This window comes from Amblyomma maculatum, chromosome 1 (genome assembly GCF_055883805.1).
Source record: "Amblyomma maculatum isolate TAMU_Amacu chromosome 1, ASM5588380v1, whole genome shotgun sequence".
Classification (NCBI taxonomy): Eukaryota; Metazoa; Arthropoda; class Arachnida; order Ixodida; family Ixodidae; genus Amblyomma; species Amblyomma maculatum.
Window position 1 is genome coordinate 33356693 of NC_139344.1, and position 60948 is coordinate 33417640.

Genomic DNA, 60948 nt, shown 5'->3' on the forward strand with positions numbered 1-60948 from the left:
AAGTGTTGAACAGAGCAATTTTTGTGTCCCTTTGTCTACATTCTTCACAACCATAACCCAAAATGCAGGTGCTGTTTACATCTGATCTGAGAAGACACGCCAAGGCCAATTCCCACAATTGTGTTGTGAAGGAGACAGAGGGCAAGGGCAAGAGGTTGCCCATTAGTGATTAAAAACAATGTTCCAAGCCCGCGTCTTTTTTCTTTTTTTTGCACCAAGATGCGCACATAAGCACCTTCACCGAGCAACTGAACATCAGCGATGCATACCAAACTACTGAAAAGTAAAGAGTAGATGTGAACTGGTTGCTGGTTGTGAAACATTTTTTTTCTTCTTGTTCTTATGTTAGTGGTGCATGAATTGAATTGTAAGTCATAACCAGAACTACAGCCCCTTGCTTTTTTTAATGCATGGTGTCAAAACCCTGCCATCGTCCCCAGTAACAATGTTGTCATGCTCTGGTTTGACACTACTGATGATCAGGGGTAAAGCAGGGGCTCGGCTTGCGCCTCAGTTCGCAAGCCGAGCCAACATTTCGACAAGTGTACTTGTCCCCCTTTACCCTTGTTCAGTTCTCTTTCATACTGTGTAGCCATCTTCATCTCAATCTACCCTGGATACTGATAAGCAAAGAAGACAAAGATTTGGAGCCGGATGCAGAAAATAAACATTTTATTCTATTCAAGCTTATAAAGAAGCTGCTTTTAAGTGACAGGTGATGCAAAGAGCAAACAATTTGTTGTTTTTTTTATTTCACAATAAAACCTTTACAGCTGGATAAACATCCCAGTGGTTTCAAAAAAAGACTCAATGCAATCTGAGCCAGTGGTTTGAACACATCAGCAGTTCCGTAAATTGAATGCACGTTTTTAGTGCTTCAATGATAGCTGCTGCTACACAACAAGACACGAAAAACTCGCCCTGTAATGTCGTGGTATCGGCCAGGAACATTGAGCTAGACTAGAGAATTGCATGCCTAATGAAACTTTGTTCTGCATGGGGATGAGTGGTTTTGCATAAACCATTTCAATTTTTTTTTTATGCAAAAAAAAAAAAAGGCTACCCTGGTGGCATTTGATAAACCTTATGGCAAACAATGAGTTATAGTTCTCACATTCTTAATAAATGCACCAAAACCTATTAAAATTGATGGGCATCACTCGCTGCAATTTGGTTCGTGTTATGTGACTGCATTTTAATGGGAGCGACTTGGAGTTATGAAGTTCGTACTTTGCGCAGAGTCGGTACTGTAACTTCTGCACTGCAGACCTATACCACATGCAGGAACTATGCCAGAAGCATGCCAATTGCATATTAATAAATCTCTTGTACTACTATGTCAAGCTTGAACAACACATACGTGGAGCGCAATGGCAAGGTATGCTGAAATATTTTCATGCTTGGAAATTTGCTCGACCTCTTGTGTTGATAGCCTCAAAAAGGGCAACACTTAAGGCTATGGTTGTAAGATTGCATTATAAAGAACAATGAGCTGCTTAGGCCTCTTGGTCAGTATAAAATACTGCCAAGCTGTTTGGCATGCAGAGGTGCTTATACACTTGTGCACACTTCTGCATGTCGCAGACCAGGTGTCCAGTCAAAAGGCTCAATTACCCTAGTAAAAACATGCGCTTATGAATGACTAATTGTGTAATCTATGAAGACAAAAAAAGTCTGCAGTGCATAGTGGGATTGACAATATTTGCACATTAATGTCCTTTGTTTTACCAGATGAACATTCCAATGTTATGCGCCATCTGTGTTAAGTTTGAAGATAGTAAAACAATTGACAGCAGCATGTCTCGAGTTGTAAGCAAATGGCGACTGTGCATCTGATCATGCACTTGTCAATACTTGTCTGCTGCATGCAACATTCAAGGAAGATGCTATTCACTCACCTGTGAGCAAGTGCATGAAATATCTGGAAATCCAATCAATCGTTTTTTTTTTTCCCACTTTTGGTTACAAAAAGTGACAGTGCTGAGGTTCAGGTTTTCTATGAACTTAGTAATGAGGAATAGTATTTTAAAATAATTCGACATTAGAAACAATTGTGCTGACTAGTGACCCTTTGTATATGCTAAGCTGTTTTAAACTTCAGACATGATCATGTTATATATTACTCTCAAACTAGATTTACTGGATCAATGCGACATCTCAGATTAAACTGGTTTAAACATCTTATTGTACGAATCCTTCAACATTGATGCAGCCCCAAATCTGATTTTGTAGTAGTATTAGTCACTCGCAACTGCAGGAACATAGGCATAGAATGTTGAACTCTGCCAATTTTTCTGACTGCCAGTTCTTTCAGTTTAATGGTGCAAGTGCTGCAGGCTTATTCTATTCAGCTTGCAAGCACTAATTTAAATCTTTCCCACATGTGAACACAAATTTGAGAAGAGCCTTTGCTATATCTCTGGTACAAGAAGCTTGACACCAGTTGAGACGACGCTGTTCAGTGATGAAATTGCTGCATTTCGCACATTAGCGCCATTATTAGGTGCATATATCTTCAGGAGACTTAGTTTTGTGAGGCTTTGCCATTCTAATTTCTCGACTGATGTAAAAAATGATGCATAAAGGTCAGTTGAAAAACTCTGCACCTAAATGGTGAAGGAACCCTGGTGGAGAAACTTCTTTACAGAATGCCAACTCTTTCATCCTTGCAACCAAGTTTCTTCTGGATATGAGAGCTGTGAATGTCAGTCACAATGGTGAGCTCCAGTTCTGACATCCGTGCCACAAATTGCACTGGGTGATTGCTTGTTTTCTGCACTACACACGAGGGACGCTGCAAGGCTGTGCTTCGCATAACTGCGATAAAGTGGGTGGCTGTGCTCGCAAGAGGACGGCAGTCCATTGCAGCAGTTTTAAAGGTACGCAAAATGGAGTGTCAGAGGGTGATGTTCATCAGTGACCTCGTTACGTAATACCATTGCACAGCCTTGCAATGATAGCGGATAAGACCATTGCATGGCCTTACCATGAATGCAAATTGAGGGAACGTCACATGAGCATATGCTATAAATGTCAAATGAAATACAAACAGTGGAGCGCATGCAGAAAGGTCCAGCTCAGGCAGTCTGCCCGTCGATGTCAGAGATAGGCGGGTTCATCCGGTTTGAAACTGTTTTGCTTCTGTTTTCTTTTATTTTTTTTTGCCATTGGAGCACCACATTCTTTCCATAGGTGGTGGCTTGTGCAGCAGTTTCGCTGGCTGCAGCGGCTATGGCCCACGTGGTTGAAGCAAGCGCTCTTAGCTTATTGAACTTGAGCGCTTTGATTTTGCTTCCGTCATCACTGTGATATCAGCGCCTGGCTGCAATGCCTCATACTGCGCTACGCAAGTCCTCTGGAAAGAATGAATGTGGCGCTCCGGTGGTAAAACGAGAAACTGAATGTAAATGAAAGCAGAAGCAAAACTATTGCAAACCGGACGAGCGCGCCTATCTCTGATGACAACAGGCAGACTGCCTGAGCTGGACCTTTTTACATGCGCTCCGCTGTTTACATTTGACACAGACAGTACATGTAATCATCCACTCCAAGTTGCGCACAAGAAGATGGGTGCTGGAAAATCTGACAGCAGACCAAAAGCAACAAAGGTGGCTACATCAACAGGAGGCTTTGTTTAGCCAGTTGGTAGCCTAAGACAAAAGTGAATGCACAATTTGGACCCAGGAATGAAGTAACAGTTGGAACAACGGGAACATTATAGCTTTCCATTTTAGAAAGAGTTGCAACTACAGGCATCTATGAAGAGGTGGGCCTGCCTTCTGTAAACTGTAGAAGAAATGATTATTTAGAAAAGATAAAAATAAAATTAACGTGAGTAATAGTGTTAAATGGTACCATTGGCAGTGACAAAAAATATCCTGCATGGTAGTGCATTTCAGCAGGGCAATACAGTCTACCACACACCATGCCGTTTGAAGCAGCAAGCATCAATTTCTTTAGGAGGACTGTTAATGCACTTCTCATTTGTGTGGTCTCTCATACTGTCGTACTGCTTCCAGCCATGAAGACAGGCTTGACTGGAAAGATTTTTTGAAAGACAAGGCAGTCATGGTTGCTGCCAAGTAGTGCGACTTTAGAAAAGGATCCTTCATTTAAAGGTGTGGGCCTGCAGCGAAAACTTAGTGATATTTAGGCGCAAGATCCATGCATCCAACCACCCTATATTTGCAACAAGGCATTGTGCTACATTAAGCATGTTGTATAACTTAGTACAGAACTTGGTGAAGAAGGACCAAGCAAGCCAGAAAAGAACAATGTAGTTACTGATTCAATAATTGGATATCACACTATGGGAACAGCGTGGGATCTCAAATACCTTGCCCGCATGTTGCAAGTTTCAGTTCCTTCCACTACGACAAAACATACAAAACCATGTTAGCTTACAGATCTTTGCCACTGTCCACCATATACAAAAAAATCTGCAAACTATGTAGAAAAACTTTTGCACACCATGCAGTGTAATGCTCATTGGACTTGGCAGTGCAAAGCTCTCCCGATAACATTCTGGCTAAATTAGATGTTTCCTTATTTGCACTTTCAACGGAAGTCGGGCACAAGTGTGGTATGCAAGGATGTGCCAAAAACATGCATAAACGAAGTTTAGTATACCATTGTAATTAAGAACAAATAGTCTTTTTAAAAGACTAGAGACACCAACATTTCGAGTTCTGGATCAAACCCAGGTGGTTGAAGTTTCCGGAGCCCTCCACTATGGCATCCCTCACAGCAAGGGTTACTTTGGAGTGTTAAACCTTACGAATCAAACCAAATGGCCCTTTTAGTACTGTGCCATCACTTGCAGAAGGTTACTCAATTTTTTTTTTCCGGCAGTTACATAAACACAACTCTTACATAGATACTACCACATTTGCTGATTTTGTATACTTAAATTCCTTTTTAGGTGTTGCCATTTTTAGCGCTTGCCTTGTGTACTGTAAACCAAGTGGTACTGAACATGTCAAGTTGTACTCTTATTTTACTTGGCATTTGATAGAGAAGGGGCTTAAGCAAGGAAGGCATTTAATCAGTTGTTTATAGCCAGAAAAAAATTTAGTATATAGAAAAGAAAAACATTTTTGCAGTTTGCAGTAATGAATGTATTTATTTTGACACCTTAAAGGAATCATTGGCCACGCAGTGTATTTGTTCTTGCTCATATTTTCCATAGGGATAGCATCTATGTCTGCTCCTACCGTAATAAATAGACTTGGCATATAGGTCCTTGCCTGGTTCACAAGGTAGAAATGGAAAACCCTCATAACCTGCATGATCAGACTTCAGAAAGGAGTTACTCCTTGCTGAGTGACGATTTCATTCACCATCATAGCTTTAAAGGAGTAGAGACGCTAGATGTTAGTTGTGTTCTGTCTTTAGAATAATGCACAGCATATCAAAAAACATGAACAACCATGTGGAATGTGCGAAGAGTAGCATATATATATATTTTTTTTTTTCACATGCTGTTTCAGTTTCTGTATCAAATACCACACGACGGCTGTGATGTCACAGGCCATGTGTCTCACATGATCATGAGGTCATGTGAGGAACATTAAAACTGCAGCATGGTTGCTGCTTAGTGCACTGTATTTTGCACCAACTCTTATGCAAGCCTGCTTCAAAGTTTGAATCGTTGAAGTCGCGACTATATTGCAGTTTTATCCATGACTCGCATGACCTCAACTTGTGCTCGGCATCACAGTTATTGTTCATTCTTTGAAAGTGAAACCAAAACTGCATAAGGAGAAATTGTTATATATTATTTAGCAGGCGTATTTGAATTCCATGCCATAAGTCGCACATTACTATTGTCCTGTGCACTATTCAAAAAGAAGAAAGTACGAATCCAGAAATTTCGTGTCTATTCCCCTAGGTGGAAGAATTCAGTGCTGGATAAACATATTTGGTTAACTGGCAACCATTCAATTTGTGTGCTAGCTGGTGTACGGTGGCAAGGTGAGAGCAACGGCTGGCGCGGAGTGAAGCAAGCGATATGCCAGCAGCGGTGGCGCTGCTGTTGCCACTTAGATCTTTCTCGCCGGCCCACGCTACAATGTGCGCGTGCAGCGCGCACCGCGAGGGAGGCAGTTTTGATTTTGTTGGCGCAGGATACATGGGATGAATCTGTGACGCTAGCACATGACAGGGATATAAAATACTAATCACAGAAGTGGCCAGTCAATCTAACCAAAGGATAACAAGCGGAGCATTACACACCGACGTGCGAGCCGGCCCGTATAATGACAGTGATGACTTGAGGTTCTTGCAAATAACTGGCTCTTTATTTTTAGCTATTTTCGTCCGTGAAAAGTCTCAGCATGTTGTTGCAGGAGAACGCACTTGGCTTGATCCCGTGTTCCGGTGTATTTTTTTTTTCTTTAGTTTAACGCCTCAAGCCGATCCGAGAAGGGCTTAGGAAATTTCGATTTGGAATTTCGGCCTTCTGTTGTACTTTAACATGAACTGACAGCGCACAGTGCACTGGCGCCTTGCATCTAAACACGGTCGCCGTGGTCGAGATTTAACCCACTATGAGTCTTTGGCCGGCCGGGTGCCTCACACATATGAATGATTAAGGTTAGGAGAGGGGTTAGGAGTGAGAACACAGCACAACTGTTGTTTGAAGTTCTGTATGCTTTTGTGGGGTCACCTTTTCTTTTTAACTTTTTTTGTTTTGGTGCAGGCAGCATATACAAACACACAAAGGATTGATGCGTTTGTTCATGATCATATGAACGCATCGATCCTTTGCGTGTTTGCATATAGTGCTGCTTGCACCAAAACAAAAAATGAAAAAGAAAAGGCGACCTCACAAAACCATAGAACTTCAAATAAAAGTTGTGCTGAGTTTCTCACTCCTAAACATCTCGAGCTCTTAACCTTAACCATAATTGTCAAAGTACATAATCAAATATAATCCATTACGCTCTTTGCCTTTATAGCCTATATATAGTTGTCGACAATGAAGAAATTGTTTTACGAATGATTCAGTTAAGCAGTTTTCTTACTTTACAATTTCTGACACTCCTGTAGGTAATATATAGCAGTCCTCCATCTATCAATTTTTTTTTTTCATGTAAGCTTCCTTGGCATGGATGCAGGTACACAGCTAGCTGGAAAAAGAAGTGCATGTGAAAATCGTAACTGGTCTAAATGGTTTAAGGAACAATCCCAGCTGATAGCAGTTAGATGCCAGTTCAACATTCATTTCGCGTTTCGTTTAGTATCTAGCTTGCGAGCAACACAGCGACTTGATCTTAATTTTAAAGCAGGGGAATATCATGCTAATAAGTAGGTCGTTTGGTGCAAATGCCTTAATCGCATACATCGATAATCAGACACCCAACTGTAATAATAATATCCGCGAGTGCCGATCAAGCTTCCCCTGGATATCCGTCTTTCAATCGCTGTTTGCGGCTACTGAGTCCGGTTCTTTATTAACAAAGACATTTCCATTGGAGGGAACCTTCGCTAGACTAAAAAATGACACACTTTGCTGACTTAATTCAAAGCAGGAACAGTAACGGAGTGGCCACTTTTCCCGAATATTTGTTTGCTTTACAGAACAACTCTTCTAATCGAGGTAATAAGGAAGAGGTATTGCGACATAACAAGAGCAACGCGGCACCCTGCCTGCGTGGTAAATACTACACGCTGTGAAAAATATGTCTTCCTTCGTCACTTGACGAGGCTGAGCGATTTTTGCTGTTGCTTCTGGCGGAGATGAATGCTGACGCACCCAGATGCAAAACAATACGTTTGGCAACTGAAACGTTTCTCCGTTGTCGCCCATGTGCTCAGTGCATATATATATGTATATGTAAAAAGGCCACCGGATTAAAAGAAAGGCCGACTGCTAAAAATGCAACAAGAAAGCCCCGAACAGCACAAACATGTGCACGTGCAGCATTGAAGCACGCTTGCTGGTGGCCGAGATCAGCGCGCGCCACCTCTTGGTAGCATGAATGACTGCGACACACGCTTGCATGGGCGGCCTGCTGTGATGCTCTCACCTCTCCTTCTAGCCCACCATAGCTGGTACAGGTGGTTTTTGGTATGACAGTATTTCAGTACATGCAGTTTGTAATTGAAATTAAAAAGAGAACAATCATTCATTTGATATTATCTGGAGTATGAATTAAGGGCAGCTTTTTAATTATAATGCACATGTTGCTGATGAAGCCTGAGTGTTTGTTAGTTCAATCAGAAGTTTGGATTAAAGTCCGTTCTGGTTCAAGATGACCAATTCAAATGCTACTTATGGAGGTGGATATACTGCTCTCACCATTTCAGCCAGGTTATATTTCAAATAACACGATGAGTGATTCCAGCATGCAATAACTGGCCCCCAATAATAATTGGCAAAGCATACAGCTAGAAGTGTCGTAACAGCATGCTTTAGAAGCGTCACAAAAGAATGTCAAGCAGCGCTGCAGCTATTGCCCCCCCCCCCCCCCCCCAAAAAAAAAAAAAAAGAGTCTGCAGTACTGTATTTAAAGATGAATTCTTGATAGTCAAGAATACAAATTGTTGCCACTTTAAACATTTTAAAGAAGTGGTAGTGCACAGATCTGTATCTGGCCTACTAGGAAAGTTTTTTTGTTTTGTTTTCAGAGGTGTCAAAATAACTAGGCATGTTATTGTTCACTGGTCGGTAAGTAGCATCTATGAATCAAGTTAACACACCTTCCTAAAACCTTACTATGTAGGCAGCCTACCAAACTAATTGGTAATTTGATAAAATTCAGAAAATAAAGAAAGAAAACGTAAGAAAGCATCTGTCGCTCTATGTGTGACACATATATCCCTTTTTTTGTGTGTCTGTTGCCTTTCTGCACTTCCCATATAATTTCTCATTGAAAATTACTACAGATGTGAACCTAAGCTAGCAGCAGTACATTGTGGACCGTTTTGGTCGCTTTTGTGTATTGCCAGCTTGACCTAAAAATTTCACTCACTGCAACGTTTCGAGTGCAAAAGAGGCAAACTTCAACATCAAACACAACCTGAAAGATTATTTCACTTTTAAAAATGGTCAAAAAGTGATGCTTGCTCTTCCGTAGTAAAATAAAACGTTCCACACTATACAGCACTGCATTCATGGTAATCTCGAAGGAAAACTATGGTTTACTTAAAATTATTGTAACCAGTGTCAAGTGGCTTGGAGTCACTCACTAGAGTTGAATACCACTCAAGAATGAACTGGCAAATGCTGTTAAAGGGACAGAACACTAGCCAAAATATGTCACGAGATTATGGTGGAGAGGAAAAGATCTTGGCTCATGTAGTAAATATCGCACACTACAATATCAAAGAAAATAGGCTTTACAATTTTAATTTGCCATTGAAAATCGCATAAAAACAACTAAGGCGCTCTCTAGCGGAGAAACCCGATTACTTTCACTGCAGTACCCCACGTGACTACATCTCAGCAAAATATTGCTGATTTTCATAACTGCACACTGTTTTTTTTTCTTCTAGAAGTGCTTGCCATATTTTATTATATTGCGCACTATCTCCAGTGCATCCTTAGATAAAAACACCCCTCCTTTCACATAGCGAGAGGCATGCTTTCAACTTTTGTCACTAGATGGTGCCACATTGTTTTGAATTATGTGAATGAAGCGATAATAGTGCCCACTAAAACTTTCATCGCCAAGGCATACATTATCGTGCCGTAACAGCCTTGAGTATGGAAAATGAAAAGGACGCTACTTTACGCTAAAAATGTGTAATTATTCTCTGGGCGAGTGAAATTTATATCTGTTTTCGGCATGTCTTTTTTTTGTCGGCCACCAGTTGTCGCAGTCGCTGCTCATTGTTTCCGACATTGTTTCTACATAAAAACAAGTGCATGCACTGATTAAAAAATTCACAGAAAAAATTTTTCTACAACGTTTTTACAAAAACCACTATGGAATCGACATTTTAGGCAGCAATCTTTTCATTGCGCCAGAAAAAATTCGATGCCTAAATTCCAGTGTTCTGTCCCTTTAAGAAGACCAATGGTGTCAATAGATTTTCATGACAACTGATATATATATATATATTCAGAGAGCTACCTCCTATGTCACGAGGACAAAAATGACACAGCTGCTCAGTAATATCAACAAATACGCTCTAGTGAATTGTTCAGTGAAATTGAAACCAGTGAATAACCTTGGGGAAAAAAAAATGTATTGCATGGCTAACAACAGTGTACATATCACTTCTCTGGTCGTAAACAAACGTCAGTTTTGCATATAAAACATAGAGGATGAATGGCAAACAAAATAAAACCAAGTTACGATAGCATGCTTCTCCATCCTTTAAAGAGGCGTATGACAATTATCGGTGCCATGCAATGGCTTCTTGGAGAGTAAAAAAGAAGCATGACCAATGCGATGGAACAGCAACCATTGCCAAGATATTAACAGGATACCCAATCTCTCAAGAAGCCACGCTTTCAGCAAAGTGGCTGCAGCTTCAGACACTCATTTAATGTTATGTCTTGCATGCAGCAATGGAGTGGTACAACTCTTGCACACAGAAGGCCCAAAACTCATCACAATCCATTTACTGCAAATTAATTTTATGATGCAGGCATGACATCATGAAGCTATCAGTTCCATTAAGCCAAAGAAAAATTCCCCAAAACAGCAACTTTTGCTTTCATGGCACTTGTTCTATAGCAAGCATTCCAGTTAGTCTTTTGTCAAAAGGCATATAATCTCCAGTAAGGGAGTGCAAGTTCTCTTCACAAATGACGCTATGACAATATTGGCAGAGAGTTTGAGGTTTTGTAGCATATGTACAATCTTCATTTCCTGGGCTAACAAAAAGTCTTCATTGGCAAAACATCTAGCAGCATCTTCTCATACACTTTCTGCTCCAATCAGAGATAGGTCCAGAGCCAAGGCTTATTCCTTTTTTTGTTGCCTTCCCACCCACCTGCCATAGCTTGTCATAGTTTGTCACCTTGCACTTATTCCCTGTAATATTGTAAAGCTAGTATAGCCCACAACACTAGGTAGAACTTAGCTTCTTAAATCGTGCTGGCAATTAGTAAACAAGTCAAATGATGTATAGGAATGTTAAAAATAAATGTTTTTTGCAATTCACTGGTTTGTTTACATTCAAATCTTTTACTTAGATTGAATTTTACAGCCTCGTTTGTTTAATAATATACCTGGAACCTGTGCTTGCTTGACTAGCCCGGAGTCTGTACTAAACCGCACAAAACTATGCAGCTTGCTATTTAAATTCAAGCCCAGTCAGCCAACACAGAGTCATATGAAATGGAAAGGTTGTTGTGTTGCGCATACTATTCAGTATTTGTTAAATGAGCGCACTTCATCATTAAAAGAAGCTTGCCAAGATTTCGGAATTAATCATGAAAAATACATGTCTAGTTTACTGAACTTGGAGCATACCAAGGTAGCCCAAAACCTTTGCCCCAAACCAGAAGACTTGTTGGGAGGGAGTAAAAACAAGCGTACACAGCAGCTGAAGCATTTTTTCTCGCTTTTTTTTTTTGTGTGTGTGGCAAACCACATCACATCACAGTTTTAGTCACTTTTGTGTTCTTCAGCTGGCTAGGCTAATTTTTCATGACAGAATTAGTACAAATATAGAAATTGATGAATCGCATGACTAAAATACCAAACTACCAAAAAAAACTCCAATAGCTGCGATGATGCAAAAGGCAGGGGTGAACACAGTCTACAAATACCCTCCGCCAAAGCTGTAAGCTTCTGCAGGAAAATGCAGTAACGTGTCGAATTCAATCAGCCTACTGTGACTTCAAAATACATACAGTAGAACCCCTTTATAGTAAAGTCACTGGGACCAGCAAAAATATTTACTATATCAGTGGTCGGTGATGACATGGTCCTGAAGATGCTGTCTAGTAGTTAAATAGGCACTTACTAAACAACACTTACTTACTGAAAAAAAAAACTGAAATACCTTCCATCTCGCTTTTATTATTTCTTTGTGCAATGTTTTCATTATAAAATTTCTTTACATCTTGTGGAAGTATCTCTTAAGCATGAGGACAACGTGATTATGAATACAACCAAGTTCGATTTCATGTGAAAACCAAAGCTTTGCATGAACATGGTGTCCCTTTTTGCTGTTTCTGTCTTTTAAAAGGCAATAAATGATAAATGCACATGGCACTCAAGTGCTGTAAGACCGCATTCGCTGCACCTCCATTTTCTGCCTTCGCTGCCTCATGCTTTGTGCTGCACATTGCAGTGCATTGTTCACCCATTTCTTCCCCTTCCCTATTTCTTGCTGCACATTTACTATACTTTACTTTCTGAACGGACCACGCCGCCTCCTTGCTATGTTTGTAGACGGCTTTACTTTTTTTTTTCCTACGTGCTGCGCGCTTTCCCTGACGGCTCCAAGGCTTCTGTAAAGTAGGCTTCTCCTGACTGCTGCTGTGTAGTGGTAAAGACACCTAAACGAACACTCGGCGTTATCTTGTTGTTTTCAAATACAAAAAAATCTTTGCCTCGCGATTCTAGGTAGTGTGTGGGAGTCATTGCTGCGGCCAGGAGCACTTTACTACAACCGATTTTTACCAAAAACGTCTTTACTATAAAGGGGGGAAAATGTACAGTTGTCTATGGAAGATAAACTGGGACTTCAGTTTGACTTTACTATATCAGAGTTTTTACTATATCCGAGTTTACTATAGCAGGGTTCTACAGTAGTATCAGCCAACAAAATGCAAATTTGAAAATCATTTCTGATATGCTTTTTTTTTTTTTTTTTTACCTGGGCTCATGTATTTGTGGACTTAAAACGGGAAACAAAGCTTGGTTAGGAGGTTTGAGCTTAGGGTCCTTTATATCAAGGTATGAATAGTGCAGTGAGTACGAATGTCATGCACATCCACTTGCTGAAATTCACACATGTGCAACGAACTTGTAAGCCTACCACCATTGCTTGAATTTTGAAGTAAATCAGGCCACACATCTTGGCATCAGAAAAAAAATATTGTATTGCCAGCTAAAGACTAAAAATGCAACATTTAAACATAACCAACGTGACCTTACAGCCATCAAAAGTGAACAAGCACACAAAAGTGTGGTATATTTCTGAACACAAATTCCAGAGCTAATGCCTAATAGCAGCAGTTCGAGGCATGATGTGATTTAATTCTCAAATCACCAGTATCATTCAAGAAGTGCAAGTTCCTCCATTGAACTTTCTTGTCAAGGATCAGAGAGAGTCTCTGTAAAAATGTGACACAACAGCCGCATAAAACAAGCATTCGAAATACTTTGCAAGTGTGCGCATGCTCCTTAATGTGCACTTCAGATTGGCAGTTGAATAGTATTTACTAGATGTGCAAAAGTGCAATACTTTGTTCTCAGCCTAGACTTGCTTTGTCGTGCATAGTGTTGAAATTGCAATGCTGTAAAGTTAAAAAAAAAAGCATGAGCAATTATCAGGCACTTCTGGCTGTGAATGAAGCAACCAATTCTAGCCAGTCAACCTGCCCATCACCTACGAGACACTTTGCAGAGATAAGACTTTCAGATTTTTTTTATTGTGCCTTCATTTGACTGTGATACAGGCAGCAATATCAGCCCCCAAAGTGATGCTTTATGCTCAATCATTTGTACTGAAAATAACATCATTTAGAAGCTGCTATCACTGCTTACATCAGAACAGCAAGAAGAAAACAAGTGTGGGCTTTGTTTTATGAGACTTCCATACGAACTGTGTTGCAGGCACATTGGAGCAGTGCTTGATGCATCCATTCAATTTTGAGTGGACATTTTTATGTAGTGAGCTGCACAAATAAACAAGAACATGGGAAACGACAAACATGAGTGAACAAAACTTAAATTTTAGGAGGGAAAACATCAATAACTCAGCGAACCCTGTTTTAGGGCGGCATTGAACCAGCTTGCATTGTCGTTTTTACCTAATTCGAGAATGCATATACTAAGGTACTTTCAGGGCAAAATAGGGAAAGCATCAATAACTCAGCGAACCCTGTTTTAGGGCGGCATTGAACCAGCTTGCATTGTCGTTTTTACCTAATTCGAGAATGCATATACTAAGGTACTTTCAGGGCAAAATAACTATAAATATATATGTACCGGCAAATATGATTTAACTACATGTTTTTGTATTGTGATGGTGACCATTTATCCCACTGCTTCAAGTTCTGGTTCCCTTTTTTAAGAAGTGCTGCTACCACTTCTTTTTTTTTTTTTTTTTTTTTCAAATGCTGTGCACAAAATGGAAATCAAACATGAAAATGAGCTATGAAACATTAATGCAGGAACATGCTGCTATGACCTGCACACTGGTATTGCTCATCATACCACTTGGATCGCAATGTTTTTGAATACACAATTCGTGGATCCTTAATTTTTGCGTGCACTAGGTCAAACGTCAAATAGCATTTGTGCTTCAACAATCATTCGACTCGTCCGCTCGTGACACTAGCTGCAAAAGTCCTATACTACTGTTGACCGCAAAAAAAGCTGCCAGTGAAAATTTCACCGCAAAGTGTAACACAGCACCAAGGTGACAGTCCGCATATAAATCACGCAAAAAGCCTGGTTCTCAAAACACTGCATTACATCATAGAAATACAGCTGTACGTCTCACAGCTACGTGATTTTGTCTGCTTAAAGAAAAAAAAATAAAGATACAGCTGTTCATTTGGACGAATGAAATCGCATAAAATAGTAACAAGGACACACAACAAACATTGTAGTGACACGCTAGAGATAACATGGAAAACAGCTGCAGGAAAGCGCTGCTGGACAGTGCTAGCGTTTCAGCGTCAGCAAGGCCTCTGACTAGCTGGACCACAGAACCGTGAAGATCATAGGCCTCAGGTTTACAATCACAATAAAGCAAGGAACATTATTATCCACAACCTTTCTTGAATACAAGAACAAAAATAAAAGATCAGGGAGCTATACAAAGCTGAATGAGTGGAATGTATGCATGGCCAATAGTACTACGTATGTAGCCACAATGGAACTAAGCAGAACAGCAACTACACATCAAACAGCAACTAACTTGCACTTCAACAAGGCCATCTCACAAATGTGACAGCAAAATACTGTAAAACCATTTGAACACCCAGAAATGGCTTGACACCTACCCGCGCATACCATGCAATGTCAAACTTTTCAACAGACTTGCCATTTCCTCTCTCACAGTTTGCTTTTACATTCCCTGCGTAAATGCTCAGAAAGATATATCTGATACAGAGCTCTGAAATAGTACACTTTTTCTGCAACACACACAGTAGCTTTGAAATCAAGCTTTCAGCAAAGAAGTAGTACTCGTCCTTATGCTGCAGTTAATGGCTACACAACTGTCACAGGGAGCTCGAGGCCATTTGAACAATCAATACCAAATATCATAAATTTTTATAAATTACATAACTTATGCAGCGGCCTGGATATGCTGGGTATGAATTGAATTATTTCTCTGGCTATGTAATTGTTACTGAAAGCATTTTGATTTGCTTCTGTAGTGAACCTGTTTATGAATTTGTGAACTCTCCCAAGCACATCTCGGTTACGACAGTGCTGCTGCTATCCAACACAGTATTTCTACACTGATACAATATGTCATAAATTTGATCATTGCCAACCATGATATAGCAAAGTGTCAAATCGAAACCCAAGCCTGGAAGAAAGCAAGTAAGTACAACCACCTCACAAGTAATCACGCTTGTTATACTATACCTGTACCGTTTCCAACTTCTTACATTATTACACTCCCCAAAACATGGTATCTATACCTGCAAGCTGTTAAGACACATTTACGGCAGCTTTAAAGGTTCCTTTAATTTTTGAAGAATAAGAAGACACAAACATCTGAACCATCAATTGGCAAACGGGATTTTACCACTGTATTTTCCTGGTTTAGACATGCCTACCCATCCCAGCCCATCTCCTAGTAGAGTTCTACTTTATGTAACTGCTCGACATGTCCTGCGAAAATAGTGTTGTTTAGCACGTCAAATACGCACAGTTTGGCCTGTTTAAAATTGAAGTGCTTGCTTGAGCAGCGTGCAGCAGTCTAAGTCATGTGCCACTCAGGTTTCAGCTGCCACAGTGATAGTTTAGCGACATAGACTCTTATTATACTCACAGCATAGCATACTGAGGCATGGTCATCTGTTTTCAAACCTTCCTCTTTTTGTTCCCATAACACCAAAGGTGACATCAGCTCATGCTAAAACAAATTTTTACAGCTCTGACAGCTTGCAAGACACTGTAAAGTGCACATGCCATGACTGTTGTGCTTTTCCAGCAGAATTTTGAAGTGACCAATTAGTAGTTAACAAGTTACCAATAGTAGCGTGCATAGGGCTGTCAGCCCATATAATGTTCAGTACATCAAAACAAACATTAACATGTGCTGCATTCTACAAGGCACCATGAATAAGAAGACACAAACATCTAAAATATGCATACTTTGTCAGTACTAATACAATAAGAACCAACACCTCAATACTAAAACAAATGAACTGTTGATCAGTATTCATCATGAACACCAGAAGTGAAGAACGAAAATCATTATGAAACAGAGAGAAGTGCTACATGACATGTACAAGAAAAGAAAACATGCCCACTGAAAGAAACGAAAAAGAAGGGTGCTCATCAATAAGGCTCGAAGCTCCAAGGAATGTTTTATGACTGGAAACAAAAATGCCATCAAAATGTTAACAAGCTGAACTGTTTGTATCTACTCAGGATTTGCTCAATGCTCCTAGATGTAGAGATGCTTGATTTTCATTTCTTGTGAAAAGAATTTTACTGTCTACAGATATTCCAGAATTTAAGCCTGTTGGGTGAAGTTGGCTGTTCATGACTGCTAGAAACAGCGCGAAAACAAGATGGACAAAGCCAGAGCACACAGAGACACAAGCGCTCTGTGCTCTCGCATTGTTCAGCCTTGTATCCGCACTGTTTCTAGTTCCTACAGATAGATGATTGAAGCACAAGAGATTGCCTCAAGCACCCCGAGGCTTAGCTCGTGTTCTTCAATAATGTGAAAACAAGACAGCATCTTTTGCAATGATGAATGAGTAAGCTGCATGATCACAACACCTGAACTATTCAAAACACCTTCTAAATACTGCAACTATGTTTAACATCTCACACTCCACACAGAGTTCTTACTGTGCAAAATAAAATTAGCAATGTCTCACATGCTCGGTTTCTGTTTCTAGCTGGAAAATGCAAAAAAAAAAAAACAATTCCTTTTTTTTTTTTTTTGCATATTGTCTTTTCATTTCTAGTTGAAAAATGCAAAACGACACCCTTTTAAAAGTTTTAAAACAGAATGAAGTCTTTCCTGTGTGCTTAAAAACGAGCTACTGAAAGCATAAATGCAAAGATAATGATAACCACACATTTGAACAAGATACAGCCTTCAAGGCACATTCAGTCGGGGCTTACCAACTTGTACAACACTGTTTTCCTGCTCTTTTTTTTGCACTGAACATAGCAATTAAAAAAAAAAAAAAAAAAAAAAAACCTTCCTACCACACTTATTCATTGCAAAGCTACTTGTTCTTGTAACATAGTGTAATTGACAAAAAACTAAGACCAATGAGCGTTAGTAACTTCGTTAATGCTTGATCTGGCTTTACCGTGAACAAATGGTAATGAAACGACAGGCAAGGCCAAGAAATGCAAGATATAGTCCTGTGTTTCTTAATCTCATCCATCATTCCTTTGGCGCTAGTCACATTGATTTGTGGATCACCACTAGCCCAATCTGATTTGCAGTCTGTTTTGGTGCCAGTAACCTGGTTTGGAAGTTCAGAAATTCAGGACACTGAGTTTTGTTATCCATGATGCGTGCTAAAGCAAATAATTCCTGTCAGCAATAAAAACAATGTTTTGTGTACAGCCAGCACGTGCAACATTAAAGCTTGTGTGTGTACACGGTATACTGTGAAGAATAAAAACGATGCTCATTAAATAAAATGAGAGTTCCATGTGACCATCAATAAAAAAGAATATCATTCACTAATGAGTTAGTTTCAGAAGTTAAACAATGCAACACAGTCATTGCATGGCTATATGGGCACATTTGTTAGATAAATGAAGCACTATGCGTATAAAAGCTTCTACACAAGATGTAAAAGTAAGGCATCCATTTTTAAGCCGGGTTGTTCTCAAGAGTAAAAGTCGCATTTTTCATTTATAAGAAAAGCTACCCAGAAGTACAGAAGAAAAAAAAATTTCAACTTACAAGCATAAGGGGTTTCCCTTACAGCTCTTTACAACTTAAATGAGCAATAAGCAAGCATGTGAACCTGTTAATGTCACGGCTAGGCTATGTGAAAATTGTACGCGTCGATTAGCCGCCACGCGACAGATGCGTTGTCGTGGCTTTTTAAGCTTCACAAATGCTTTACAGGGAATGGGTTCATTTTGCACTAAAGCAAGCTTTCTTCCAGCTTGTGTCTTGGCAATGCACAGCCAGTGCATAATACTTGTTTGAATAGCTTCCAAACCAGACCTGGTGGAGTGGACAGGCGGGAAGTGCAAATGAATAAACTGGTAACAGAGTCCCGGCTCTAGTGGTGCCTGCTCTTGCGCACCAGGAGGGCCAGGCTGGGAAGACCATTGCTGGCTTTGCTCAGCTCTGTCACCGAAAGTGTGACACGGTCATAGTCAATCTTCTGGGCAAACTCCTAGTGAGAAGAACAAAACCAAATGATTTCAATAATAAGACCAAAAATAATAACAATAATGCAATAACCAACAGTTCGATCCACAAACACAAATTGTGTTGTTTTTCACATTAATTACTTCTATGGCTTTTACTTTTAAGAATTTTTGCTCCTGCAACTGCAACTCTTGAACGTATCTTATTTTCATAGCTGTTGTGCATTTATGAAAATCTGAAAGTTTGCAATTAGACACACTCTCCTTTAATGGCCAAGGGCGCCGCTACTATTCGTAGACACCCGATATTTCGACCACTCAAAACCGCCATTTTTTTTATACATGGGCCCTATGGGAAGTTTTGCAACTGGTAATATTAAAGAGCTCTGATGCTAACACTGTACTGACGCCAGCCTCAGAGTACGCGAGCCAACAGCCGAGCCAATCTAATCCAATATGACTGTGTGCGCGTGCGTGCTTGGCAGCACAGCTCGCCGATCGCTTTCGTGCTGACCGTTGCCAGCGCGGTTATTCCTGCTTTTTGCTGCGTACTACTCACGCAGCGCTTCCACATATTTTTTGAGTACCCTCCTCATGTGTTTATTGGTTCTTCCATTGCGGCAGCTCAGGCATGAGCTGGCGCCAAAGTAATATATCTCGCCTCGCCTTGCGGCGCAGCCGCCAAGTGCTGGCGAGACAGCACAAAAAAATCTGCATGAATAAAAATACTTGCTGTGTGCCAGTTTAAAATAAAAATGCACTGCAGAATAGATCATGCCATTTTCCCTGACTTGGCAAAATTTGTGATGGTTTCCCTGACATTTTACTGATTTTTACCAGTGCATAAAATGTCCCTGGCGATTCCCGGTATTCCCAGTTTTTCCGGTTGCTAGACACCCTGCTCACAGAGCAATAGAGTATGGAACGAGCACTACAATATGTAAAAAATGAGGGTTTATGATTTTAGTTTGGCACTGAAAACTGCATAAAATAAACTGAAGTTACCTATTGCGGCAAAATGTTGTCATTATTAGTGTAGTACACCAAGTGATTACATCTCAGGAAAATATAGCTGATTTTCTAAAAACACAGTGTCTTTTTGTTTCAGGAGTGCTCATCGTGTTTTCTGTAATATTTCGTGCTCTTTCTACAGTACATGCTCTTCAATAAAAAGCAACGCTTCTTTGATATCACTATGACGTACTTCTAGCGTTTGTCACTCGATAATGCCACAGCGTTTTATGAATGAAGTGCTGAATGCAGCCTACTAAAACCTTCATCGACAAGGCGCAACTTTCTGCACCATAACAGTGAAACTGAAATGGATGCTACTACACTAAAAATATCTGGCGGGTGAGACATTATAGTTTTCGGTACATCACTTCTGCCAATGCTCAATTATCACTGCAGTTGTTGCTCGTGGTTTCCAGAATCGGCCTCGTAAAAACTGGCAACACATGGATTGATCGAAATATTCTTAGCAAAGCTTTGCTGGAGCATTTCTAATGGAACATTATGGAATCAACCACTTTAGTTAGGAACCTTTCCACTGTACTAAAAAATTGGATGTTTATAATCCAATGGTCTGTCTCTTTAACTAAGCCTAACACACTCAATTAGGTTTAGGAAGGCATAATTACATCAATGTATTTTCAGACACATTCAGACTACTTCCCAACCTGCGCTTTGCACAGCTTTAATTAGTGTTAATTATGCCTAATTAACTTTGACCTTGGTCACATTACACGTGGTAGTGATGGTCACTCATAGCGTATCATAGTATAGCCATGCATAGCCAAGCTAGGCTTGGTGGTTGCCATGGCAACACTCAGTTAGGCAGACGGAAATTGGCAAAATCCATCATGCTAGGCTAGAAGTGCTTTCGAGCAAAAACTACTACATGCCACCAGTGGGACCCAAACCCACAAACTCGTTATGTCCTGCACGGTGCTCTACTAAATGTGCTATGGTGGCGGCTGTCCAGTTTTCTCCTCTTGAAGGAATTTCTGATGCGCGCAAGCTAACCAGGAAAGTGTACACCACCTGCTGTTTACCTTCACCTGTAGTAACCATATAAACTACAGCACAAAATAAAATTGTTAAAAATGCAAAGCCAATGGCACCCGTGTGTATTTTTTGCAGGTCTGCAGTGGGTCACTTTTTTGCTGAAATTTGAGCGAGGTAATATGAAGATGACCAACAAGATAGTAGCAGGAACCTATTTTTGCAAGTGAAAAATTAACAGCTTCCTGCTGTTACGTGTTTGGTAATGACAGTACACATCTGCAGATTCACACACACTTTAATTTTGACCTGTGACATAACTTAGGTATGCAAAATTTAGGGCAAACGGCAATTGCATCATAAGCACCACAAAATACTTTCTTGGTATTTATATATAGCCAGCTTCAGATATAACTTCTTTGACAAGGGTGTCAAAGTGAGGTATGAAATAAAAGGTTGCCAGCATTATGAGGCATATTGCTTCTACAAAATACCAACACACAGCGCCTCCCAATGTTACCTCAGAACAAAAAAGAAATCTGCATTTAATGCCTAGCAGCTACCAGGCAATGCCCACAGAGGGTAAGCTTTAAGCTACTAAATGGTTGAAAATTTTTCTTTACCACACAATTTTTTTTAAGGCTACAAATGCAAATGCTACAATAAGAAGTTTAGTTTAGCCACAGTTTTATTGTAGCTGTACCTTCCTTGAAATTTTTTATTTTTTTTTTTTTTTTTTTTTTTTTTTTTTTTTTTTTTTTAGTATGTAGGGCAAGTTCTTTCTCCAACTGACACCTGCTTCCAAGAGTAAGAACAGGCCTACATTTGAAGTCATCATCATACAGACCTTTGCACTGTGCCAGGCTTGCACCTGCACCTGTTGCCACTAGCATATATATTATCACATCATACTATGTTACAGCACCATTAATATAACAGCAACAGCTAGTCAACAAGGTAAATCTCTGGCACTATGCCTGCACTTACTGGAGATACCATTCCCCAGTGTGCATACCCTAACGCTGTTAAGCGCAAAGATGAAAATTAATAAAAATACATGGGCTTTATATTAAAAAAAACAAGAAAAAAAAACTACAAAGTGAAGCCGAAATGCTCGTGTGTTTGTACTGGAACATGAACAATGCAATATGGGTGCAAACACACTGCACAGGAAACCAGACACCGGAGAAACAGCGTTGCCCATCAATCAGAACACTGAACCAATCAAAATGCAGCGCCTGTGAACGTTTTCACATTACCAAACGAAGATGAGGACGAGGTGAGTAGTCACATTAACAAAGAGTGCAGGCAGCCTTTGATTTCTGTTTCTAGTACCTTTCACAGTTTACATGGCTCTATTTTGCAGCAAAATGATAGTTATCATTCAAACCAAGGACTGCACTTAGTTATTTTGAAGGTCGTAAACCTAGCCAGACAGCTTTTGACTGTGCTGGCAAGGCGGATGGCAGTGTTTCAAGATAATCTGGCCATGTGTTTACCTGGTTAGCGGCTGGAAACTCATGCCTGTGCAACAAACGCCCATTGATGTACAAGCAGCCCGCTGCTCTCTCCTCCGGCAAAGTCACTGTTTGGTACTGGTAGGTTGCTTCTCGCTCCACTTGCTGCAAAAAAGTGCCACAGAAATGCTCAGCAATCGGTCAGATGATTGCTACTGCTTCCAACAAACAGGCAATCAAATTGAATAAATGGTCACCTAGTCTAATCCGGAGAGCAAAGTACGTTGAAAATGTGTGTCGCGCCAACTTGCTTTGATTAGGCAGATGGTCGGACATAGACCGCAATTCTGCCTGGTGCTCATACAATCTACAGCACCAGTGTACAGTCGTGCCTCATTAATATGGACACTTTGGTTTCTGACCAAAACTGTCCATAAAGCGAGTCATCCATAATAATGAGTCACAAATAAAAACGAAAAGGATTTTATTGAGAAAAAAAGAACAGTAATTAATGACTGCTTTTGTAGATAATCGTGTGCACTGGACTCAAAATTTGACAGAACACCGGCAATTTGGAGTGCATTATCCTTATCATTGTTGTCTTCGAAAAATTGTAGTGCAGTCTGAAGTGACTCGTGCACCATGACACGCGTGATGGTGGGCTTTGTGTTGGTCGAACTTTCGAGCACGAATTCCTCACTGGCCGGAATCAGCGTCTGATTATCTACTCACCGTCACTTCCAAAATGGCCTCGTCACTGAGCAAAGTAGCCGCTAAGTAGCTGCTTGAGATTCTTCTGAGGCGAGGAGACAGCCGAGCTGTCGATACTAGTCCCTCACGGCTTAGATTGACTGAGATGACTTTTGCCGCTTCTATTCACAGATTGCTTTCTTCGCGCCTACGTTCAGCTCTGTTCTTTTGCGTTTAACTCCCGCCATGCCAAAATCCAGATTCAAGTTGAGAGTTGCAAGCTCTTGATGCTTTGCACTTTTTTTCCTAGTTAATCTTTCTGCCTTTCCGTTCTTCTGATTCTCTCTTTTTTGTCTTGTACTGTTTCTGTAAGGAAGAGAGGGAGTCAAGTTGGCAAGCTGCTATGCAGAGGGCTATCGAAATTCCCATCTTCTTGGCGCCGTTTATATTTGTTCCTATAAAACAGACACTGCAAGCTGAAGTACAGTTTAGAACGACGGCTAGCCGACTACGAAGAGCTCAGACCTTGTCAAGGCCGCATCGTTGACTCAAAGCGAAGCCGACATGCGGACCACTTGGGGTGCAAAATGTGGCGGTTCGGCGACGCAACAGAGACAAAAACCAGGTGCATGAGAGGGAAGCGCGTCCAAGACGGGATGCCCAGTCTCGGTTGCGTGCTCGTATGTCGCCTTTCTTTTGTCGCTCTACTTTGCGAGTGTGTCTTAACTCTCATTCATAGAACACATACTGTGCTTTGGGAAAGAAAACTTCAGTTCCGCCGCTACTGTAGGCACTTCTCTTTCTTTCTGTCATTTCTTTCTAACGCTTTTACCGGCCTCTCTGTTCACGTTCAGCAGAATTTATTGCAACCACATGTTGCTGTTTTCCCAACTGCAGCGGCACTGCCGCTGCACTCAGAAATCTCCTGGTTCCCCCCTTTCGGGTTCTTTCTTACGCTGACCCTCGGTTTGCTTTGTACGTTCCTCTCCGCCTTGCGCTCCCCCCCCCCTAAAACGGCGACACGTCCGCTTTGGTTTTTTCCAACCCCACAGGACTCATTCAGGCATCCGGCCGTATCGGCTGTCGCGTAGGTTCTCGGGCGGCGCGCCCTTCTTTACCTTGCGTTCGGACTCCTCTGCTTTTTTTCAAGCACTGTCCATATTAACGAGACAAAAATACATGGGCCCAAGTGGGTCGTGTGCATTCTTTCCCTGTCTATTGTCCAGGCAGCGAGTTTCCATATTAATTTGCTGTCTAAACACTGACCACGCATTTGCTGCTTTTAAATCTTAAATCATCTTAGGTCCGTGTGATGGTCTTGTGTAGTAAGGGATGGAGAAACTCGCACAGCACAAAAATATCAATATGCCCTGCCATTTCCCTGTCTTACATACACTAAATCAATTATCTACAGCTTGAAATTTATGCCACCACCATTTTGCCCTGAAGCCCTCGACCTTAGCTTCGAAATATGGAGCACTTTTTTAAAACTGCTAAAAAGATTTTCCTCAAAATTTAAATGTGCCAAGTTCTAATATTTGTCTACATAGCGTTTTCTTTTGCTAGCGAATTATTTTTTTGATCTCTCACTCATTGTTCCAAAGTTATGCTGCTCTCCCGTGCCGTGCCATCATTATTTACTTATGAGCCACCGGGTTCTTCTTCTGTGCAGCGTCGACAGCACAGTGGTTGGCATAAGCATGTGAAAACTCTTGCTGGCGATCACCTCTCTTCCATATGCCTGAGCCAATCTTCGTACTCAATTTTACTTTTTGCCTTTTGTGCTAACGTTAATCAGCTGAATTGCTTCATCAGTCATGCTACCACATGTGAATAAAGCTAGCCTGACAACCTTATTTTGAGCAGAGAATTGATGCCAGAACCAAGGTACAGTCTTTGTCAAAAGTATACGGCCCAAGAGGTTCTCTTCTAAGCACTGTAACGCGGCTGCTGGCAGCAATACTGGAATATGAATGTAAGCTAGAGAAGAATGAGGGCGAAATTTGCCATCTACTATATTTCGAACGCTAGAGTTGCTTTACGAACCTCGTTGCTGGGCTTAGAACAAAAATACTGTACATGTCGGTATTTGCAAAAGTCTGGCACAATAACCACTACACTCTCATAGAGACACTTTCATTAAATGGCTGTGGAGTAATGGTGTATTTCTTCCAGCTGCTTGGTAGTCAATAAAAATAATAATAATAACAATAATAGTAATAATAAAGTAACAACAATAGTAACTATGGCAGTATATGCGACAAGCACCCATGAGCAGGCTTCGTGGCATAGCGTATGGTACGGCACGGCATGGTAAATGAGGTTTATGAGGTATATGAGGTTTAAAATCCCAAAGCAACATCATCTGGTGATTTCAACTACCTGGGGTTCTTTAGTACACACTGACATCATAGAGTACACGGGTGCCTTGAGTTTTGCCTCAGTCGCAATGCAGCTGCCATAGCTGGGATCAGAGCTGTGTCCTCCTGCTAAGCAGTTGAGCACCCTAACCACTGCACCACCGCAGCAGGCAACTGTGCAATATAACACACAGTCCATAGGCTGCTTCATTTATGTGGCCTGGCACACGCATTTCCACAGCACAACTTTTTTTTCCTTTTCATCACTGCGAAAAATATGGTGCAGGGCCATACCCTCTTAACGGCTTGTGCTTCTGGGCTGTCTGAAAGACAAATGACATCAGGTCCTGCCATGGAGAGAAGGGCCTTGAGGTGGTTCCGCTTGGGTAGTTTGACAGGTGTCACAGGGAACTCGGGGAATGCTGCAGCCAATGCTCGTGCACCTGCCTCATTGGTCCGAGGTGATATGCCCACAAAGAATTCTCGACCTGCGCCCAAAACTCATGTCCGTCATTGAAGCTCGGGCTTTCAAGTGAATATCAATGCATATCGCGCAAGAATTGGCACTGACTGCAAGGCTACTTATGTAGCCTTTCAGTCAGTGCTAAGCTAAGCTCGCAGTATATGCTGCGAGCTTAGTATTAGCTAAAGCTCATGCCATAAATGTGACATATAACACAAAGGGCGAGAAGAAAAGTTGAAATGAGAAGAAAGTTAAAAAGTTGAAAAAAGCCCTTGAGGCTTGCTTACCCGTGAAGAGCACATTTCCACCTTCAATAACGGCTTTTGGGTCCCGGATGTCAACAACTGCTATGCCCAATTCCTTCTTAATAGTTGCCCGGATTATGTCCAACTGCAAAAAAAAAAAAAAAAAAAAAAAAAAAAAAAAAAAACATATAACCAGCATATACATACGTTCACTGCCATGTAATATATGTGCAGTAGTGGGTACACTTGAGACTTAATGAACAAAGAACAAGAGGCCAGAAAAGTGTTCGAAATAAAAGCAGTCATTATTTATAAGTGCCACGACAGCAAACATGCACCACGTAGTAAAGGCACATAGTAATCAGTAACCAAAACATAATGTGTGCAGTTTACCTCTGTTTAATTTGAAGGCCTATTCACAAATACAACAAGGCTATGTGCATTAGCAGTGTTACACGACTCACCTGGTTACGAGAGTATTTAACCTTACCTGAACTGAAGTAGACATAAAAAAGGCCAATATATTTAACAAGAAGAAGACCGAACCAGTATAGTTAGCATTCAAGAGCGATTGTTCTCTTTAAATGATAGTAAATGGAGGATTAAGCATCTGCATACTAAAACAAATTTTGCACTGCTACTGCTAATGCCCTTTCATTGTACAAGTAAGAAAAAATATTGAATGTGAAAAATTAAGCAAAGCAAACACCTAACATCAACACCAATGTCATGTATTTGAACTGCACTGGCAGGAAACAAATATTCCAACCCTGAATTCAAATTTCTTAGCTATGAAGGCACTGTTTATTGCCTTACAAAATGCTCTCAGCTTTTTTGTTTAAGACTGAAACCCAATCTCCGCCATGCCATGATATGAGCCATAAATGGTTTTCACGACTCCCAGCTGTGCCCTTATGGAAACAGTCACTGTTGGTGACACGTGTCTACCGAATTTACCAAGAACAAAAGCTTAATGGAGTTGTTCTCAGTGTCCCTTTGGAAAGGGCATGCTGATGGCAGCTTATTGAAAGGTTGCATTCAAACTAACTGTAAAAGCAGAGGTTTGGCAAATATAGAATAGAAAATAAATGCTACAAATGTAGATAACAAAAACAAAAAGTTATCAGAATATTAAAAAAAAACAACGAATTCCAGTTAGGCATCTGATTGATTTCATGCCATGCTATGCAATGCAGAACAAGGAGTCCAATCATGCAGCTGATTCAATCACATAGGGTCACACAAGCAAGCATTGCGCATCCCTTTTGATACCTCTTTCATTCCCTCAGAGCACACCATGCCTTGGAGTCACAGCCAGAGTTACTCTGAACTGCGTAATGACTGCCGCTGTAACACCAGTGTGGCTGCTCTGATGCTATTGCCAACTTGCTGCTCATGCTTTACTCTCAAGTGTGGCCATACCTTTCACATGACAGTGGTGGATTTAAGGGATACTCTTGGAGGGAGCAGTTGAGATGAGGGAAGTCGTCTATACATAAGGGACACTCTCGGAGGGAGCAGTTGAGATGAGAGAAGTCCTCTATACAAAGTGAAATTAACTGTCTTTGTTGAGAACAAATGCGGCTTTTGATGGGGTTTCCACTGTGAATTCTTTACTGCAGAGGGTGCTCCTCTCCATTAAATCCGCTTTTGTGACAAGCACACATGTGGTTCTGGCGGGCACATTTGAAGGCGCCCTGAAACAACACCACCTAGACACCACCGCCTCTATTGTTGGTTTTACCGGCAACAGCCAGCTGTAGGCACTTCAGATATAAGTCGTCAAGTTGGTTTTCATCATCTAAAGCTCAACTGTCGCATGGAGAAAGTACAAGTCGTGGATGCGGAGGGAAACTGAGATGATTTAAATGGAGAAGAGACAGGTGTCAATAGGTAGGATAAAAAAAAAAAGACTGCATAGCGCTCCAACCGCATCTGCAAAAAAGGGGTTATGGATGAGGAGGGAAGCACAGAGAGAATGATGGTAGGCGCGGTTCAAGAGAGAGAAGGCAAATGTGCCAGCAGGCGAGAGCACAGGAGTTCTGTTTGAACCACCGCAGGATACGGTTATCTCCCACTATTCTCGCCTGAGGGCCGCTGTCTTCCTGTGGTAATGGGTGGCGGTAGACCATCCTGGCCCACCCTATGCACACTTGTGTATGGGGCCTTTCGTGCTACCGGAAATGGGAGTATCCAGCATGCCCACTGCACTGCTGCTCTGCAGCAATAACCTAATGGTTCCCCTAGCAGTTGTTAGGACACCTCATCATGTGGTGGCCTCTGCGGAGCAGGATGCCCCCAAACAGAGACTGCGCGAGCGTTAGCACACGTGAGAATTTAGATGAACTTGCCATTACCAAGCTAACCTCATACCCAAGTGATGTTCTTGAAGGCTGGCACTCTCCCAAAAGCACGCTAGTATCACGCTAGTGCCTAAGCCATGTAAATAATCTTCCATCTTCGCCCAACCTCTCTGACCTCATGTACTGGGAAAATTATATGTAAAATGCCTGCCTGAAACCTCACCTGGGAGCCACGCACTTGTTACCAGACATATCATACAGAATCAGTAACAAACTATCCAACCAGGGTGTCCTACAACAAATCAAAGAAGTCATTGACCATTCTAGCACAACAAAAACAAAGCAAATCTTATTACTGGACCTAAGAGGAGCCTTTCATAATATGACCATGACCTAATAGTGCAGAATCTTTCAAAACACACTGTGGAGCGAGCGAGAATACATAACTATGTATGCGCCTTCCCCTCCCACCATCCAGCCACCACAGGAAAAATTCGCTCCAACATGATCGCCTTCACAGGCAGGGAAGCAACACAAGCATCAATATAATAACCCAAACCTTATTTAACATTGTCCATGAAAAACTTCAAATTCTGAACGGCATTCCATGAACTCCCCACGCTCTGTATGCAGAAGATGACATGACCGGGTCACAAAGGGATCAGGACAGATTTAAGATGCACTTATAGCAGGACCACAGACCAAAACTATGCAATAAAGATTGCCTTCCAGTGCGCAGCGGAAAATTGGAACCCTAAACAGTATGAAAGACATTAAACTGAAGACTCATGCGATGTTTGCCCCAAGTAGAGTAGAGTGAGAGACAAATGAGAGGTGTTGCGTCTCTGCCCGGGCCTCCCAAAATTTGTTGCCACAGTTCATCCCAGATATACAGGGTGTCCAAGCAAACTTTAATCAAGGGTTAAAAAGCTAAAACATTTAAGATAGGCCAGAGAAACCACTTGTATACAGCTGCCAGCCATCTGGTGCACCAAAGAATTTTTTACTTTGCAGTTAGATAATTAGTAATTATGATGGATATGCAAAGTTGGAGAGCACCTTCTGAAACCCTCATTTTATTTATTTCCCATTAAGAAAGCCTCACGTGTATTGTTTTTCCAAGATCTAAAGAAAGCCTGCGAAATAAAAAAAATATATATATCACGTGACCAATCGTGGTTTGAGTGAATCGACAGCCCAGTCCCAGCGGTAGGCTGATGTGTTGGCGATGGTTGCAGCCAGGGTGGTGAGCTCACTGCGACTTGTACCGTCACGTGCGCCGACTGCCTGAAACGGGCGAAGAAACCATCGCCGACATATCGGTCTGCCGCTGCAACGGGTCGTGGAGCGGCCTCATCTGATTTCGTCCACTGAAGCCCTGGTTGAGAGCAGCACAATCGTGGGGCATGAATGTGCCAGTCTCGTGATATTTTTGTATTTTGCCGGCTTTCTTTAGAGCTCAAAAAACGATACACGCGAGGCTTTCTTTATCGTAAATAAATGGAATGGGGGTTTTGGAGAGTGCTCGCCAACTTCGCAAATCCATTCATTGTCAAAGTCATTAGTTAGTAAATTAAAAAAATATATATTAATTGCTAATTAGCTAATTTCGAAATAAAAAAAAATCCCTGTGGTGAGCCAGATGGCTCGCAGCTGTATATAAGTGGTTTCTCTTGCCTACCTCAATTGTTTCATTTTGTTTTTTAAACGCTTGGATAAAGTTAGCTTGGACACCCAACATAGAATTATTGCTTATACCGAATCCAATGCCCCTTTTAATATCCCATGCAAAAGTGTAGCAGTGTTGTTCACGTTTGTCGAACTGCCATTCATGGCATAGTCAATATATCGAACTGCGCGCCGTGCCCCTACACGGGGCGCTTCTCTTAATGATTTCTGACGATCACTTGTCGCGCATGGTGATGGATCGGCTGCCGCGGCCCTTGGCACCTCCTGGCTGCGCAAACGCTGTAAAGCCGCGCGACGGGGTGAACGTAGGGTCCGCTTAAAAGTGGCCTTCGGACTGGCGTGCTTTTTTTTTTTTTTTTTTCGTCGACATTGCTTTCATAGGCAGAGAAGTCCAGCGTAACTGACCGCAGGCTTCAGGCAGTTCTCGCGTGTCCGCATCGTCGCTGAAGGCGACGCGGAAATCAATTGTACAGGGGTGGTCAAAAGTTCCCAGGCCACAGGTCAATCTGCTTCTGGTCGGCCTATTCCGGCACTTGAGGTGCGCTCAGTGTGCTCTCCTTTTCCACGCCTGGCCAGCTGCGACGCCCTACACACGCATACGCCTCGTGGGTAGCCGCACCAGCGGCGAGCGGTGTGCTGTCAGTACACGCCGGCGGGCAGCACGTTGATGCAGGAAGCGCGCTGCTACAGGCACCGTATTCACCCTTCTAGGTTAGAGAGAAGCCAATCTGTTGGTACCTTTTATATATTATCAATATATCGAACTATTCGCGACCCCTTTCAACTTCTTGTTCGATATATCCGGGATCGAATGTATTTTCTGCTCTGTATCTCCAGGTGCGAATTCCATCCTTGTCATCGAGATTTAGGCTCTTATTAACTATTCAAGCGGTTTTAACATTATGCGATTCGTCGCTATACATGCCTCCAATTTGATCTTTCTTCGTGAGCCTGGACAATTTTTTTACTGACAACTGGTTTCGTATGCCTACTGAGCAGATTTGTTTGATGCAATCTCTCCTTGATCCCCTTCCCCGTGTGACAGAGTACCCAGGTTCGAACCAGACCGCCGGCGGCTGCGTTTCGATGGAGACTAAACAGAGGTGTCCGTGTGCTGTGTGACATCAGTGCATTTTAATGATCCCCAAGTGGTCAAAATTGTTCCGGAGGCCTCCACTAGGGCACCCCTTTCTCTCTTTCCATTTTTACTCTCACCTTCCTCCCTTCTTTTACGGCGAGGTTCAGGTGCCCACGGAAAAAGTAACAGATACTGCGCCTTTCCTTTCCTGTAAACCATGTTATTATTATTATTATTATTATTATTATTATTATTATTATTATTATTATTATTATTATTATTATTATTATTATTATTATTCACGACGAGCGCCAACTCGACTCTTAAAATTGACTTTGACGAGGTATTTACACCAAGTGTAAACCTTCTGCCCTTCCGTATGCTCAAAGGTGTATTACAGGATTACTTATAATGGCTTTTTTCCCTATCTCTCTTCTCGCTCTCAGGTTTTCGACCGCAACGGACACCTCGCAATATCAAGAAAACGTAGGTGCTGTAATATCTCTCTATCCCTTGATTTATCATTCTCGCTCCGCTTGCTCGACTTCACTAAGTTTATGCGGCTGAATTGTTACCAGTAGTACTGGCTTTGCGAAAGTAACGCAGCTCTTTTTCTTCTGCCACAATTTCGACGGATCTCTGTGCTCTTTTTAACCGCCTACAGAATCCTATAGGTGCTTCGTGTACTCAAGTTTTCAGTACCATCGCATGTCCGTTTAGTACGGTTAGTTAGGGCGCCAAGGCACAGAGTGGTGTCCGCCGGCGGCTATAGATTCAGCACGTTTTAGCAAGAAGTTGCTGACTCACCGGTTATTTGTGTCCTGACTACCTGCAGCACCTTCGGTTCCCTTAGAACAGTAAAGAATAGCGATTCCGCAAGCCGGAGGCACCTTTCACGCGATTGTGTTATCGTGCACCCCAATAAAGATTCTATCTCCATCGAGCTCGTCTGGCGGTCTCCCGATGCCCGGTTTGAACCTGAAATGATCGATAGCTTCATGTTGTGCTGCTTCCGTTTCTCCTCTTTATGAAGGCGTTTGTTAGATAATAACCCTCGGTCCGAGTTTGTTTACCGGGATGTTCTTTACCTTCGCACTTCTGCGCTCGGTCACTGCAACAGGAATGCGTCCTGCGCCAGTCAATGCTTCGTTTCACAGAAGAAACGGCCCCATTATGAACAGCTTTTGAACGCTAACTTCATTCTGATCATGCTGATCGGCAGACAAATTTGCAATCAAAACTCAAAGCACCCGGCCTTTACCCCACATTCAGTCCCCTATTTTACATTTTTTTTTCTCATAACTTTATATAAGTTCTCCCATCTTTTGCGTATTTTTTTGAAACCATATTACAGCATTTGTAAGTCCCCGCCTGTGTTTTGGCCAATCCCTCGTGGTGGGCACGCCTCATTTTTATTGAGGATAGAAGCGAGAAGACATGTGTCCGAGTCCCACCCAGACTTCCTCGTATTCTCTTCAATTTGGCTGCAGGTGCGGTGTAAGCCGTGTGACCACGAATTGGACCTTCGCAGTGGGCGTCGCACTAGTACACTGTCGCGACGAGTACTGAAAAGGCTCCATCCTCGCATGCTCTGCGGTACAGACATCGAGAACTGCAGCTCTCGCTTTATGAGTGTGCAAGCAAGCATTATAGATGCGAAGCTACGCCGATGCGGGCCAACGCCATCTTCTACCTTGTAGGAACTGTTCGCATGGGGCAAACAGAAGCTTCAAGATTTCTTCGAAAAGCCTGTTGCATGGCAGCTCGCCGCGAACTTGCAGCTCGTGCCCAAACTTCTAGTCCTACATCTCCTACATTCAGGACGTCTTGGCTTTGTTCACGAGGGCTTGATGGAGGAAGATAAGGTTAGACACACACTAAAAGCCATTGCCGACGATGATTTCAACCTTGCAGTATATGTAAGGACCACTCTACGGTTGATTCCGTCCTACAAGTGTACCTATGCTTCGGGCAGGACAACCACCTGTGAACTGCACACCGTCCTGGCCAGTTACCTAACACAGTGGCAGACATGGCAGTAATTGAATTACAGTAATGAAATTACTCTAATTTAATTACGTTTTTCGGTAATTTGTAATGTAATAAATTACCTTTTCGGTTTGGTAATTCAGTACTGTAATGAATTAATTTTGGTACTAATTTCGCAGCAACAGTAATTAATTCCTTTCGAAATTACTTTTACTAAAGTGCGCCACTATTCCTCCAATAGACAACAAAGTAGAGTGCGCCGCGAAAGCAGGAATGACGTGCGGCAAGCCGAAGCCAGCGTAACGGATAGGCAAAAGGAGACAGAATTGTGCAGAACAGTGCGTCTGAGATATCTGAGACCTCGTGTGTAGCATGGGTCACTTAGTGCGGCTATCCCATGGCAAGCATTCCCCAAGCCGCAGGATACAATTCGTCAATGGAATGCCGAAGGGAGAGATGTGCAAGAAGGTCGGAGTTGAAAACTATAGTTGGGAGCGCGGCGCAGTGGCACTCCCTGTTGCGTCGGCTAGGGCACAGTGGCGCCTGGTTACACGCGTCACCACGGGGCGAGGGGGGATTACGGTTGGTGGAGATAGGCGGAGGGTCCATGGCGTGAGCCACCGTGACTTAAGCATTACTGAGCAGTGAACACAAGGTCCCGATGTCTATTATTGGGTCTGCGGAAGCAATAAATAGCCTAGTTTCTTCGGGTCCTTCAAATGGCGGAGACAGCTCCGGGCCAGCAAGACGCTGGGTTCGCCGGACATTTCATGATCGATATACCATGCTTAAGTGTACTTGTTTTTTCTGCTACTGTAGGTAAGAGGGAAGGAATAGCTCTCTGGGAGGGAATCTGGAGGGAAGACGAAAGAATGTGTGTGCTTCGCGTCTGGAGAACAAGTTGTTTTGTTTACTAGCTTTATTTACTCAGTTTGTGCGTGGATTGAAACTAGAAAGTAATTTAAAAGTAATTGAATTATTCACTAGAAGCAATTGTAATGCAATTTCATTACTTTTTGGGAACAGTAATGAGTAATATAATTCCTTTTCAAAAATAATTTGCCATGTGCGCCTGCGAGGGCCTGTCGACCCTGAGGCAGCCATCAAATGCTGATAACTTGGCTCGGGTCTCGCGCCGGGAACCGGAAGTCCTGACTTTCAACCAACAACCTGTGAACTCCAACCAACGCTCCAACCCACCACAGGAGACTCAAAAAGCACACACTCCGAGACACACAGATTCTCATAAAAGCCGCGTTATATATCACACCCACTTGCACACAATCACGCCAACGGAATCTAGCATTGGGACTAGCTCCGCACGGCTTCACGCACACACTACAACCGGGAGTTCGCAACACAATCGATGAGCGCAGCAGCCATATCAACCACCTCTGAAGAACCAAGACGGGAATTGTACCGTTCGCTTGACTAAACATCCTGTGCCACACAACGGAACCTTAGAAATGACCTAACAACCCTCGCACTGCGAGCACGCGGCCAAGTCACAGATGTTACTTTCAATTTTGCCGCCAGCACTAGAGCACTATACCAGCACTTGTTTTCGTCGCGTCATATTCGCGGCACCATCGAAACGCGGCCGCGAAAGTGCTGCTACCGCGGAACGATACGGTCACGTGGGATTAATTTTTCTATTTCCCGCGATTTCTTTCCAACCCGAAAATACTCATCTAAGTACAACTTAAAAACTTATGGACGACGGTTTCTTTTCGGACGCCCTGCCATTAGGCACTGCAATTTTCCTCAAAAAAGCAATTGCTAAAAAAAAAAAAAAAGATTTTTTACATTAATTTAATTATTCAATTGAACAAAATACAAAAACACACGATTTATCTTGTGCTGCCTTATTTTTTAAATATTTAGCTAAAAGCTTTTGCACCTGGTATTCTGGGGTGGGGAGCAGGGTAAAGAGAAAACAAAAAAAAAAAGACAGGGCCTAGGGTCAGTAGCGCGCATATTGAGGAAAGGGCGAATTTATGTCACTCTCGGGAGGGGCGATTGGATGGGAGGTCCGTGCTAAATCATATACTTGCTAGTCTTCTTTACTCGTAAAAAAAAAAAAAAATAATAATAATAAAATAAAAAATAAAAAAAAAGTGGCTCAGCTAGGTTTCTTAAGTGAAATTTCTTGTTTGAAGTGGATACGTAAGAGAGGGAGTTGTGAAATGCTTGAAACTTTTCAATCCCGGCCCGCTCGTGTGACGCAGCGACGACTACACTGGCGCCCCCCGAGATGTACCCCGACTGCGAGGGGCTTCTTTTGGTCCGCGACATGTTTCCGCCCGCGCAGCACCAGGGGTCCTCAGACGTGACCGAAGATGTTTCCGCCGAGCGCAGTCTCCTCTCCTCACGGTCGCGCGACTCGTTCATCGACAGGCTGCCGCACTGTCGGCGGTCGCAACGAACCCTGATGAGCGCGCAAGGCCACACCGAGCGCTCGCCCCGGGGACCCCCGCACGCCCATTGGCGCTTCCTTTTGGCTAGACCGGAGGGCTGCGCTGCATTTTCACCAGAAGGGCTGAGCGGCGCCACATGGCGCTAAAACGAGCGTCGGTGTGGCTAAAGCCCCTAGATCTGTTTTTGCCTGCGGTGGCTCGCAACCACTACACAGGCTGCGCTCCACGTGCCCCGGCCCAAGTCTCGACAACGCCGAGACACGTCGCCAGCACTAACACGACCAGAAAGGCCCTTTATGTTCGTAGTGATAATAAAATGGCTACAAGTTATTCGACAATAGATTTACACCCGGCAGAAATCACTGTAAGAATGGCGTGACGAAGCAACGAAAGGAGCAAATGACTACGTCCTCGCTAAAAATTAGGTGCTGCCCCCAAACAGGCACATGAAAGCGCTTGAAGTAATGGCCTTCACATTTTACGGCGCTCGAATATATGCTGATCTAAGCGTAAAAAAGGATATAACCAACTTCCCTTTCGACAGATTGCGGGACTCTCTGCTTGGTGCAGCTGCCACAGACCGTGGCGCCTATCAGGCGAAGCCGTATCAGCAACAAAACCAGCATGCGCAGGGTGTCTCAATGCCCACCCTTGGCATACAGTGCGACGCCGCGTCGAGGCGGCCGCTGGCCAAAATACCATTACACTACCAGGTACTACACAGCGGTGGCGGTGGCAAATGGGGCAGGTCGAACTACGTTTGCGCAACAGCTCATTAAACTAATGGTAAGTCCTCTGCCAACCCTCCTGGTTAACTTCGTCAGCAGCTGTCTCGGTAAGGCTGTGATTCCCGCGGAGCAGGAGACATTTTTCAACTGCAAACAGCTGTGACAGCTGTGTAGATTTCCTTTGTAGATGCATGGCTAATGATTTATCCCTCATATCAAATCTACTCCACCTTTTCGAATTTCCCTAAACATACGTGCCGGTACTATCACAACGTGAACAAGAAGGCGCATGGCTTCGCACACTATATCGGCGCATTACAACGGACCCGCAGGGGTCGGGAGCGTACATTTGGTTTAGCTTGGTTCATAGGGTTTAACGTCCCAGAGCGACCACAGGCTATGAGAGACGTCGTAGTGGAGGGCTCCAGAAGTTTCGACCACCTGGAATTTTTTAACATCGCACAGCACACGGGCGCGACGCTTTCTTTTCAATAAGCGGCCGCCGCGGTCGGGATTCGATCCCGCGTCCTTGTGGATTCAGCAGTCGAAAGCCCTGAGCCACCGCGGCTCAGTGAATCTGGTTAGATATGCGCGACTGGGTACTCGTTTCGGCGTTTCCACCAGGATGCATGCCGGCGCCTCCTCTCGCCCATCGCTGCCCACCCTCAAGAAAAAGCGCTTCAGATTGGAACGAACAAATTTTCATTTCTGTACGTGAAAGCGGTCGCTTTCTCGCCTGTCCAGACAGCACTGGTACTAGACATGCACTGCGCGTCACGATGGTTCCTAATTCTCATGTCTTCGTTGCAATGCGCGGGTATAGCAGCCCAGGCCACGCGCTGTGAGTACTGGGTTATATAGACAAGTGCACGGTGGTATCAGAGGCCGCCTCAATCAAATACGCAGTGAGCTCCCAAAACTAACGGCGCATAATAATAATTAAAAAACTCCAACCCGCGCGTCCTTCCTTCGCGGGATGCTCAGCGGCGTATGCGTCTCTCGGCCATGTTTTATATTTGGCTTTCTTGATTGCGGGACACGCACGACAGCAACCACCTTCCACGATAAAGCGTCTATTCAGCTGTTACGCGTAACGCCCGTTAGTGCGCGGCTATCAAAGGGTCACGACGAAAAGACGCGTGCCCATACTCGTTTCCAAGTACGCACACCCCAGTGACCTTGATGCGCTGTGAACAGGACCGGATTCGTGGTCAACTCCCGAGGATGGCAGCATATCTGAATTCGTCACTTTAAAGTGTGGGGCCACTACATTCCATCCACAGAAAATTTGACAAAATAAAAATAAACAGATTACGTGGTGGTGGGGCTAGCTCTCATTTCTACGGTAGCTTAGATCGCAGCTTCGATAGCGTTTCTGCTGCAGCGTGGTTGCGGCGTAGGTGTGAGGCACTGCTCACCACGATGACACTGCCATTCTTTTGTATCCCTAATGGTCTTACGGTTAAATACAGTACAGCGCGTTGACCCACGGCGAGTCTAAACATGAGCGCAGTAGTTTCGTGCACGCACTCGCAGAATGGATACATATCAGCCATTTTGACTTCATCAGCTCACTGCTAAGGTCACAAAACGCCGTCTAAACCAGGCTGCAGGTCATTTTGGCTCTTGTACCCATCCATACACCACCTGTTCGAATACCCAGTCTGTTTCACACGCACAGTCGTGATATGAATACGGCATAAACTGCGGTGTCTGTTGCATGTGGCAGCCGTGTCTGTTTGCTTTGTCTCTTGTTGCTTTGCGTTATTTATAGCTTTTTTTAGTTCCAAGATGAAATACCAACTAGCCCCAGTCCTTGATCTCTCGTCGGAGCATTTGCGAGGATTCTTCACAGCGCGGGAAGAACTTTCAGAACAGCGGTGTCGTGGCTAAAATTACGCAGCTCGGTATTTAAACCGACGAAACTGGACAGGGAATCATGGCCTCCCCTCAAAGGTGGTACTCTGCAACGGACGAAAATGGTGCGGTTGCTATACGCCCCTGAACGCACGATACGCGCGCGTATGATTCCGCACGGCCAGTCGGCTCGAGCAAGCTGAACCTCGAAGAACGGTGCTGCGCCCAGACTGTGTTTTGCGCAGCCTTATTTACCGACAGCACGCCACCATCCCAACTCTTCCTCTCCACAAGGTGGGGCCACGAAGCGCGAACTGCAGAGATTCGTAAAATATCACTATCACGACCGCACGATAAAAGCGTCAACCAGCCGTGTGAACGGAGTTGCCAATAATCCAACCAACCATCCAATAGAAACGAAACAGCCAGCGAAAGCAAATTTTCTAGCGTCTCGTGTTCCCCGGTACCAATCACTACAGCGACCAAAATCCCAGCGTTTTTTTCACTCGCTCAGATGGCATGCATGAAAGGGTAGAAAGTACGCTTTTCATACACAAGTACCCGGCACGCGACCGTGGTGTCTTCTGTGTCTGAACTTTGGTTGGTTGGTTTGTAGGGTTTAACGTCCCAAAGCGACTAAGGCTATGAGAGACGCCGTAGTGGAGGACTCCGGAAATTTCGACCACCGGGGTTCTTTAACGTGCACCGACATCGCACAGCACACGGGCGCCTTACTTTTCGCCTTCATCGAAAAGCGGCCTCGATGGCCACTTTTAGATGGAGGCGAAAACTCTGAACTTCTGAGCTTTGTCATCAGCAACTTTGTAATGCATCCTATGTAACCTTTGAACCTGGTTGTGTTCCTCTGACGTAATTTAGTGACACGTGCGAGCGGGTTTACTGAACTTGTCCAGCTTGGAGAAGCTTTATTCCCCCCCCCCCCTTTTTTTTGTTCATTTTCATTATATTCCAGAAAATGGCGCCGTGAACATTACGCAGGCATCCGGAATGCGATTCCACTGCGAACAGGTGCAGACACGCCATGACAGACATCGTGATTATAACTGGTGCCGTAATTCTGGTGCATATTGAGACAGGTTGTCGAAAGCTCTTTGTGGGGACTGCTAAGTGCGCACGCATCGCAAAAACGACCACATTATTTTCAAAGCAGTCGCCACGTGTACAAAACTGTGAAGGAACCAAGACCTGTGACGCAGCAAAGCAGTCAGGAACGGATGAAAATGTAACTACCAAGTCCTACTATATGGGCGTGTGTTCATATTTGCACCCATTTTAGGAGTGTCAGGTGCAGGCTTTAATTTTTTACAGCACATACATTCTAGAATGTGCCGATTGGCATTACGATGCTAAACTTGTAAAACTCATCGCATGATACGGTCGGCAGCAGCACACTGGATCACGTGCTCAACACTCTAATTTCTGTTCCAGTTTGTAGAAACCGGACAAAATGCACCCCCGTTACGAAAACGAAAAGTAAAACCACACGACGACAAGCAGCAAGCTTTATGCATAATAAATGAGTGGCTATTGGTCGTGAAAAACGAGCCAGCTCGGTTAAGCGCCCAGGGAAAAAAAAAAAAAAAAAAAAAAGCACGACCCTGCGTCTGTCGAATGTACCACAATGTGGTGGCGGTGATAATGATATTAAAATAACAATAATGATAATACGAACCACTAGTGCGGCAAAGGTCGCGCCGTCAGATCGGGCGGAAACTAATAAGGATAAATAGCTTTCAGGCATACTGATGAAAGCACGTTTTGCATCCACAAACACTGCGCTCACTCGCGGTCCGCAACGCATGCAACGAGTGGGCAGGACGACGCGCAACCGCGACAGAACCGCCAGTCAACGCTCGCCTCTTTTCCCATTACCTTGAGCAAAGGCAACCAAAAAAGGCTGCGGTCTACGAATGACTGGGCGAACTGAAACGTTCGTCATTACTGTGCCACGCGGTGGCAACGGCATTTTGAAAACAGTCAACTGTGTGACGACGAAAGCGCTAAACACGGCCGGCCTTCGTCGAAAGGGATCGATCTCTGTTATCTCTTATTTACTTCCGACATTGCGTGTTCTATCGGCGTTTATCATGACAGCGAACATCGCAGCTCGCCAGCGTCAAACGTTGGCCAGCGCGGCCGAAACAAGGACGTCGCTCCTGGCGCTCTGCTTGGGCGTGGGAATAGATAACATGGCTTGCTCCCACACAAACAGACGAGACGTCCCTTTCGAAGACCCTATTAAAGCTGTCACTCTCCATATGAAAAGTTGTACCATCGTTTAGGGCGGAATGAAAGCTGACATCTCATCGTTGCTCCTGGGTAAGGCTTCCAAGTACTGCGCCGCTTTACTACTACATACGCGTTAGCAATAGCCTACCAGCGAACACTCTGTCCGGGCTAAAACGTGAGCATTTATGGAAACAACACTAGGTATTCTGAAGGCAGTTACCTGCACGTTATTTTCGTATTGTGCGCCAGGGAGCATGGGAAACAGATGTGGCATTTGGTCCTCACATATGATGCACAGACCGCACAATGCATCAGACAAAACAATCGTTTCGCGGCCAAGCGCGACAAACCACGCAAGAAGTGCCGACAAGAAAACGGCACAGCGTCCTACTTTACGTCAACGCCACAAGTTAGGTTGGCGCCCTTCTCTGTTCCCATTTGTTAAGCTACGCAGTGGTGCCTTTTCTGAAGTTTTCACTGGACACTCCGTAGCCTGCCGAAGAGTCAGCACCGTGCGTTTTGTTCTTGCCTGCAGATACTCGGATGATTGACAGGACAGCCCTTTCGTTCCGCAGTCACCACATATGTAATGCAGTCTATGCAGCGCCCGCTTCTTTACGTTCCATAAAAACGACATCGCGAACGCGATAAAAAAAAAAATAATAATAATAATAATAATAATCCTCAAATGCTGTTCGAAATGACCAGTCCTGAACAGTGGTCAGCACCGTTGGTCAGCACTGTTCCAAACAGAGCGATAACACGAACACAGCCTAGTCTCAAAATACATGGCCTGGCGATTATCCGTCACATTTAAAAGAAAGACATAACACATGTCATTTAATGATATTCGCGGCCAATTTCTCAGCCATGAATTACGTACAGGGCAAACTTAGTTTCGGTCTTCCTCCGAGTACCCAGTCTGCCATTTTTTAAGTGATCGTTTTTTTTTTTTTTTCCTTGCGATTTTTGGTGGACTAAGTGAATTCAATGCAAACTAAACTTTAAGCCGTTTGTAGAAGCTTGTTAACAGGGAAAAAAAAAAAAGTTCACTCACAAGCAGAAGAAAAAAACAAAGCCCTACCATAGCCTTTTGGCATTCCCTAGTAGCCCCTACAGCTTTCACGACAGCTCTTAAGTCATCTGCGTGGATGGGGAGATAACAGCCCGATAACATTCCACGTCAGATAAAAGTACATTCCCAGCAGGCGCGGAGGTACTGACGCAAGCGCGTAAAAACGGTCACCTGTGTTGCGTCGAAGGCTTCAAATAACATGCAAGCCCGAACCAATCGTGACTGTACATCTACTGCGATAAGATCACGATTTATAGCGTCAGAGCATGTGAAAAGAGACAGTCGTGCGAGCGTGATTTACCACACCCAAATAACACGATGCAGATGTAGATGCGCGCGACTTTCGAGATGTGATGAATGGGTGTGTCACCTGGACACAAACTGCTTCCTGGTCAAAGATGATACCAAAGTTAGGAATTACTGTGATAAATATAACCGCAACCTGATCAAAGTAACGATAAGGCAGTCAGAAATTTACAAGCAAGTGAGAGACTGAAAAAAAAAAAAAAAGAAAATTATAGTTTACACATTCGGCAGATGACAAGCGTGCGCTCACTGATGCGGCAGTTAGAAACGGAAAGCGGTGTAAGTCGCCCTTGTAATCGTTTCACTGCTGCATTGACAGAAATCTGACAGGATTTCTTACTTCTTTCTGGCGCTGTCCGTTGGCTGGCCTGCAGATTAAGGCAGCACCGTTGCAAATGATAGCGGTGTCATCGACGAATGCGCAGTCCGGTGTTGACTCGTCGGCCTGCAGTTCGATGACATCTAGGTCGAGGCTTCTAAGCGTCTTGCAAAATTCCTCGTGCTCTTTTCTTGCCAATTCAACGTTAATGTCGCCTATGACGCCCGACGCACACTGCTTAACGCTGTTCGGAACTCGACACACGATCGCATGCGTATACCGCCCGAACGCCATTTTGAAAGTGCTTGTGTTGGCAAAACAAAACTCGCTCAGTGGAACGCAAAAGAGTTTATATACTTGCCACAATAAGTAAAATATATGAGCATAAGTCCAAAACATTTATGCACATTATTTTATTTTCAACCAACTCTATGGTCAACTTCGCACATTTGTTAATATAATTGAGCGATTGGTTACAGCAGACACAGGTGGACAGGTAAAGAAGCCATCGTTATCGTCATCAATAAAATTGTGTCAAAATGGAAGCTCTTCACAAAGCGCTAGTGCAAGAAGTCGAGAAATATAAGACTTTGCAGAAAGGTGAGCTGCCTGCAAGACACACAATTTGATAGATACTTGATTTACACATCGCCGTCTTGAACCAATTTGGTTACTCATGAAGTCGAGCTGCTGTACGGATTTGCATAGGCTTGCCGGGGAGTAGCCCTGCACGCGGCCGCGTCAGTGCTACACTGAAAGCTAGGCGTGTCAGAGATTTACAAACTCGACGGTTGCCTTTTAAGTGCAGAGAATCTCTCACGTGACATTATAGTATGCCTGCCTTTAAAGTTTTGTTTTTCATGTACGGTACATCATGGAATAGCCGAAGTGAAGTTGGTGGGTGTGAGATAGTAAGGGAACCTAAACCTAGTCAAAGCAGTCTCGTAAGCTAATACACAGGTTTTAACTTATTTGCAAAAGTTATGGAAAATACTGCATTCAAAATTAGTTTGCAACCGTCGTGCTACTTCGTTGATCGTCTGTATCATTTCCTAGTCTGCGCCTACGCAGTAGTGTTAGCCGATTTCCTTGGCTTCGAATGTGATCAATTGATGTGCTGATAAGTATATTAATGCACTGATTAGGAGCAAAATTTGTTATCCTGTCGAGTTAGTAACCTTTTTTTTTTTTTTTTTTTCAGGGGCATTCTAAGGCTTATCATGCTTTCAATATGGGCTTGGAAAGCAGACTAGCGCACTTCAAAACTCAGACACAGGGAGGGAACGACAACACGTGGGCCTCCCTGTGTCTGTGTTTTGAAGTGCGCTAGTCTGCTTTCCAAGATGATTTACCAACTAGCCCGTTCTTCCACTCTTGCCAGTATGGGCTGTTGCGCGAGCGCCACTGGCATACTGTCGCCGTCAAATGAAATGCGAACAGCGGAGCGTGTGGGAAAAGGTCCAGCTCAGGCAGTCTGCCATCGTTATCAGAGAGGCGCGCTCTTCCGGTTTTCAACTGTTTGTTTTCTTGTACCACTGGAGCGCCACATCCACTTTTACCAGAAATGGTGACTTGAGCAAGCGCTGTTCTGCTGCCGGCAGCGGCTGTTACCCTAGTGGGTGATGCGAGCGCAGTGACTGAAGCAGAATCAGAGCGATCTAGGCCCTTATCTAGGCCCTTGAGCTAACAGCACTCGCTTAGTCACCCTAGAACACTGCATGTGCTCGCGCATACCCGATAGCACGGGCCTGGCCCGCGGGCCGGGCCGGGTAAAGCACTTTATTGACGGGCCTGGGCCGGGCACGGGCTTTAAACTGGGGGCCCTCGCTGGACTCCGGCCTGCAAATGAACGGCTAGATTTACTGAATGCTCACTTAAGTTTTATGTAGATAACTGGTGGAGGCAGTACCAGGTGATTATAGTGCCAGTTCATGACTATTTCCTAACTGCAAACTTTTTAATACATGGTAGACATGTTAGGAATGTGAAGGGAAAATAAAAACAGTGTGAAAGCAAACAAATATGCAAATAAATTATCACATATGTGAAGTTCGCTGAGCTTTTCGGGGTGCCATTCAGTCCTCTGCGTAGAATGCATGACACGAGGCACCTGTTTTAAGATTTCGCGGTACATGTGTGGTCCGCGGTCACATCCATCACCGAGCTTATGGAAGTACTTATCGTCGAGGGCCACTTGACAGAGGGTCAGCATTGTTTTTTGTTGTTGTTCTTGTTGTCAGCGGTGCCTCCACCAAAGGACCCGTTTTCGTTCTTTTTCCCCTTTCTGCTGCCTATGCCTTCTCTACACATAGCTAGCTCTCTGTAGTAACCACATTGTTCAAAAGCGCATATGTGCGGTGCCAGTCTGTATTGCAGGCAGCGGAAGTGGTGCCTGGATATGCCCGTGTGGCCATTGAGCGCTTTCTTCATGTAGAGTTCTTTTTTTTTTAATCAACTGTTGAACCGAAAATCTTGAAATTATTCTTCCCACTGCATATGTTAGTTTCGTATGCACGTGTGTGGAAAAAAAGATGAGTGTGAAGACGGATATGAGATTAAAAACAGATGTTATGCGCTCGTTTGAACTAGGGCTTCCTCTGATCAATGGTTTAGTCATGGTATGAATAATTTTCTCCTTACTAGATTTCTCTCCCCCCCCCCCCCCCCCCCTACTGGAATTCACTGAGTATGTGTCTGACGGAGGGGCGGCTATGCAGGCTTCTTTGATCACATGATAGTGTGACCCCCAGCAGCGAACCGATTTTGAAGTCGGAAGTTGTTTTATATAGTCTTTACAAAGTTGTAGTCAGCAATATCAGAACTAAAACTGTCTTATTTGGTTTGGTTTGGTGGGGTTTAACGTCCTAAAGCAACTCAGGCTATGAGAGACGCCGTAGTGGAGGACTCCGGAAATTTCGACCACCTGGGGTTCTTTAACGTGCACTGACATCACACAGCACACGGGCGCCTTGCTTTTCGCCCTTTTCGAAAAGCGGCCGCCAAGGCCGGGATTCGATCCCACGTCCTTGGGAACAGTAGTCGAGCGCCGTAACCACTGCGCCACCCCGGCGGGGTTGTCTTGTTTGATAGTATTACTTTTTAAAAATTTATATCCATGGAATGCAAGCTACTGTACTTTGTTTGCTCATAAAAAAGAACAGTAACCAACGCAACCAGTACCAGGAATTAAAGTTTTACACTAATGTTCTAAAAACGAGGACCTCTTTTTAGGGAAATTTAAAGTAACAAGAACATGTGCATTAGTGAACCATGCTTAGCTCATGAATTTTTTTTAGATCCTCAGTCGGGCCCAACAAGTAGGCGGGCCTGACCAGGTAAGTCAGAGTTTCCTCAAGCTCGGGCCAAGCCCGGGATTGTATCGTAGGAGCCAGGCCGGGTTTGAGCAGGTAACACAAAAGGCGGCCAGGCCTTGGCCAGACCTGGGCCGATAATTTATGGCCTATGCAGTGCTCTTAGTCACCAACATGGGCCACAGCCACTGGTGCCAGCGAAGCTACAATGTGCAAGTCGCCATCTCTGGAAAGAATGGATGTGACGCTGTAGTGGCAAAACAAGAAAACGAACCTAAGAGAAAAATAAATAAAACTACCGGAAACTGGAAGAACATGCCTATCTCTGATGATGACTGGCAGACTGCCTGAGTGGGCCTTCTGCTGCTTGCTTCGCTGTTTGCATTTCATCTGACGCCGATAGTATGTTAAGTTTGTTCAGAGGGTATGAAACGTGCTGTAATAATGCTATCTCAGATGAGTGAACATGATGAGTGAGCATTCGGCAAACAGGGGCTTGTACGCATGGCATGGCATTGCCTGCAAGAGCAACAAAAACGCATCAGTTCGCTCATGCCGAGGGGGATGGACCGATTTTGACTGCTGATTGATCGTAGCTTGTGATCAATGAATGTGGCACCTACGCAAGCCTTGGCTTGTTTTTCCTGTCATTTTGTTGACGTTTCGGTACAAACGGCAAGTAATATTTGGTAGTGGGTCCCTCTGTCTTTTAGACAGATGGGCGCACACCCTACGAGATAGCCGAAAGCTTGCTTTAATCCAAGTAGCACCCCATGCTTGCATATGTAATTAAAATTTGCAAACTTGAATTTAGCATCAGGCCAGATAATACCAGCCGAATCACTCACTTCTGCATACCATTGCTCGTTCTGACATGAAAACATTCTGTCAGGTGCTTGAATTCGGTGAAGCTGCCAAAATTCGCCCTTAAGGAAACTGTCACCACACAACTCAAACCTGTTGCATCTGCTGAGGTCGAGGCATTGCACAGAGTGGTGCTTATCGTGTGTACAAGCGAACACAACGGCGTGCATATACAACTACTGATCTCGGATATTCTATGGAAGGTTACATTTATAACTTCTGGACAACTGCTTACATTCTCATTGTTGATCACTATTAGGCATTCCCCCCCCCCCCCCTGCGAGCTCAATTCCACTAGGCTGCCGTTCCATTGCTGCATAGTACCTTTAAATAGTAGAAATGTATGACAGTCAATCAGCAAGAAAGTTTGGTAAGGCTTTCTTGTCAGTTGGCTCATGCATTTCTATTAATCGTTTGTAACATTTATTTGTAACATTACATGGCAGTTACTACTGTTCCTGTCAAAAAAAAAAAAAAAGAACATTGTTTCTGGTTGTGCTTGTCAATTAGCTCTGTGATGTACTAAAAAAAGGAGTAACATTTTGTTTTTGGCACCATAACGATGCACTTTGCATACTTTCACTAAGTTTTCATGGTCTAAGTCGTGGTGTATAGATCATACTCTTTCTCTGTTTGATCAAATCCTGATTGTGGCAGCCACTTTTTGGTAGAGGAAGCAAGGCAGCCGTGCACTGTGCAGTGTCAGTGCAGGTTAAAGAATCCCAGGTAGTCAGAATTTCTGAAGCCCTCCTATATGGAGTCTTTTATAGCCTCAGTTGTTTTGGGACGTTAAATCCTGTAGACCAAACCATAAGCTACAAGTTTGAGGTAACAGCTCCTACAACTCGGCTTTCCTCTTGTACTCATGAGCCAGCCATACTGACCCCGAAGTCATCATTTCATACTCATAGGTTCCACTGCACTGTTGACATGCTGTGAAATAGAATGTGCATTGCACACAGATTTTTTCCATGCTCCTAGTTACTGCTGCGCCGATACAAACCATCTATAACAAGCATAATCCCTAGCAGCAGCGTAGGTAAGCTATATAATATGTATTGACTAGTCATGGTTGTGGTTATTAAAAATTAAGGCATTTTATCCTCTATTGCAGGAGTGGTGGTTTTGTTAAAAGAGTGGAATGACCTACTTTGAGCAGCTTTGAGGGCATTTTATATTGAGCGTGGTGAAGAAAAAAGTAGCCCAGAGTGGATGCGTTTTAACTGCCATCATATTGCAGAGTGCAGCAGAAAGCATGTACGTTGTGATATTTTACTTGCAGACTTCCAGAAGACATTCAGTCTGCGGCAGAAGCTGGACTCCCAGTTGAATGAGAACAGCGTTGTCAAAGATGTGAGACACAGTTATTTAATTTTGTTGGTGATGAGCACCTTGATATATATTGCTATTCTGATTGATCATTCAGAAATAGCAGAGTGTTAGCTGTGTTATGCATGTCATACACTTTGAGCCCCTTAGCAGTCTGGTAGGGTGAATGATGCTTTTAATTTGTTCGACTAGAACTGTACTAATACCTGCTCTGCAAGCCCATTTTGCTTCCATGAAACGTTTTTCAGAAACTCGACAACAAAAGTTTACAATCACTTTTGAGGGCACTGTTAGTTCAGGAGAATTTGTCGAAAACAGAAATGGGGGAGAGTGTATTACTTGTGCTAGTGATTGTGCTTAGTGGGCAGCGTACTAAGATGTATGGGCAAATGAAAGAGTGACCGTGTCCTGTTCCTTAATGACTGGAACATTGAATTTACATTGTACTGTTGCAGTGCAAGAGCTCTTGCTTTTGTCCATCTGCAGTTTATTTTAGTATGCAGCCTCTAATGTTGTTTGGTAATCCATTTTTAATCTGCACAGGAGCTGAATGTTCTGGAACCTGAGGCAGGGGTCTACAAGCTAATTGGTCCTGTACTTGTCAAGCAAAGCCTTGAAGATGCCAAGCAGAATGTCAACAAAAGGCTGGAATACATCACAGCAGAAATGTTAGTACTGATCCTTTATCTCACTTTGTGCAAGGAAAAATACCTTGTGCCATAGTGCTCTCCAGCCAAAGCTACCCTTGCCTCATAAGAACTGATTGTTTGCTAATATGTTTGTTTTTGGCTTAATTCTAATAGTAATTGAAGCTACCATACTGGTTTTTAGACTGCTATTCTGGTGGCTAGTGCTTTATAATCCTGCACTGTTGCATTACACATCATCACATCTTGCCAAGCTTTCATTGTGTCTTGTAGGGTACAGGGCAACTGGTAGTAAAAAGGAAGAATTAAGAATCATTTGCTGAAGTAATAAGGTGCTCCAGAAGCCTTCTAGAGTAACTGCAGACTCGATCTCTCTATCCAGATTGTAGCCTTGCTTTTAAGGATGAGTAGAGAACTCACGATCTTAAGAACTTTTATTCGTGATTTCTTTTGTCACGTATGAAAATAAGTAGAAGAAATATTTTATGCTCTGGGGGTCTCATGGTACTTTTTAGATTTGTTTGCTTTGGTTTATAGGGCTTAACATCCTAAAGTGACATTGGTTATGAGGGGCATTGTAATTTAGGTCTTTGGAAACTCCACCTGAGATTCTTTAATATGCACTTAATCAGTGCTATACCTGCAAACCCTTCTGATTTGCCCGGGAGACTCCTGGCTTTTAACTGAACTTTTGGTTGTATGACCGCTGTCCTATATATCTCCCGATAGGCTGCCTCTACAGTTGCAACTTATTGGGAGATTTAATGCAGAATAGTTTTAGCAGAGCCGGTACTGTGTGATGTAGCAGAACCCCTTTATAGTAAAATCACTTGGACTGGCAAAATATTTATTATGGACTCTTTGCAAAACTCTGGAAGTCTGCTTCTCTGCTCTGTGAAAACCCCTTCACCATGGCGGCCAAACCTGTTTTGTGGGTAGGAATGGGGTGCAGCGCAGGAGACGTCTTATGTGACAATACTGACTGTCCATTTCCTGCACCCCTCTGCCTTTTGTTGCTGTCGCGATTAAGGGATTAAGAGCACTTCTGCTTCCCAGGTACCATTCTTAACCGCCCTCCCCTTCTGCTTTTCAGTAGCTCCCCAGAAGGCTTGGTATAGTATTCTGCGCTATACACAACTTCTATGCCAGCGACGGGTTACGCTGCCATGATAAAGGGGCTTTTGCTAAGCAGGAAACCTGACTTCTAGCTTTCTCGTAATTAAATGGCTAGTTACTAAACTCATTGTTGTTTTATGAAAAAACACTCCAAAATACTTTCCATTCTTTTTGCATGTACACAGCGTCATATTCCACTGTTTCTGTCATTTAAGAGGCAATAGATCAGAAGTTCATGAGAAGCGTCGCATCCTTCACTTCTTTCCACCGCTGCCCCATGCTTTGCGCTGCACAGTGCTGCGAGTGTCCCGCTATTTCTTTCTTTCCCTACTTGCTTCACTTTTACTCTGTTTAATTTGAACAGCCCACGCCACCTCCTTTCCATGTTCGTAGCCAGCTTTACCTTCTTTTTTTTTTACTATGTGCAGCATGCTTTCCCTCATGGCTCCAAGAGCTACATAAAGTTGGCCTCTCCTCAGCACTACGGTGTGTGATGGTAAAGCCAATAAAGAAAAAAAAACGCTTGGTGGGTTCTTTTTTTTTTTTTTTTTTTTTTTCACAAATATAAGATTCCCTGGTGATCCGAGGTAGCGAACGTGTAATGACATCATTTCGGTGTCTACACTGCAGACAGGCACACTTTGCTATAACCGATATTTATCGAAAATGTCTTTACTATAAAGGGGTATCAATCGAAGGCAAACAGGGGCTGCAGTTTCACTTTACTGTATCTGAGTTTTTTATAATGGGGTTCTACTGTAATGCAGCCACATCGTAATTACCAGCATCATCATTAATGGCGGCACTAGCACCATCGTCATCATAGTTACGCAGCTGATTAAAGCCAAATCCAGCCAGAGTGAAAGTAGCCATTGCTATACAGTTAAACCTGGTCATAACGAATTCGTAAAATATCCACAATTTTTTATTATATCCAAGTTTTCATTACATGCTGTTTTCGCATGAAGACTAAAGGACAGTACAGAACGGCAACCAGAACAAGAATTGGATGTAAGGAAAACCATTTTAAAAGTGTTTACAGTTCATCAGAATTACTTGAAGTTGTAGAAGCGGTGAAACGTTTTGTGATCTTGATGAGAGCACAGTGCAACTGCAGCAGCATCCTCCATCTCTGCCATAGCTCACACGACATGTCTACAATAAAGCCCTTCTATCTTCAAGGGGTGGAGAAAAGGGGGTGGCAGAGAAATTAGAGAGAGCCCGGGAGGAGAGCATGCACGGTCAGGTCGCCGCCGGTTCAGGAGGCGTCTGCGTCTTCATATATATTCCCGCTCACCCATCACCATTGCCCCTGGAAACCGACTCTGCTTCGCATTGCCGGTGCTCTCCGCAGTTCCCATTACTGACACCGACGTGCAAGAGCTTGCGAACAACTGTGTGGTGGCGAAGGGCAAACACTGCTCGCCCCGTGTCTCTTTTCTTTGTCCTGTTATTTTTCACTGCTCTTTTGAGCATGAACTATTGTAGTGCTATGTTCTAATAGCGAAGGCAGCAGACTGCTGCTTTGCCACTTAGATGCGCCGTCGATGCTGAAATATGGCGTGTTGTATCCACTGCGGTCACTTTTTGAGGTTGTAGACATTCTTGTAATGTTAATTCATGTTTTTTTTTGATGAAACTTCCGGGGTTCTGCCAAATTGCCAGTAATTCAGTACGAGCTAAAAGATAGTTCGTTATATCAAGGTCAGCTGCCACAACATGTTCGTTACATGCAGCTTTTAAGTATATGTAGATCAAAGGGGCCAGCATTGGGGAGTTGAAAAACAATATTGAGGAATTCTCTACATGGAGGTTCGTTACTTGGAGGTTTGACCGTAGTCTGATACAGCTTAAGTCTGCAGTAACCGCCACACACAATTCCACCATGACAGAAAGTAGCCTGCTGTTAAGGCTTTTCTGGTTACTTAAATAAAAAGGTAACCATCAAGCAGAATTAAAAACTCAAGAATTTCAATGCCTTTGGCTTGTTTGATTTAGTCAAAAATTAGAAACTGATCCTTTTTGCTGTTCAGTGGAGTAATACACACGCCACATACTACTGCCCATAATTAGCAACTACTGCTTTCTTCAGGTTGTATCCTACTATAGTTGCATTTTGTATTTCTGTTGCAGCTGCTTTTGTATATGTTTAGGTTTAGCCATAGGGAGCCTGCGCTGGAGTTTTCCGCGTACCGCCAGCGGCGCCAAATGGCCGTCGCGCCACTATCTTGGTCGGACGGCTGAGACTGCCGCGGCTGGAGGCGCTGAAGAGCGGCTAATTTATCGCGAAACCAAAAGCATGCTGCTGCGTTAAGAAGTGCTCTATTACGATAACAAGATTGCTCTGCATTCCATTCCATCGCAATCGTACAAAACACAGTGGCGGTAGAACTCGGCTGGATTCAGGAGACTGCATGAGTAAGGAGGATTGTTGAGGCGCTCCGTATTACGCTTCATAATGTGGCTTCGCCTGCCATAGCGTACATATAGAGTTCTGTTTATTCGCTTTTATCATTTGCACAATCTGATGAGAACGTGTTGTGAAGGGCGCCTTTTAGAGCTGGCGTGGGCTTAAGGTTCACGCGCATACATCGGATCGTTGAGCATTGCTCGTGCACTTGAGTGGGCCGTTGCAAGATGAGTGGCAACTCAAAGTCAATAATGGACGAGAGTAAGTGGCATCCTGGTGTGCATATTGCAATCATCAAGAGAGGAAAATCGCAAGAGTTAGCCCGTTAACCGTATTGTCAGAAGTGCTAAGAGTCAGGTAATGCCCTAACCGGCATGCTTTCACACTTCTTCCCGATTTTAACTATCGCAAGTCCCTAGTAACCCTTCAACATTTCCCTATGGGTGAGTAAGTGAGCCTTCCTTGAAAACAACTCTCCAATTAGAGAATTAATTCATTCATTATTTGCTTAGAATAAAAAGATGTATTGCTTCAGGAGCACAGAAAGCACTTTTTGCATTTAAGTTGGATGTTTTAGTTTGATGGCTGACGTATTGCTGAAAACATTCGTGCAATATTTATTTTGCACACATACAATTTTATACAGATAGTCTTCATGCTCAATTCAGAACAACTTGCATATTGGAAATATCGTGCTATACGATCTAGTTGCTTCACGCTGAATGATTGTTGCATAGGACGTATGCTGCTGTCACCATGATTGCTCTAGTCTTTTATTTGGGCACGAAATAACCTAATACGCCGATCTCGAGTCGCAGTCGGCGCACAGGGTGGCTTGAGGAGGGGGGGGGGGGCTGCACCAGTGTATGATCACGCACATCACACCAGTAAATGGTGCATGCTGCAATTTTCATTCTGTGGTAAGAACAGCATAGCAATTTTGTTGTTTCACGTTCGCGCTATTTTTAAATTTTTTTGTACTAACCATCACCGATGCTAACCCCATCTTTCGATGCAATTCATTCTCATCTCTTAATATACAGAGCGCGAGTTTAGAAAGATTTAAGATATGGCAACTCTCCCCCACGCTCTCTCATTGTAGGGCGCGGATAATTTCCACCCAAAATTTTTTAGCGGCACAATTCTGGCCACTTAACTATTTACTGTCCTGTGCGAGCCTTTTCAATCGATTTGCAGCGGATCTCGGTTTTATTTGCTGTCTTAAACAGGCAAGTGTTGAAACGCGACTACAGGCCTTTGTTTCTCTATAGATGCGGTCAACAGCATCGTCCTAAATAATGGTGCGTTATATTTCGCAACAAACGAGGCACTTTTTGGTCGAGAAATTTTCTCATCATGAAGCTGTTGAATCATTACTGTTCCTCAGTGGGCAGTAGGTAAGTACTGCACACGTTCAATGCGCCTAACATGCGCAGTATTCCCAAATCCTACCTAATGTTAGTATATCAGGAAGGTTGTTTCACTTTGGTGTGATATACTTACTCTCCACTAGCGATGCTTCAACGCAGGTAATATTATTTGCTAGAAAGTGCGCTCGTAATTGCAGCACAGGGACGCTCACCTTTGCAAGCGCCCCATAGCAAGAAACAAAAAAGAAAGACTGAACTCACGAGAACCATTTCAAACCTGCACATAGCGATGTGATAGCTTCGATAACGCAGCGGCAGCGCGAGCCAAGTTGGCAGGCAGCTGAGGAGGTCAGGTTGCACCTTTAAGTCAATCAAAAAGGAAATTCCAAGTTCTTCAGAACACTAGGAGGACCATGTCGGGTGCAGCGGCGTGCAACAGCCTGCCCTCCTCTTCACCCTAACAGTTGACTACCCTGTAAATCTGCGATAAAAGCATTATGCACGAAATAGAAAGCTCACAATCCGCCGATGGGAGCAGCCACGGCACGACGAGCGGCGTGCTCCGTCCTACTATACGCTTGCTCATTTTGAAACCAGGCGGCGCTGGGTGTCTGATTTTAAGTGCGCCCCCTGGGCAGCGCAGGTTCCCTATAGGCCTTGCACAGTCTAAATTAGGATTCTCATGTGTCATGGCGCTATCAAAGCCCAAGATAAGAGATTTGCGGGCATTTTTGCAATCTCGTACTTCTGAATTTCTGTGCTTTTTGTGAGGTGAGAAAAGGTGAATTTTTCATTTTTACAATGTGTGGATGTGATGTCAGCGTGTCTCATGGTGGCAAAGGTGATTTGAAACTGTAGCTGGAGCTGTAACTGAATTCCGCTCATCAATGGACAACACAACCCTCCAATGTCTGCTGCTGGTGAGGAGCCATCAGCCTGGACCGTGCTTTGAGCAAAACTACACACACTTCCTGGCTTAAACGTTGAAAAATTTATTGCAGTCTGCATCCTCCCCCCCCCCTCCCCCCCCCCCCTCCCTCAGCTTGTTGGTGAGAGTAAAAAAAAAAATATTTTGATCTCGTCAGGTTTGCAGGTATGCACAAAGCAGTGCAGTGGACTCCTCGAAGGGAATTTTCAAAACTTTTTTATTTATCAGAAGTTTTTTTAAAGGAAAGTACACATAGTTCCTGAAGCATTACTTTAGTATTTAAATTTTACCAGCCCTTGCTGATGTGAATGTGCAGAAAAAAAAGGAATCAGCCCTGGTCCACTTTACATTCGTAAAGTGATTTTTTACAAAATAAGTGTGCACGTTTGAGGGGCTTGGAAGAAATTTTTGCGCATCCTTCGTGCTCAAAGCAGGGCTGCAAAAGTACAGCTGCAACTCTAGCTGCAGCGTCTGGCACTGCATTGGCCACAGGGTCCTCGCGCTCATGATTGGAGGTGGATTGATCCTCCGCTTGCACTTAGCGATATCTCCTCGAGGCTTTCCTGGTGACAACAAGTAGCCACATTTGCTTCCACTGTTTCATAGTCCTGTCGCAAAGAAGGGGCAATACTGGAATTAACATGATGTTGGCTTCAGCATTGTCAGCGGCACTTGCCTCACCATGGTGCATTGGTTGTATGCTTCAAAGCCTGCTTGGTGTAAGCACATTTTTACAGTCATCACCTGCACTTGTTCCCAAGTGTGGTCCAAAATGTGTATAGCCGACCGTAAGTAAATACTTTAAGCCTTCGAGCCAGCACACTACAGCGTTCAGTGGAGCAGCTGGTGGCGATAGTGGACCTTGACATTGTGGATTGCGCCTTGTCAATTTTTTGGGTGATGGCAGTCACATTGGTAGGCAGGAATTCGAGATTGATTCCTTGATTGATTTCAGTCTGGTCACCTGGCCATAGGCAAGGTAATTTTCCACGAGGAAGACAACTTTCCTGATCTGCCTAGCAAACCATGAGCCTTCCTTCTGCAGCCACTTTTTGAAAATTGACATCGTCGTCCACGCTCTTCCTGGTAAATCAGAGGAATGTTTTGAACACCCTTGAAGCAACGTGGATGTTTTGACTTCTGTACCTCCAGCAACTTCTACTGTTTATCGCCTGCCATGTTTCTTTCACCAGTACCGTAATGCACTCCTTACTGCATTTCCCACCTGTGCAGTCTTCGCCTTTGTAGATGAAAGAAGTTAGATGAGAAGCATCGAATAAGAAAGGCCCATCTCGTCGACATTGAGGATGTCTTTTCACTCGTAGTGACCTGCAGCCGCCCCTTTTGCCACCTGGTGCAGATGTCTTTGGTCACTGCAGCACTGACAGGAGTCGGAGCCTGAGCATATTTTAGGTCGGCTCAGCCATCCATTGCTGATGCTGAAATTTTCAACTCGACTTCCATTTGCAGGGCCATCCCTTGTGCCTTCTGCTCCAAAATTGTACTACTCGTAGGAAAATTAGCATTTAGCGCATGCTTAAACTACAGAAAAAAAACCTTTTCTAGTTCTTCATATGGTGTTGAGCTCATACATATTTGGTTTGAAGAAAAGGACTCATTCTTGACAGCTCTTTGAATCTCGGCTTTGTTTGTCAAAATTGGTGACAGCGTTGACTTTGGAGTTTCGAAGTTCACAACTTCTATTTTATACAGGCTGCTTCACTCAAGCTCCTGCAGTGCTTTTAACTTTTAAAGCGAAAGCTATTACTACGCCTTTCCATATCTTGATTGACGTTTGTTTCGTATCGCCTTCTTGAACATGCCTAGCGGCGTGTGGCCTCCGAGCTGCCCACTTCTTTTTCGCATGTTGTGACATGCGGAGCCGGCAACGCTCGCATCTTCTTCTAGTTCACACACCTGCTTTCATCTTCTTCACACACCTGGCAAACTTCATTGGTGCCGGTGCATATATCCACAAATATACAATATTGCCTGACACAATTCTACACAGCCTTCCCGTCCCCTGCCTACCCTTTCCTGCCACTGCTGCCCATCGGACTCACCTCCTGCAATTTCCCTCTTTAAAAGCTCTTGACACCTTCGTGTCGTCTAGAATTGTAAGGACGGTTCACTCAAGGCTAAAGTCCCACTATACAGCTTTAGCAGTTGTTATAGGTATCTGCCGTTACTGCCTGAAATGCCAGTTCCGAGCGATGTCGCTAAACGGTTAATAAATATGCATAATCTTCTTTTTAAAATGCTCTCGACACCCTCGTGCCATCTAAACCTGGCTGTGCTGTCCTTGAGATTCGCAGATATCCATGGAGGAGTCGTGCACTTTCACTTTATCTACTTAGGTTTAGCCATGTTAAACCTTTCCTTAACTTTTTAGAGCACAGCTCTTTGGTGCCTGTTCCTGCGTTTCGCAGTGTCACCTTCGGCGTTGTCCCTTGTAACCACTCGGCGCGGAGAGGAGGAGAAGGGTAGGTTCTGCACTCTACATGCACGCTCTGCTCTGGAGGGCTGACCAAGGAGGTTATAAAAAAAACTACTTGGGACTGACCGAGTGGAGCAGGAAAGTGTCTACCGGCATAGCATGTTTCCAGCATAAGAGTGGAGTCTGCCTAGAATGCTGGTGAATTTTGATGCGTTCAGCGGAAGGCTGGTTGTGTTCAATGCAACACTCGGTAGCCTGCACCGCCCGATCCTAACTGCGTAGCTGCCGCTGTTCGCCACTGCGAACTGCCTGCCTATATAAATAGTTTATTTTCTGCCAGTTCTTTCTGAGCCATGAGCGAAGCAACCAATGGAAGTCCTTCGTCTACCGCTGCGTGCACAGTTAATCCGCCTAGTGTCGCCGCCGCCTTTCCTGTTGTAGCGCAGCCCACATATACGCTTAGATCAAGAACTGTTAGTGGAGTGCTTCTTGAAGAAGGAATATGTGTGAAAAATAAAAAGTTGTCTGTAATTGTGGCACATGCAAGCACAAACATGCCTGGGGTGGATTCAGTGTTTAGCTTTTGAACCGTTGAACCGAGGTCAACAGCATTTCTTTCCTCCAAAAACCAAACTAATCCATTGCAGGGAAAGTATGGTTGCTTCCCAGTTGCTATCCTAACTAATACCAATACTGCTGATGCTAAGGCATGTTGCTGACACCCGTTCCTAGATCCACATGGACAGGCACACTTAATTGTAATCAAGTGCTCTAAAATCATGTAAAAGCCAACCATGTGACACAAGTTGGAGCTATTATTTTAATGTTTTTTAAGTGAAACAAACTACAGAGCTAGTACAGAAAAGGAGTAAATGTTCTACCATAACTGTACATTCTTTGTTGGTATCCAACTGTTCATGAAGAGTCACAAAAGCATGGGATTGGGCATGGCATAATTAATAGAGGTCATTGTTATTGGCAATCACGTTTTTGGATTTGTGCTTTTTTGCGCAGTTATAATAATGCTTACAATTTCATGGGGGAGGGGGGGGGGATTTTTAGACAAGTGGTGAAATTAGCAGTTAGGATACTTAATTGGCTTTGGAAGGTAATCTTCTTTGCTACTGGAAAAGTGGTGATAAAAACACTGAAGGCAGCATAAAAATGTCAGACTGTTTATTCTGACCCACATTTGCCTCTGGTAGCCCTGTATCTTCAGATTTGCAATGTGTAGCAGATTCCCCCAGCGCACCTGCCTCGGATTATCCTGAAACATCTTCAGAGTCACACCAGTTCACCCTAAGGATTGGCGGCCTTTCAGATAAAGCATATTACCAATTATTCAGTATTCCTTGTGGGCGTAAGAAGTATAATAAACAAGTGTGATACCTTGATGGATGCATGTGTAGCTGATATTGATGTTTTAATTTAGACTTGATTTTCGAGTAAAGTCGACAGTGATGAACTGTTTTCTTGTGAAAAGAAAATATGCTGTGTAGAAGCATGATCACAGTGACTGAACAGGTGGCGGTATTTTGGTGGCCATTTCTGAAGGAATACCTTGTCCCATTCCAATCAGAACTTGAATTTGTTTGTACATATGTTACCTTAACTCATCATGATGTTATAGCTTTCGCATGCTATCGGCCTTTACACTTTGTCGCCACATTCTGTGAAGAACTTTGGCTGTATGAACTAAGTTGCGTCTCGAACTCAAAAGCGCTAGTTTCTTTTTTTTTTTATGAGGTTTCAATTTTCTAGGTATTTAATAGATTGGTCCCATCATAAGAATAGGGCACCTGTGCTAAAAAACATTGACAAGTCTCTTTCGGTTGTCCGGGTCATATGTGCAGTTGCCTTATTCTTACCATAAACGTACGCCAACTAGCCCAACTTTGATCCCAACCCCATCGTGACTACTAATTCATCAATGTGTTTAGCTTTCAGTGACCTCTGTTCCACATTTACCCTATCTGAGCTCATAAAAGAGCCAACTCGCGTTATCCCCTCATGTGGAAATGTGCTCGACCTTGTGCACATAAACTATCCTGATTCTGTCTCATCCCTAACTCTACTACCAAGTCTATGCCATCATGCTCACCTTGCCCTTATAAACAGTCAAGAATAACCTGCGATTATGGGAGAGCAAACTTTCGAATCATTAATGTAACTTTTAAAGTTTGTTGACATATTCTTAGCATAGCTCTTGGAACGCAGAGTACATGAAAGCTGGAGTTCATTTAGGACTCAGGTCAAGCACTCGTATATATGTTCCTCTCCAGGGAATATCTGTCAAGAGACGTTCACCCTGGTTTAGTCTACATCTACTAAATTTTAAAAATGCATGTTTTGTTGTTGCTAGAAAGCCAACACTGCCCGAGCAAGGTTGGCTTACCCATCTAGTGCAGTGGACTACAGAAATGCTCTGTTCCATGCCAAACACACTTATTTTTATACCACTCCTCCTTCCTTACTTTATTCAAACCCTTACGAGTTTTAGAACTTTATCAGCGGGCTTGAATCCAGAGGCGCTTCCTTGAACGCTCAAGGAATATTTTTTTTTTTTTTTTTTTTCCGAATGAAGAGGGCTGTATATTAACCCCTTAACCGTTTCGGACGAGCTGCGCTCGTCCTTGCCAAGCCGTCCCCAAACCGTTTTGGACGACTATAGCTCGACCTCGCTGAATAGGTTCTTCCCTTCAGTGTTTCGGACGAGCAGCGCACGTTTGTGGCTTAGATGGCATTTTGCTCGACAGATGGCAGCACCGACCTGATAATTTGTTTTTTTTCTACCACATAAACGTCTTTTTCATATGGCAACATGGGTTTTAAAAATGGCATCCGGCGGAGGCGACGCGTGCATTGCTGGCCCGTCTTCTCGGAAACGACGCTTTTCTTCGTCGTCATCTTCTTCGAACGATGGTGATTCAGACACTGAAGGGTACATTTTTTTCAGGGAGCGAGGACGACAGTGATGCCTTTGTGCTGAGCAGTTCTTCCATATTGTGAGAAATAATAAAGTTCAGTATGCTAATTTGACTTCGTGTTTGCTTGAAAAATTTTTTAAAGATCGAATGCATGCTTTTTATTGCAATAATAATCGAAATCAGGAATAAAAAAAATAAGCAGTTTGTTAAAAAATTCGTTGATATAACAAAACGGTGAAGGGGTTAATAACGCCTTCTCATCATCCTTTTCGCAAGCTACTCCTGTAACCATAACAGGTCTCTAAAAGAGGATACAAAAAGTGCCTGTGAAGTGCTTGCATTGTGTAGAGTAAATGCCACTGAACATGCGTAATGTATACAAACGCTGAGAATTTAGTCAATATTTTGCAAATGATTCTCTTCCCTTGCCAACAGCCTCAGTGTTTCTGAGCCTCATTGAGCCCATATGACAGGTGACAGGCAGGTGACCGCGACTTATCTGACTCCATTTCTCCTCACTTATCTATTGTTGCATGGGAGTAAGCAGCAAAAAAAAAAAAAAAGTTGTACACAACCTAGCTGAATTGACTTGGTGGCACATTAATGGATGGAGTGCAGTGCCGATCTGTTTTCTTTGTTTTTCTTGCTCAGCCCTGTATATGAGTTAGAGGGAAAGCATAGAGGCTGTTCTTAACTGCCGGTTCCTCTGGTGCTACATGCACTAGATTGAAAAGTTTTGCGGAAGGATGATAGGCAACTGAATATCTATCAGTATCATCAGCTTTCTTTACACTTGGTGAATGCATCTTCAGTGCCCCTTTAATGGTGCTAGACTTCTGCTTGATAATGGCAGTCTATAATGGCCTTATAGTTATGTTTAGTTATGTCAATGTTTTGAGCCTGCAACACGACCTGTCCTTTTTCCTCTCTGCTACGTCTTAGGAAAAGGCATGACACACTACTTAAGGACTTGGAGAAGAAGCAGGAAGCGCAGAGGGAGACCATCCACAAGTTGGAAGAACAAATCCAGCAATCCCAAGGAAAAGGTGCTGTCAAGATGTGATTAACTTAAATTTGTATAAATGCTTCTGTTTGCGACATCTGCACCTTGTGGAGTCTGTTTTGTGACACAAAGTTATCAATCCCATTTGCACATTTATTTTTAAGTAACATGTGAAGAATGAAGTAGAATTTACTGGAATAGCAATAACCTTGGAACTATAGAAGAGTTGCTAACAAACTTACACCACTGCTAAGTTAAATGGCAAATGCTTTCAGTAGTCTTTTACCAGTGAGCCTCCTCACTTTGTACTTCACGCGTGGTCATTCTTAAATGCATAAACTTTAAAAACATCTGTTTGACTCCTGTGTTGAAACTTTTTTCGGAATATTTTTTTTGCACCACAATTATATTCTGCCTTCAGTTAGTGTGTGTTACCTTTAGGTTGCGTTCAGAGAGCCTTTCAGCAACAATCGGCAAGGCATGACAACAGTTACACTAAGCAATTACATTCGCCATTATAATTTCCTGCGTCAGTGAGTGTATGTTACCTTTAGGTTGCGTTCAGAGACATCTTTTAGCAACAATCACCGTTTACAGGGAGTTATGTTACCATTAGGTTGCGTCAGATACACGCCGCTCAACGGAGGCACACTTGGGTGCAGCCCGTCGCGTCGTCTGGAAAAGCCGTATTGCACCCAG

The 60948-nt window shown here is 43.4% G+C and overlaps 3 protein-coding genes across 3 annotated transcripts in view; 2 read left to right on the forward strand and 1 right to left on the reverse strand.

The window, feature by feature from the left end:
• Ogg1 (8-oxoguanine DNA glycosylase) overlaps window positions 1-211 on the forward strand; it is a 16645-nt gene extending 16434 nt beyond the window's left edge. Inside the window, exon 7 of the mRNA XM_084587937.1 lies at window positions 69-211. Coding sequence (XP_084444063.1) covers window positions 69-173 — 105 coding nt within the window. The 3' untranslated portion in view covers window positions 174-211. The remainder of the gene's footprint in view (window positions 1-68) is intronic.
• Window positions 212-14221: 14010 nt separating this feature from the next.
• Window positions 14222-42234, reverse strand: LOC146202098 (N(G),N(G)-dimethylarginine dimethylaminohydrolase 1). The gene is made up of 5 exons (XM_084587938.1): window positions 41929-42234; window positions 25939-26041; window positions 25483-25676; window positions 22181-22303; window positions 14222-18703 (listed from the first exon to the last, which is right to left on the reverse strand). The coding sequence occupies exons 1-5, from the start codon at window positions 42199-42201 to the stop codon at window positions 18587-18589; spliced, it is 810 nt and encodes a 269-aa protein (XP_084444064.1). The 5' UTR covers window positions 42202-42234; the 3' UTR covers window positions 14222-18586.
• Window positions 42235-42384: 150 nt separating this feature from the next.
• Pfdn6 (prefoldin 6) lies at window positions 42385-60601 on the forward strand. Its single transcript, XM_084587939.1, has 4 exons — window positions 42385-42507; window positions 47365-47435; window positions 47955-48079; window positions 60189-60601. The coding sequence occupies exons 1-4, from the start codon at window positions 42447-42449 to the stop codon at window positions 60307-60309; spliced, it is 378 nt and encodes a 125-aa protein (XP_084444065.1). The 5' UTR covers window positions 42385-42446; the 3' UTR covers window positions 60310-60601.
• The last annotated feature ends 347 nt before the right edge of the window (window positions 60602-60948 follow it).

Excerpts from the sequence above, each read along its gene's own strand:
- LOC146202098 (XM_084587938.1), bottom strand. The coding sequence starts at position 42,201 with ATGGCGTTCGGGCGGTATACGCATGCGATCGTGTGTCGAGTTCCGAAC. Across the intron at positions 26,042-41,928 it reads ACGGACAGCGCCAGAAAGAA|TTGGACATAATCCGGGCAAC; the intron begins GTAAGAAATCCT and ends TTTTTTTTGCAG. Across the intron at positions 18,704-22,180 it reads AGTTTCCAGCCGCTAACCAG|GAGTTTGCCCAGAAGATTGA; the intron begins GTAAACACATGG and ends TCTTCTCACTAG.
- Pfdn6 (XM_084587939.1), top strand. The coding sequence starts at position 42,447 with ATGGAAGCTCTTCACAAAGCGCTAGTGCAAGAAGTCGAGAAATATAAG. Across the intron at positions 42,508-47,364 it reads ATATAAGACTTTGCAGAAAG|ACTTCCAGAAGACATTCAGT; the intron begins GTGAGCTGCCTG and ends TTTTACTTGCAG. Across the intron at positions 48,080-60,188 it reads GAATACATCACAGCAGAAAT|GAAAAGGCATGACACACTAC; the intron begins GTTAGTACTGAT and ends GCTACGTCTTAG.